Source organism: Arachis ipaensis, chromosome B4 (genome assembly GCF_059453495.1).
Source record: "Arachis ipaensis isolate K30076 ecotype BB chromosome B4, ASM5945349v1, whole genome shotgun sequence".
NCBI classification, from domain to species: domain Eukaryota; kingdom Viridiplantae; phylum Streptophyta; class Magnoliopsida; order Fabales; family Fabaceae; genus Arachis; species Arachis ipaensis.
In genome coordinates, this window is record NC_142439.1 from 86,931,535 (window position 1) to 87,003,623 (window position 72,089).

General features: G+C 37.9%; 2 protein-coding genes, 1 non-coding gene and 1 pseudogene across 3 annotated transcripts; 1 reads left to right on the top strand and 3 right to left on the bottom strand.

The window, feature by feature from the left end:
• The first annotated feature begins 20,729 nt into the window (after positions 1-20,729).
• Positions 20,730-24,540, top strand: LOC107636674 (laccase-17-like). Its single transcript, XM_016340167.3, has 6 exons — positions 20,730-20,894; positions 21,004-21,155; positions 21,368-21,612; positions 22,195-22,323; positions 22,792-23,769; positions 24,247-24,540. Exons 1-6 carry the CDS (start codon positions 20,775-20,777, stop codon positions 24,375-24,377), a joined length of 1,755 nt encoding a protein of 584 aa, XP_016195653.2. The 5' UTR covers positions 20,730-20,774; the 3' UTR covers positions 24,378-24,540.
• A 2,359-nt stretch (positions 24,541-26,899) lies between these two features.
• Positions 26,900-40,199, bottom strand: LOC110271529 (nudix hydrolase 14, chloroplastic-like; annotated as a pseudogene).
• Positions 40,200-40,434: 235 nt separating this feature from the next.
• On the bottom strand, positions 40,435-42,121 carry LOC107637875 (uncharacterized). The gene is made up of 7 exons (XM_088484665.1): positions 42,117-42,121; positions 41,880-42,028; positions 41,620-41,681; positions 41,328-41,408; positions 41,043-41,245; positions 40,542-40,710; positions 40,435-40,449 (listed from the first exon to the last, which is right to left on the bottom strand). Exons 1-7 carry the CDS (start codon positions 42,119-42,121, stop codon positions 40,435-40,437), a joined length of 684 nt encoding a protein of 227 aa, XP_088340791.1.
• A 25,483-nt stretch (positions 42,122-67,604) lies between these two features.
• Positions 67,605-67,712, bottom strand: LOC148568251 (small nucleolar RNA R71). The gene has a single exon (XR_015881435.1). It is a non-coding gene; the product is annotated as a small nucleolar RNA R71 (small nucleolar RNA).
• Between the last annotated feature and the right edge of the window lie 4,377 nt (positions 67,713-72,089).

The window sequence follows — 72,089 nt, forward strand, 5'->3', positions numbered from 1 at the left end:
TTACTGGCTTTTGTGTGTTCGAGCTCAAAACCATGTTCCAGAATAAAATTTCTTCAAACAAGTTTAACAAAAAAAAATTTATTCACATTAGTGAAATACTCTAAAAAGTTTCTTGAAAAAGAAAATATTACTTCAACCAAGTGGTAAAATATGCACAAAAATCAAACAAACATGCAAATGCAACAACTCATTTAACAAAAAAAATTTAAACATTGGTGTTGAGAAGGAAATAACTAACCCATGGAGATCGGTATCGACCTCCCCACACTTAAAGATTGCACCGTCCTCGGTGCATGCTGAGATGTGCAAGTGGATGGGCTGCTACAACTGATGCATTTCTCTAAAGATTATGCAGATGGACTTGTCTGTTGCTCCATATAGAAGTTTCTCTTTCCCTTTCTCAGTGGCTAGCCTAAAAGAAGAGGAAAAAGAAGAAAAAGTAACCCAGAAATAAAGATAAGAAAATAAATAAAGTCTGGGTGGGTTAATGCCAAATAATGAGGGTCTCAATTACATGGTAGCTACAACATGCAAGTGAGAAAACAATAGAAGCACATGGCATACCAGTGGTGCAAAAGTTGCAACAATGGGGGAGAGTGTGGGTAATGCAAGATAGTGTAAGTTCATGTCAATGCAAGATAATATAAGTATAATGAAGGAGTAGCATTGACTTATGAAGAATAATACATAGTCAGAGTAAAACAAGTCATGAAGCACCAGAATAATTCAAGAAAAGATGCAACAGTTGAAGAAAAAAATTTAACACCAATGGAAAAATAATAAATTTAGAAAAGAAAATAAAAATATGCACAGAATTAAAATGCAATGAATGCAAGTATGCAAATAAATTAAATAAAATAGAATAAAAGTGAAGAGGGATGAGAGGTTAAAAAAATGAAGAAGAAGAAAGTAAGAAAGACGGAAGAAAGAAGTAAAAAGGAGGGAAGAAAGAAGTAAGAATTTAGAAACGGGGAGCGACGCGTACGCGTGCTTCACGCGGACGCGTGAAAACCGAACTAGCCATACGACGCGTAAGCGTCACCCACGCGTACACGTGGGTGGCCATAAAGGGAACATGACGCGCACGCGTCAGGGACGCATACGCGTGACTGAAGTTGTGCCTTTCGCACGATGCCAGCCCCACTCCATCATAACTCTCTGTCATACACCTCTTTACATCGATTTTGCAAGGTCACGCGTGCGCGTGAGTGACGCGCACGCGTGGGAGGCTGATTTTGCAAGCGATGCGGATGCGTCAGGGACACGTTTGCGTGGGCGTGTTTGTGCCTAAGGCACGCCTCCAGCCATGCTCCCGCGTGACTCTCTGCTTCTTTTGTTCTTTGTTTCGAAAGCACTTTTGGCGCGTATGCGTCAGCGACGCTCGCGCGTCGCGTGCATTTTTTTTATGCAGAATGCAGATGCAACTGCAGACTATATGCATGAACACTAAGAAAAATAGAATAAAATAAAACTAAGAATAAAACAAAATAAAATAAAACCAAGACTGAAAAGGAACAATCATACCATGTTGGGTTGTCTCCCACCTAGCACTTTTAGTTAAAGTCCTTAAGTTGGACATTTGGTGAGCTCCTTGTCATGGTGGCTTGTGCTTGAACTCATCTAGGAATCTCCACCAGTGTTTGTAATTTCCATAGCCTCCAGGATCCCACACTAGTTGCATAAAGCCTTCAAGCAAGTTAAAACAAGTGACAAGGCCCCAAGAGTGTTGATTGCTAGAATGAATTCCAGGGCCCCAAACCTTGCTTTTGCACCCGTCTTCTTGTTGATCATCATTTTTCCACTTGGGTGGTGAACAATTTGAATTCTCATGGAGACATCCAAACAATTTTCTAGACCCATTCAATTGAGAATTATACCAACCTTTGTACTTCAATTTGGAGCATACAACCATATTGAACCTTGCATGACAATTCCTATTACTAACCATCTCCTGCTTGCTCTTATAGCCACAAAGAGCTCTAAGTTGACCATCTGTCTCAAGTAAATCATATTCAAGTGGAATGAGAAAGCTAAGGGATATGAATTTTACCCACTTGAATTTTGTGAAGGATGATGGCGACTTAGGTGGAGGGGGTCTCCAACAACATTGGCAAGGTGATTTCAAGCTCCACTCCCTTGTGCTCTTCTTTGACAACTTCCATCTCTTTGCAAGCTTCTTCAATTTCAACATCTTCCTCTTGGTAGCTTTCTTCCAATTCAATCTCTTTTCTGAATTCTGCCAATTCCTGACAAACCTCTTCAATTACAACCACGTCTTGATCAAAGTCTTTAATTTCTTCCTCATCACTTAAGTCATAAGTTGGAGGTTGAGAAAAGTCTACCTCCACATCATCCTCATATTCACTTGGGGAAGAATCTTCTAGCTCAAAGAGTTCAATTGTGACTGCAAGGTCATCATTAGGAGAGCTTGGTTCATGACACTGCGAAGGAAATTTGCTTCTCGATCTGTTCCGTCCAGTTCTTCATAAGGTACATGCCTTGAGGGTTGTGCATTATCCCCCTTAGCATCAGTTGCAAATAGCTTGACGGGATTCTCTATAATTCTTGATTCCCATGGAGGTTCAGCGTCTCCTAAGTCTTCAACCAATTATTCTTCTTCGATAATTGCAGCTTCCTCCACTTGTTCCAGTACAAAGTCATGTTCCGTGTTGTCCACCGGAGCTTCTAGGGTCTCCTTCGTACTGGGGCTAATCGGTTTATCGCTTGCTCCAATTAATGAAGGGTTGCATGAAATTGGTTCACTGTGTCCTTGAGACGGTCCTGTGCTTCTTGGTTCGATGGACATGGATATGGTGCATATGGAGGTGAATGGTTGTGGTTGGCTTATGAGTATGGTGGTTCGAAGCTATGTTGAGGAGGTAGTTTATAGGCGTATGATGGGGCTTGTTGGTAACCACAAGGGGTCCACCATATCTATCATCTTGGTACGCACCTCGGAATGGCTCTTGACCATAGTAATTTGGTGGAGGTGGGTTGTCATGAAGGGGTCCACCAAAACTATTGTCTGGGTATGCATCGTAGAATAGTCGTTGTCCATGGTATCTTGGAAGGTGTTGTTGCCGAAAAGGTTGATCAGATCCTCATGGCTCCTTCCATCTTTGATTGTTTTGACCTTGATGCATGTTCCTATTATAGCTTCCATTCCTTTCAACAACATTAGAACCAAACTCAAAGCGACAGGGGTGAGAACTCATAGTAGCTAATAAAGATGAAAAATAAAAATAAAAACAAATAAACAAGAAAAATAAAATATTTACAATAACCAATAATAAGGCACACGTTTGTAATTTCCCGGTAATGGCACCATTTTGACGATTAGATTTCTGCTAATTTAGAATTTTGTAAAAATAATAACGTTGTAAGTATAGTTTCTAAACTAACAGAGAATCCTTTCGTACAAAAATTTGGTTGTCACAAGTAACAAAACCCAATAAAATTTATAACCGAAGTATTTAAACCTTGGGTCATCTCTCAAGGAATTCCAGGAAAGTATGATTTATTATTGGTTATGGAAAAAGATATATTTTTGGATTTTTTGAAATAGGGAACAAGTAATTTAAATGGCAAGATAAATAAATTAATAATTATAAAACTCTTGGCAAGGTATGAGAACTGAAAATCCCATCCTAGTTATCCTTATCAGGTGTGATGAGAATTGTTGTTGCTCCCACTTAGTTAACCCTTACTAAATAAAGGAAAGTCAGGTGGACCAATTAACTTGATTCCTCAAGTCCTAGTCAACTCCTGTGGAAAGACTAGCTTTAGAGGGATTCAAGTCAATCAGCAGTTTCCAACTCTCAATCAACCGCTGAGTTTGATAACTCAAGTGTTACCAATTACTTAACCAAAACCAAAAGGAGAAAAATCTAAATTAAATTGAAAGCATCATAAATAGAATAAAACAATCATAAATCTGAAATACCTCAAATTATATTAAATAGAATATTCAAATCTAACATGAAGAGTTCATAAGCCAATTTGGAAACATAAGTAATTAACAAGTAAAAGCATTAGAATAATTAAAAGTAGAAGAGAACATAAATTAAAGTTGGGAACATTGAACCCGGAATGGAGTAATAACCATAAAGTAAAAGAAATCCTAATCCTAAAACCTAAGAGAGAGCAAAGAGCCTCTCTCTCTTTCTAAAACTACATCTAAAACTTAAAATTGAATACTATAAATGTTGTATTTTGAAGAACGAATAGATTTCCCCACTTTATAGCCTCTAATATGTGTTTTCTGGGCCAAAAACTGGGCCAGAAATAGCCCAGAAATCGCTGGAAACGAATTCTGCCACGCTGATTTTCTGCAGAACAATGCATCCGCATGATTAATGCGTGCGCGTCACTTTTCTGTATGGCCACTATATTGAATTATATATTATTTTGAAACCCCGGATGTTAGCTTTCCAACGCAACTAGAACCGCCTCATTTGAACCTCTGTACCTCAAGTTATGACTGTTTGAGTACGAAGAGGTCAGGCTGGACAGGTTAGCAATTCCTTCAACTTCTTGTATTCCTTCCACTTTTGCATGCTTCCTTTCCATCCTTTAAGCCATTCTTGCCCTGTAATCCTTGAAATTACTTAACACACATATCACGGCATCAAATGGTAATAAGAGAGGATTAATATTAGCAAATATAAGACCAAAGAAGCATGTTTTCAACCATAGCACAAAATCAGGAAGGAAAATGTAAAACATGCGAATTCAATGAATAAGTGAGTTTAGTGGATAAAATCCACTCAATTAAGTACAAGATGTACCACGAAATAGTGGTGCATCAAATCTTCCCACACTTAAACATTAGCATGTCCTCATGCTAAGCTCAAGAGAAACTATAAGAGTGAAGAGGAATGGTAGAAAGTATGTAATGCAACCTATCTATATGAATGCAACTACATGCAAAATATTTTTACCAACTTGGTGGAAAGTAAATAAACCTTTCAAGAACAAATATGAACTGGATTTCACTAATTTAAATCATAAAAATGAAGTACAAATAGACTTGCAAGAAGAAACAACTAAATTTCGACAATTTTGACTAAGTCAACCCAAAATTTCGAAATTTATGAGTAAAATAAGAAAATATATTATTTTTGATTTTTTTAATTAATGAAGAAAGAGAAAAATAATAAAATGACACAAAACATAAAAATTTAAGATTGAAACAAATAATAATGCATGCAAGAATACTTTGAATGTCAAGATGAACACCAAGAACACTTTGAAGATCATGATGAACACCAAGAACATATTTTTGAAAATTTTTAAGAAAAGAAAGACATACAGGATACCAAACTTAGAAATTTTTAATGTTTAGGCACTATGAATTCGAAAATGCATATGAAAAACAAAAAAAATATAAAACAAGAAAATCACAAGATTAAACAAAGAAAATCATCAAAAACAACTTGAAGATCATGAAGAACATAATGCATGAATTTTTGAAAATTTAAAGAAAATTAAAAGAATGCAATTGACACCAAACTTAAAATTTGACACAAGACTCAAACAAGAAACACAAAAAAAATTTTTGGTTTTTATGATTTTATTAAATCTTTTTGTATTTTTTTTCGAAAATAAAAATAAAAAGTTTAAACATAAAATAAAATTACCCAATCTAAGCAACAAGATGAACCGTTAGTTGTTCAAACTCGAACAATCCCCGGCAACGGCGGCAAAAACTTGGTTCACAAAATTGTGATCACACTTTTCACAACTCCGCACAACTAACCAGCAAGTGCATTGGGTCGTCCAAGTAATACCTTACATGAGTAAGGGTCGATCCCACGGAGATTGTCGGCTTGAAGCAAGTTATGGTCATCCTGTAAATCTTAGTCAAGCGGATTCAATTGGTAATGAGGTTTTGATAATTAAAAGATAAATAAAACATAAAATAAAATAAGATACTTATGTAATTCATTGGTGGGAATTTCAGATAAGCGTTTGGAGATGTTTTGTTACTTCTGAACCTCTGCTTTCCTATTGTCTTCATCCAATCATGCGTGCTCCCTTCCATGGCAAGCTGTATGATCCTCTTGGATGAAAAATACCAGGTACGATTTCTGCACGGCTAATCAACTGTTGGATTTCTCGTCTCGGATGAAAAATACCAGGTACAGCTACCGCACGGCTAATCATCTGTCGGTTCTCACTAGCGTCGGAATAGGATCTCTCTATCCTTTTGCACACTATCACTGCGCCCAACATTCGCGAGTTTGAAGCTCGTCATAGTCATCCCTTCCCAGATCCTACTCGGAATACCACAGACAAAGTTTAAACTTTCTGGATCTTAGGAATGCTGCCAATTAGTTCTAGCCTATACCACGAAGGTTCTAATCTCACGGATTCGGATGCTCTATTGTCAGGAGAGGCGATGCAAATCGTGGATTAGAGATCCAAGAGATTATACTCCGGCTGTCGTCCAATGACTACGTAGAACATCATGTAGACCGCTTGTGGTTGTCAGGCACGCGGATCTTGGCTAAGCGAGTAATGAAGATAGTGGGTGATTGTCACGAGTCACCCCTTCATTCTGACTTAACTAAATTAAGTACAAGAGTATATCTTGGAGAAGAAGTAAGCATCAATTGAAAGGGAAACAATAGTACTTGCATTAATTCATGAAGAACAGCAGGGCTCCAGCACCTTAATCTATGAGGTGTAGAAACTCCACCGTAGAAAATACATAAGAGAAAAAGGTCTAGGCATGGCCGAGTGACCAGCCTCCCAATGTGAAAAATGGCATAAGCTAGATGCGAATACAATAGTAAAAAGTGCTATTTATACTAAACTAGTTACTAGGGATTACAGAAAATAAGTAACTAAGTGCAGATAGTGCAGAAATCTACTTTCAGGGCCCACTTGGTGTGTGCTTGGGCTGAGCATTGAGCTTTACACGTGCATAGGCCATTTCTAGAGTTAAACGCCAGCTTGGATGCCAGTTTGGGCGTTTAACTCCAGTTCTGGCGTTTTACGCCAGAAAAGGGTCTCTGGCTGGCGTTTGAACGCCAGTTTTAGCCATCAAATCTCGGGCAAAGTATGGACTATTATATATTGTTAGAAAGCCCAAGATGTCTACTTTCCAACGCAATTGAGAGCGCGCCAATTGGGCTTCTGAAGCTCCAGAAAATCCATTTCGAGTGCAGGAGGGTCAGAATCTAACAGCATCTGCAGTCCTTTTCTCAGCCTCTGAATCAGATTTTTGCTCAGGTCCCTCAATTTCAGCAAGAAAATACCTGAAATTATAGAAAAATACACAAACTCATAGTAAAGTCCAGAAATGTGATTTTTGCATAAAAACTAATAAAAATATAATAAAAAGTAACAAAAATATACTAAAAACTATGTAAAAATAATGCCAAAAAGGATATAAATTATCCGCTCATCAGGGATCATTACCTCCATTCCGTAAGCAAGTCAAAAAGGTGACTCCTCGGTGGTGGAATGTGGTGTTGTCCGATATGCCCATAGGACTTGTGGGAGCTCTTCAGCCCAAGCTCCTTTTGCATTCTGTAGCCTCCGTTTTAACCCGGCCAATATAACTTTGTTGGCGGCCTCCGCCTGTTCATTGGCTTGTGGGTGTTCCACAGAGATAAATTGGTGCTTAATTTTCAGGTCAGCTACCAAGTTCCCGGAGTCCGTGTCTGTGAACTGAGTGACATTGCCTGTGGTGATGGAGCATTGGATTCCAAACCTTGTGACAATGTTTTTATACAGGAACTTCCGACTTCTTTGGGTGGTGGCAGTAGCTAATGGCTCTGCTTCAATCTACTTTGTGAAGTAGTCTATACCTACAATGAGGAACTTGACCTGTCCTGATCCCTGGGAGAATGGTCCGAGGAGGTCGAGCCCCCAGTTTGCAAATGGCTAGGGTGAAGTAATGCAGATGAGTTCTTCAGGCGAAGCTGTATGGAAGTTGGCGTGCTTCTAGCATGGGGGGCACGTCTTGACGAACTCTGTTGCTTCTTTTTGTAAGGTCAGCCAGTAGAAACCAGCTCGGAGTACCTTCTTAGAAAGAACTCGTGCTCCAAGGTGGTTGCCGAACATACCACTGTGGACTTCCTCCAGGACCTCCTTTGTGGCAGAGGTCGGGATGCACTTGAGGAGGGATGTTGAGATCCCTCTTCTGTATAAGATGTCATCTACCAAGGTGTAGTATTGTGCCTCCTTTATGAGCCTTTTTGCTTCCTTTTTGTCTGTGGGAAGTATTTCATACTTGAAGTAGTTGATTTAGGATTTATCCATCCTTGGTCTTGGTCTGATATGGTTAGGACCTTCTCTTCTTCCGAGGTTGGCAGATTTACAGTGTTTCTTGGATGAGGCTTCTATTATTGCCCCCTTGTTTGGTGTTGACTAGTTTTGAAAGTGCATCAGCTCGGAAATTTTGTTCCCGAGGTATATGTCAGATCTCGTATTCCATGAATTTTTTGAGCTGCTCTTTGGTTTTGTCTAAGTATTTCTTCATGGTGGGATCCTTGGCCTGATAGCTCCCTTCTATTTGTGAGGTGACTACTTGTGAGTTGCTGAATATGGTAAGCTTTTGAGCTCCAATTTCCCTAGTCAGTTTCAGACCAGCCAGTAGGGCCTCATTCTCGGCTTGGTTGTTTGAGACAAAAAACTCGAACCTTAAAGAGAGTTCAATTTGGGTTCCCTGGTCACTTTTTAGGATGACACCTGCTCCACTTCTAGCTTTGTTTGATGAGCCGTCAACATAGAGGTTCCAGTTAGCGGGGGTGCCTGGGGTGTCGGTGTACTCTGCGATAAAGTCGGCCAGGTATTGCGACTTGATGGCTATCCGAGCTTCGTACTTAAGGTCAAATTCGGACAGCTCCACTGCCCATTGTAGGATTCTTCCAGCTAAGTTGGTTTTTTGTAGGATACCTTTCATGAGTTGGTTGGTTTGTATTCTGATGGTGTGGACTTGAAAGTATGGTCGGAGTCGTTGGGAGGTGAGTATGAGGGCGTAGGTGAACTTTTCTATCTTTTGGTAGTTTAGTTTAGCTCCTTGTAAAGCCTTACTGATAAAGTAGATGGGCTGTTGTCCGTTCTCGTCCTCCCTGACTAGGGCTGAGGCTATCGCCCGGTTTCCCACGACGAGGTAAAGGATTAGTTCCTCTCCTTGCCGGGGTCGAGTTAGAATGGGTGGCTGTCCTAGAAATGTCTTGAAGTCTTGGAAGACTTGTTCACAGTCTGGGGTCCATTCAAACCTCTTTCCTTTCCTTAATGTTGCGTAGAAGGGAAGAGATCTTAAGGCCAATCCAGCTAGGAATCTAGACAGAGCCGCCAGTCTTTCATTGAGTTGTTGTACCTCCTTGATACAGGTCGGGCTTTTCATGCTGAGTATGGCCTGACATTTATCTGGGTTTGCTTCAATCTCTCTCTGAGTGAGCATGAAGCCTAAGAATTTACCAGCCTCTACCTAAAAGTGCACTTTGTGGGATTTAGCCTCATCTTGTGCTTTCTTATAGTGTCAAATGCTTTGGCGAGGTCGAGTAGTAGCGCCTCTTCTTTTTGTGTCTTTATCAATATGTCGTCAACGAAGACCTCCATCAGTCTTCCGATGTGGTTAGCAAAAATTTTGTTCATCAACCTTTGGTATGTAGCCCCTGCGTTCTTGAGTTCGAAGGGCATAACTACGTAGCAGTAGTTTGCCCTTGGGGTTAGAAACGAGGTTTTCTCTTGGTCGGGTTGATACATCGGTATTTAGTTGTACCCTGAGTAGGCGCCATGAAGGAAAGATACTTGTATCCTGATGAAGCGTCGACTAGGGTGTCTATATTCGGGAGTGGATAAGGTTCTTTTGGGCAGGCTTTGTTAAGGTTGGTGTAATCACTGCACATCCGCCACTTTCCATTTGAATTTTTGTCCAGTACGACATTGGCCAGCCATAATGGGTACTTGACCTCCCTTATGAACCCTGCTTCTAATAAGGCATGTACCTGTTCCTCCACAGCTTGTGATCACTCTAGGCTGAGCTTTCTGCGTTTCTATTGTACTGGCTGAGATCCAGGGTATTCTGCCAATTTATGGCACATTAGTCCGGGATCAATACCGGGCATGTCCGCGGCCTTCCAGGCGAATAGGTCAAAATTCACCCTTAAGAACTTTGTCAGCAGCTCCTTTAAGTCTCCTTTTAGGTTCGCCCCTTTGTTTGTTGTTTTGTCTTGGGTATCTCCAATCTGAACTTCTTCGGTCTCACCTTCTGGTTGGGGCGAAGTTCTTCGCGAGCTCGGGTTCCCCCGAGTTCAATAGTGTTGGCTTCTTTTCCTCTGGGGTCACCCTTGAGGTTCAGACTTTCGTTGTAATAGCGTCGCACGAGTTTTTTGTCTCCTTTTATGGTAGCGATCCTTCTGGCGTTGGGAACTTCATGTATAGGTGCAGAGTGGAGACCACTACGGCGAGCTGATTTATTATTATTCAACCTATGAGGGCATTGTATGCTGAGCTCACGTCGACTACGATGTAGTCTATACTTAGCGTTCTAGACCATGTTCCTTTTCCGAAGGTTGTATGCAGTGGGATGTACCCAAGTGGTTAGATTGGGGTGTCTCTGAGCCCGAATAGCCTATTAGGATATGCTCTGAGCTCTTTTTCTTGTAGGCCGAGCTTGTCGAAGGTGGATTTGAACAGGATATCTGCAAAGCTTCCTTGGTCTACCAGTGTTCATTGGAGATGGGCATGGGCAAGTATGATGGTAATGACCTCGGGGTCATCATTCCCCGGGATGATACCTGCGGCATCTTCTTGAGTGAAGGTAATAGTAGGGAGGTCAACCGACCTGTTCCCTCCTCTGACATGGTACACCTCTTTAAGGTGTCTTTTGCGGGATGACTTAGAGTTTTCTCCTCCCGCGAATTCTCCGTTTATCATGTGAATATGTCTCTCAGGGGTGTGAGGGGGACATTCAACTCGTTCGCCATCTTCATCCCTTCTTCTCTTTTTTTGGTTCGTCCGCTCTATTGGCTAAGAACCGATCTAGTCTCCCTTCTCGTGCTAATTTTTCTATAACATTCTTCAGGTCGTAGCACTCGTTGGTAGGATGTTCGTAGATTCGGTGGTATTCGCAATACTCTATCCGACTTCCTCCTCTCTTGTGTTTAATTGGGCGAGGGGGTGGGATCTTCTCAATGTTCCATATCTCTCGGTAAACATCTACAAGGGACACCCGAAGAGGGGTGTAGTTGTGGTACTTTCTGGGTTTCTCAGTAGGTTGGTCTTCTTTTTTCCTGGACTCTTTATCCATGTCCCGAGGTGGGTAGGAGAGTCAAGTCTTTGGGGCTTCTCCTAATCGGGAGTTCTCCTCCATATTGATGTACTTTTTCGCCCGTTCTTGTACTTCATTCAGAGATGTTGGGTGTTTCTTGGATATGGAGTGGCTAAAGGGTCCTTCCCGCAGTCCGTCGATGAGTCCCATAATTGCTGCTTCTGTAGGGAGATTTTGTATGTCAAGGCATGCTTTATTGAATCTCTCCATATAACTGCGAAGGCTTTCCCGATCTCATTGTTTAATCCCTATCAAGCTTGGAGCGTGCTTGGTTTTGTCTTTCTGGATGGAGAACCTGGCTAAAAACTTCTTGGTGAGGTCATCAAAGCTTGTGATCGACCTTGGTGGCAGGCTGTCGAACCACTTTATCGCCATCTTGGTCAAGGTGGTCAGGAAGGCTTTGCAACAAGGCGTGTCGGAGGCATCCGTGAGCTACATCCGGCTTCTGAAGTTGCTGAGGTGATGACATGGGTTGGACGTGCCATCGTATGGGGTCATGTTAGGGGCTTTGAAGTCCTTTGGGACTTTAGCCTTCATGATTTATTTTGTGAACGAGTCTTGGTCCTTGTGGGGGCTATCTTAACGGTTGGACCGGGCAGTTTTAGTTTTGAGGTCGGCTTCGAGCTTCAAGAGTTTGTCTTCCAGATCTCGACGGTGTCTTGTTTCTCTTCGAAGATCTCGTTCGGCTACGCGCTGACATTCAGCTTCTTGTTCGAGCTGTTTGAGGCGATCCTGCTGTTCACGAATGGCATCTAAAATTTCCGTGGTTTGAGTCTGCTTGTCTCCTTTGGATTGGTGTGTGTCCTTTGGGGAGTTTGGTGTGGCATTCGTGTTCTTAAGTGGCGTTCCTTCTTCTAATCCCGAGTTGAGGTTGTTGGCAGGGTTTTTTGCCATGGCGATGGAATGACTTCCAGATTCTCTGGCAATGGCACCAATGTTCCGAGGGTTACCTGAAATAGGGAGGTCGATCTCGGATGAGATCTTTAGTTCTGGACTGGGCTGCCTACGTCCGACTTGTTCATGTAGGAGATGCTACGAGTCCTAGTTCACCGGAAGGGGGTGGTGCCTGCAAGAGACTCCGATGCTTAAGTCAGTACGGGCTTTAGGTAGGTTTTCAATAGAATTAGAGTATCTGTTATACCTGGGTGCTCTAGTGTATTTATAGTAGTGCGAAGTGACCTTTCTTGAGATAAGTCAGTTATCTTATCTTATCTTTTGTGGGTGAGATCACTTATTTTTTGGCCAGCCTCCTTCAGGTGGGCTGTGATCCTCTGCTTTGGGCCTATTTGGGCCTCTATGGTGATTTGGCCAAGCTCTTTAGGAAGAGGTCGGTGACGGGCCAACCTTACAAGAGGTCGGTTGCTTTATCTTCGTCCAACCCGGACCGTATAGCTCAGTCCAAGGTATAAACACTATCTTATTTTGGTTCTAAAGAGAATCTCAAATTTAATCAATATATGTTATGCGAAAATCATTAGACAGCCTAAGTGGGGACACCTTAAAGATTTGCATAATTCCATAAAGCTTTCTGAAGAAGCATTGATTGCTACTGGTCCATCAGTTACATCTCTTGATCCAAATATAGAGGTGCATATGAGTAGCACTTTTAAAACATATAAGATTTTCTTAAATTTCTTCAAGCTTATTATGTTTCTAATATCTTATTAAATAATCTTTATATTCTTTATGGTTTCTGCTCTTTGAGCTCTCAGGTTACAGTTTACAAAATAGATAATGTGTGTGCTGCTTTCCTTGCTAACATCATTACTACAATTGATGTGACTGTAAATTTTAGCGGCAATTCGTATCGGTTGCCATCATGGTCAGTGAGCATCTTACCAGACTGCAAGAATATTGTGTTTAATACTGCAAAGGTTTGCCTCATACAACATTTGAATAAAATTAAACAATATTGATGGACTATTTTGTCAGCGAACTAATCTTTCAGTGCACTCAAATTATTTAGATCACCAATTGATCAGAGTTAATAATCAATATTTAAAATATGTACTAAGGTCTATATACTTTGTCTTGTTTTAAATCCTAAGAAATAATTTCATGTGTTACCATTTTTATACTTAGGATGTGAATTTTTTTTATTTCCGGTTCTCAGCAGAGTTGGATTGGAATGTTCTGAGCTAGAGACTCTCTACATCAAAGACCAAGCCCTAACAACCAAAAGTATGTATTCTTTTTAACCTTTCGTCCCCATTTTTATTTGAAGAAAATGTAGCATCTAAGTATGAAAATTTCATATTTGCTGCCATAATACTGATTTTATGCCACTGTTCCTTTTTACTAGGTGTGGAAAAGATCATTTGTTGGGCTATAAGTTACCAGCTTATGCATTCAGCTGAATCATCAACCAAAGATTCTAAATTTGTGCTGTCTGCAGAAAGGTGTCATGACTTCTTTCCATTTTGATCATGCCGTCCCTAAAATTTAGAGTAATGAGAAAGATATCAAAGTCCTTTAATTTTTAACCCATTTTTACGCTTCATTGCTGCAAGCATTAACTATAGGCTGAACATTCTGCACAACATTCAAAATAAAAACAAGAGCTTAAAGAAATCATTGAAGGTAATTTAATACAAGCTGCTGCAAATTTATACATTTTACTACCTTACCATGTGCAACTTGTTTTGCATTGCCACTTTTCAAAAATATGGCATTGCCTATAATTATTCTCTATTATATTTGTTTTTCTTTGGCAGGATGTGGTTACCGAGAATGAATGAGAAAAAAATTGTTTGCCAATCATTGCTTCAGCTTCATCTTGGTATATTTTTTTTGCCATTGTTTTCATTAAATAGTGGAAATTTTAATTTAAATATGTGTAAATATGATTGATCTAAGTTGTTCATTACTTCATTTTACACCAATTTGATTGATGTAATTTGTTTAAATTTCTATTTATTCCATACTAATTTCTTTAAAGTTAAATAATCTTTAGTTTGATTGATGTAATTTTTTCAATCAATAATAGTAGTTTATAGCTTTCAAATATGTTTAGTTTCAATTTTAAATTGTTTGCAACCGTTTAGTTTGATGCAATTTTTTTTGGAAATTCAGTTTTTGTGGGGGTTTGAAACCGCCATAAAAATTTTAAAAACTGTCAAAAAATTCAACTCAAAACCTCCACAAAATCAGATAAAGAATCGCCACTAAATTATGTCCTAGGGCTTTTGCAAAACCGCAACAAATAAGCTTGTGGCACCTTAAATTTTAGAGGTTTGGAAAACTCCTACTAACCTCTTGGTGGGGGTTTCAAACCCCCACAAACCAGTAAAATAACCGCCACAAATCAACTTGAATCTTGTTGGTGTACTCAGCTACAGTCATGAACCCTTGCTTTAGCTTAATGAGCTCCAACTCCCTTGCATCTCTCATTGACTCTGGAAAGTACTTCTTGTTGAAGGCAGTCTGAAATAATTCCCATGGAATGTACACATTCTATAGTTGCAGAAGTCGACACTCTCTGTGCCACCAGTGCTGAGCTTCACCCAATAACTAATATGCCGCAAACTCCACGAATAAGTTATTCAGAACATGCTGAGCTTGCAATGCACGCTCCATAGCTTAAAACCAGTTGTTTGATTCAGTAAGGTTTGTTGTTCCCTTGAAAGTCGGGAGGTTAACTTTCAAGAAAGCGGCTAGTATCATCGGGACACCACCTAAGTTGTTCCCAGTCCCTTCTCCATTTTCGTTTCCATTTCTGGATGGTTGCCTTACCCTCTCCATAGCCTAAGTCGGCGCAACAGCGCTCACTTGCATAGTGTTAGCCAAATTAGTCATCGCCGCCATAAAATTGGCATGGTTGTTAGCTGGTGGATTATCCTCACTCTCTCTTCGAGTACGTGATCGACCTCGTCTGTGAGTCGCCATCTAGGGTCCTATCCATACAAAACAATCGATATCAAGGTGATCAGTCTCAATACCTCAAGCTTAGTGCTTCAATTATCCCAAAAAGGTACTCACAAACAAGCATGCTATGCATATCAAATAGATATCTAAATATCACAAAAGAAAAATAACCCAGAGTATACACTGAAGCACAATCAGTCCATCCCTCAGACTCGAACCACTCTGGTACCATTAAATGTAATACCCTATCACCCCAAGTCTTACCTCTAGCCGTATAGCAAAGAACGATAATGTGTCATGATAGTTCTAAAGCTCAAAAATATAATCTATAGTCAAGAAATAATAAAATAGAAAACCTGATGAAAGAAATATAAGATCAAAGACGGATTAAAGCACGAAGCGGTCATACGATAACTAAAAGCTCAAAAAGCACGAGATATAAACAAAATATATAACATCTTGCAAAGCTCCAAGATATAAGGTAATAGATATAAGATAATCAAGTTATATATATATACAATATCCAAAAGAGAACTAGCTGCAGCCCGTGGAGTTTAGGCCGACTAGTTTAAACAAAATATACATAAGATTTTTGATAATAAAATAGCTTACATCCTATCTCTCAAGGTTTTTAGAATAAAAGCCTCTAAGGAACCAAGTTTACAAAAGTGAGAGACTACAACAAATAAAGCATAAGTAAGGCTAAGCCATCTTCCGCTCTATCACCACGTCTGCAAACACACCAAGGTGGTTTGTGACCTGCATCTGAAAAATAACAACATATGGTATGAGAACTAGGGGTTCTCAGTATGGTAGATAAGATATAAGGTTCTGAAAAGTCAAAGGTAATTCTAGGACTTCCACATGCATAAAATTCCAGCTTTTAATATGTATATTAAAACCAAAAAAGGTTATCTATCTTAAGGGATTTCTACTCTAACAGTCACTGATATCCCACAGCCTTCACCAACCTACCCTCCATGTGATCCCATTGCCAACACCTACCGAACCTCCTCAAACCGGTAAAACACAAGTAATGCAGACAAGTAAAATACAAGAAGAGTTCATATACAACAAGTAATTCAATTAGCAATTAGGCATGTTATTCATTTAGGCATAATGCAATTAATCAAAGCAAACAATCACATAGTAAATACATATGATGAATGCCTGTCCTATTGGCTGTGATATCACTTATCGGTTCAACTGCCAACCCGACACATCCTTTTGGATGTCTCCTTTCTGCCACATCCCTTGGATATAGTGTCCGGCTCACTTTTAACCCTGGATATGGTGCCCGACTCACTTTTCTGTGCATCCCTGTGATATAGTGCCCGGCTCACTCTTTCGAGTTATAGTGTCCGAGTTCACTCGTATGGCACGAAAGGTTATGCGAGCGAGAGATTGTCTCAGTCCTTACATCTGAACGTAGGCGGGAGACTGCCACAACCCCTATGCCGGCGCCGCAACATCGACAAGTGGGATCCAACCACCATCCTTGCACGAGGCACATAGCGACTTACCAAATTATAGCATATCAATGTATGTTATTCAATTTAAGTCTTTTATAATTTCTTATTCACATCCATTTTCTCAATTCATCATCAATACAACACTTCACCAACTCACTCTAGTTATTCAATCCACATCAAGTTACAAACTTAAATCACCGTCTCTAAACTCATAATAGAAAATGCCCCTTTTTAATTCTCCTAATACGTTCTTGCTCGTCCCAAAGCCTAAACACTAGCTAGAGGATATTAAACAGGGGTTACAAAGGCGAAATAGCAGAATGGATAGACAAAAATAGTTAAAATAAATATTTTTAGCAAAACAGGACATCCGTGCGTACGCATGCCTCGTCGTACGCGCGAGTCCCCTTATGTGCGTGTGCATGGTACACGCATGAAAAACATTTGATTCTGAAAATGCAAGTTGTGCGTACGCATGACCTTGCTTCTGTGCATACGCATGGTATGCGAACAACAGTCACACAAAGCACTTTCTAGTCTGTAACGCCCCTCATGCGTATGCAACATAACCTCAATTTCCTACAACTTATGTATAATTCAGTTTTTAACCCTAAACTTCAAACACTCATAACTTTTTCGTTAAAAATCATTTTCCATCCATTCTTTAAGCGTTATAAAATCAACGAACCCAATCTTCATTTAAGATAAGTTTTACAAAATTTTGGGATCCAAAAACCAAGTTATGACCCGTCAAAGTTCATTAAAAACAGGATTTTACCAAATTCCTCTCTTTTCTAAAACTCTCTTTTAACCTCAAAAATCCAAACTATACCAATCTCAACCCTTCAACACCTAACAATTTAACCTTTCAATTCACCAATCCATTCAATCTAAGCCTAATCACTCATTCAAAATTATTTCAATTCACAAATTCATAATCCAACAATATTTTACCAAAATTGTTGATCAAACCCATATTACCATCAATTACCATCACAATCAATAATTATCATTCACTCCAATCTATCATACTTACCCTGGTTTATCCGGTCACGGCTTCCGCCCCAAATTTCACCAATACTCATTATCGCAATCATCATACATCACATTTCATTCTCATATCATATTCAAACTTCATTCAATTACTCACATATCATATATATTCAATCAACCAAATGTATATAATTCAAACATATCTTAAGGCAACTAGATTAAGTTTCACACAACATTACATATTATCTAAAAATAACTAAAATCATACCTTGGTTGATTTCTTCCCAAACTCAAAATACCACAAAAGCTTTCTTTTTCAACAGACTTCTCAAACCTCTAACCAATTTCAACAAGCTCCAGCCACCAAGGTTCAATTCCAATCAATTCAATTGCCAAATTCAACTCCAATAAACACAAATTTTCAGTCTAATATTATATAATCCATTACAATCAATACTAGGATTCATAAAATTGACAAACCACAAGGGTTAAGTGAATCTTTACCTTACCCAATAATCTTTGAGGTAAAACCTACTAATCACCCATGCTAGATTACACCTAAATAACAAATTCACAAAGAATCTAAATACCCAAAATTTGACATAGGGCAGAGGAATGGAGCTCGAAATTCGAGTTTCTTACCAACCTTGTTTAGATTGAATTGAAGAGCTCGATGATAGTTTCGCGTGGCCATAAATAGCATGCCAATCGGAGCTCCGAATCACAAATTATGATTGATTTAGTGTTGAAGTGAATAGTGAAACCCTCCTCTTTTCTCTTCTCACGTTGATCTCTCTCTTTTGTGAATGAAATGAGCTGAATGCTCATAGTTAAGGCATATATATGTTAGGCCCAATATCTAACCGTTTAGCTCATTAGCCCAATCTTGGGTCAAAACCTTTAAAATTTATTACCAATTTTTAATTCTAAATACTTTCCTAAGTATTTCTGCAGTTTTTATTTTCTCACACGCAGTACCGGACAGACTTAAGCTGGTACTGCTGGCTAAATTACCAGTTCGCATTTTTACGCATTTTTCTGCAGAAAATTATATTTTTCCACTCGAAAAAATCCATTGAATCCAATTCTCACAATAAAATTTTTAAATTAATATTTTTAGATTTTTCAATCTATTTCGAACAATTAATTTATTATTTTATTCTAATTAGACGGCTACTAAATTCTAGTTCTTACAAAATGTACCCCAAATCATAATACTTCAAAATCAGATTATAATCAAATACAACAAAAGTAATAATCAAACTCCAGAATTCAAATCAAAATTCAAACTCTTACTATAATTAAATTATAATCAAACACACTCTAAATTATGTTACAAAATCTAGTTATAATCAAACATGCTCAAAATAGTAATTAAATTCAAGAATTCAAGTGGTTCATCACAGAAACTTGCTTTCCAAATCTCAAGTTAGTACAATCTTGCATGTCATCAACTAGAACCTGATCAACAGCTTCTAATTTCTCTGCATGGCTTAATAATACACCTGCCTTTAGACTTTAATGCAAACTAATTTTACTTGGTGATGATGATAAGAACTTGTATGAGAAAGCATTGTAACTCAGACCATGTCCAAATCCGTAAATTTTAGTGGCAGTGGAGAATCGGTATGTTCTTCCTGGATAGCCACAAGATGGATCAGCCCTCATGTTCATGTCACTCATGGGCACATTGGTAAATGATTTTTGATACCATGTCATTGGAAGCCTTCCAGCTGCAGCAAAAATACCAACTCTAAGGTAATTAAGTCATCAAATTTTCAGAAGTAATAAGATTAGTGCATTTATAAGAAATAATTCAAACATGGATTAACCCAAATATAATCTCAGCCAATGTTTTTGCACTAGCCTCACCAGGGTACCCGCCCACAGAATACTCACAACTTCAACTAGATTCTAAAGTTTGTACAATAAAAAAAATGAAAACCCTAAAATAAATAGAACAAAACATAAAAAATATGAAATTGACACATTGACAAGATAGCATAACTTTACTACAATCAATATAAAACCAGAAAAAAACAATCACATATCCTAAAATCAAATAATCAGGAATCATAAACTAATAACATATGAACAAAGTAAAGCACAAACGTCATCATTCGAGCTTGTAAATTCTATTAAATTCTGATTTTGAATTCTGATTTATTTCAACAAACAATAAATTTTCTAATTTTAGCCAATAAAAATAAAATTAAAACCCTAAAATGAGAAGAACCAAAATAAATCAACATGCATTGATAACTCATTGAAGAGGAGAAAAGCAGAGAAAAGAAGAGGAGAAGAGCAGAGTGAAGCGCATTAAGAAGAGGAGAAGAGAAGAGAAAACTATGATGAGAAGAGGAGATGAATAACGTTGAAAAGAGGAGAGTGAACGGCGTTATGCAGAGAAAAGAAGAAACTGAGGAACAGTGAGACAAAAAAGATTCTGGGTTTGTCGCAAAGAAACGAGCTCCTTTGTTTAGGCGTATAGAAGTTTTTAGTTATTTTTTACAACATCATGTATGTATATAGTATTTTATCGTATTTGTATACGATAGCTGAAAGTAGTGGTTAAAATTGACGTATAAATAACATTTTTTTACTTTTTAGTACTAAACAATGACACCAATGTCTGGCCATGAAATGACCGATTGACAGAAACTTTATTACTTTGGCAACAAGAATATTTTAATTGGTTGAGAGAATAACGTCTGACCGATGATTTTAACTCAATCTAACTCCAGTTCCTTTCAGATGCCAACTGGATTGTATCAAACAAACCACGAAGTGGATTTGCACCTACAATTATCAGACGAATAAAATTTTGTTAATCACTTTGACTTGTGAAGGAAGGAGGTCAAACGAAATTGAATGTCTTTGACACCACTCTAAAGTTGTTCTAACAAATGCTATGTCTCCAAATTTTCTTTCTCCTTTTTCCTTTTTTTAATATTAAGTTTCTTCCTAAAATATATCAGTGAAGATTTCAGCTTCTAATTAAATCAATTATAAATCACCTAATCAATCAACTACATCCTTTCAAATATCTATATAAAGAGTCTAACATCTTGTCCCGATCCATCAACGAACTTATATAGTGACAGTACAGGATCATTCTTCCCAAATCACACACACTAAGAAAAATATCGTCAAATATGGGTGTTTTCCTTATTTCATTTCCTAAAGTCCCACTATTATTATTATTTATGTCATTCATCAATTTATGCATGTTTGAGCTTGCACTAGCGGGCACCACCAGGCACTACCATTTTGATGTACTTTCTTAAAAGACCATACTACCCTTTTATAGTTTAATTTACATTTCGTTCTTCTTTTTATGTTATGTGCTTTCTCTCCATGTAATTTTTGATGTCAACGTTGCAGATAACGTACAAAAATGTGACACGACTATGCCATACAAAGAGCATAGTGACAGTGAATGGTCAATTTCCAGGACCTCGCATTGTAGCTAGGGAGGGAGACCGTCTTCTGATCAAAGTTATTAACAATGTGCAGAACAACATTTCCATCCATTGGTAAGAAACACTATATTTTCAATATAATATGCATTTCAGGTATATTAGTCGCTAATCTGAACTATGTACATATTTTATAATTAAGATTAAGATTAATGACTAAAAATACTGAAACACTTTCACTACTCACATACCTGAAATGCTTATATATTTTTATAGTTGTTGCAAGGAAGAGTACTAATTAAAATTGAAGTTGGAATTGTTTGAAATAGGCATGGCATTCGACAGCTTCAAACAGGTTGGGCTGATGGACCAGCATATGTAACTCAATGTCCAATCCAAACAGGTCAAAGTTATGTTTACAATTACACCATTACTGGGCAGAGAGGAACTCTGTTTTGGCATGCTCACATATCATGGTTAAGATCAACTCTCTATGGTCCTCTCATTATTCTTCCAAAGAAAGGTGCTCAGTATCCTTTCGCAAAACCCCATAAGGAAGTCCCCATAATATTTGGTAATCACATTACAAAAGGCTGCTTAATTTCGGATTAATTATATTCTTTTCAAGTTAATACTCAATTTGACCAAAAAATTTATAATAGTAATTCACGTTAATTCTTAAGCTTATTTTCGTAAATGGTATGTTGATTTTGCACGTTAACTTGTTAAGATTTAGACTTATTGTCTAGATTTTATATGACTAAGACATACTAGACCTCCTAGAAGATTGATTGGATCCCCAACATCCTCATGAAAACGATAATAACAAATTTTATTTGAAAATTTTGCGATTCTGAAAGCAACAATCAAAGTTATGAAGTTCTAATAAATTTTGATCACATGAAATTTGGGTGACGGATCTAAATCACAATAAGTTAATTTATTAAATTAACATATCATTAATAGAGATTAGCTTAAGAGTTAGTATGAGTTATAATTATAAATTTTAGAGTCTAATTTGAGTCCATTAAAATTTTAAAGATTAAAATTAATTCGATTTCAAATTTCAGGCACTAAATTGAATATTAATTCTATTTTTTTCATAATCTGCATAAGGTAAGAATTATTAAATTCATTGACATATTTTTTTTTTTAGGAGAATGGTGGAATGCGGATCCTGAGGCAGTGATAAGTCAAGCTTTGCAAAGCGGCGGAGGACCAAATGTGTCTGATGCCTACACAATGAATGGACTTCCAGGGCCGTTATATAACTGCTCTGCCAAAGGTATATAAGTGAGGAGTCTATGTAGCATTGCCAAAACAATTTGGAGAAACAACTATTTCCAATAAGAGCCGCACTATTTTAGGCACAAAATTTGATAGGGAGAAACAAAAATCCTGTAAAAAGAAAAATTAATTATATTTTTATATATTTATACATATTATTTTATATATTTTTTAATAAATTAATTAACTACTAAATAATTAAATATTTTACAGTAGAATAATCAAATATATTATACAGTAATATTAGAGAGATAATATTAATTTTTTTTATATAACAGTTCAAAATTTTTATTTTATATTTATTAATTACTTTTAAAATAAATACATAATATTATATATAATTTTAGATGTTATATATATATAATTATAGATATTAAATTAAATAAGATAACCTTGTATTGTTGTCAACATACATTACTATGTAGATTGATTTTTTGCGTAAGCAAAACTTGGTCATTCTTTACAGATACATTCAAATTGAAGGTGAAGGCGAGGAAGATTTACCTTTTGCGATTGATCAATGCTGCGCTCAACGATCAACTCTTCTTCAGCATTGCAAATCACACTCTCACAGTCGTTGAAGTAGATGCTGTTTATGTAAAGCCATTTGCAACAAACACAATACTAATTGCCCCAGGTCAAACCACTAATGTTCTTCTGAAGACTAAGTCACATTACCCCAATGCCACTTTCTTAATGATGGCTAGACCATACGCAACCGGCTTAGGAACCTTTGACAATTCAACCGTCGCCGGCGTATTGGAATACAAAAGCCCACCCAATACTCATCATTCAAATTCAATTGTTTCATTGAAGAACCTTCCGCTCCTAAAACCTGTCCTGCCAGCGCTTAACGACACTTCTTTTGCAACAAAATTTACCAACAAACTCCGCAGTCTTGCAAGCGCTGAGTTCCCAGCTAACGTCCCCAAGAAAGTGGATAGACACTTTTTCTTCACAGTTGGGCTCGGTACAAATCCGTGTGAGAAGAACCAAACATGTCAAGGGCCTAATGGGACGAAGTTCTCTGCATCGGTGAACAATATGTCTTTTGCACTTCCCGATACCGCGCTTCTCCAATCTTATTTCTTTAGACAATCCAATGGTGTTTACACCACAGACTTCCCAACAAGTCCCTTGAATCCGTTCAACTACACCGGCACGCCGCCGAACAACACGATGGTGAGCAGTGGAACAAAGATGGTGGTTATTCCGTACAACACGAGCGTGGAGGTAGTCATGCAGGACACCAGCATCCTTGGTGCGGAAAATCACCCTCTCCATTTGCATGGCTTTAACTTCTTTGTTGTTGGCCAAGGTTTTGGTAACTTTGATCCGAAAAATGATCCTGCAAACTTCAATCTTCTTGATCCTGTTGAAAGGAACACAGTTGGTGTTCCATCTGGTGGATGGGTTGCTATACGATTCCTTGCGGATAATCCAGGTTAGTGACAACAATGCTACGTAAAACAATTACTTCTTTTAAGAAGTTCAGAGTTTGATAAAATGTTTAACACACTTTATTAATTTTTTTTATTATTTTTAGTTATAAGACGAATTCGTTTAATTTAGTAATTCAACCATATTCTTTTAATTTATTTTTTAAATATTATTTTGCTAAGGACAAAAACAATAAATTTTTCTGCCCCTAGTATTTTCTTCTTTCTTTTTTTTTTTAATAAAATTCTTATATCATATTGTTTATTATTTTGTCTTAAAAAATTTAAAATATTAAGTACAAGTACGTAAAATATTTTCTTGTAGCTAGTATAATTATAATAGTTTGTTTTAAATCCTTGACTTTTATCAATTTACTACTTTCTTAGGTTGATTATTAGTTTGAAAAAACATAGTTTCCTACAAAATCCCATAAAAAAAAATTCAAACAATTTGTTTGATTATTATATTGTGTGTGTACCAGGGGTATGGTTCATGCATTGTCACCTGGAAGTGCATACGAGCTGGGGTTTAAGAATGGCGTGGGTTGTCTTGGATGGAAAGCTCACAAATCAGAAACTGCTTCCACCACCCTTCGATCTTCCAAAGTGCTAAATTCATGCTGACTTTTTTTTTTCGTTAATTGTTTATTTCAACATTCTGGCCCTTGTAATTGAGCCTTGAGCGTTTGTTCTTCCCTTTTTAATTTTTGGTTCATTTCTCTTTTTATGTATAGTAGTTGAGATTTGACTGCGGAAGTTTTTTTTATTGCTGAAGAGAAATGTATTTATGCATGTCACAACGTTTTGAAGCATGAAGTAGTGCCAAAGAGCTACCTGTAACTCGGGTGGTATTTGTCTCCCCTCTCTCTAGAAATCTCGAATTCAAACCTCAATTGATATAGCCACCAATTCTAATAAAATTGTTTTGACCATTAGTTTATTGGTTTAGAAACTCAATAAATTCAATTATGATCTAAATTAAATATCAGAATTATAATAAAATAATATATAAAATTATAAATAAATATATAAAAATATAGATATATATTCTATTATAAATTTTAAAATTAAATAAATTAATACTACAACATCAACAATAATATTATAGTTTCATTTAAGTAGTAAGTATAACACAAATTAAAACCCTAAACTTAAAACTTAAATTCTAAAATCTATATATTAAATTCTAATCTATAAATTTAAATCTTAACTCCTAAAATTTTAAACCTTAAACTAAAAATTTTAAACTCATAACAATAATTTTAGAAAGTTTAGTGAGTCAAGAAGATTTCAGAAACGAGTTCATATTAAATTTGAATGGGAGATTAGTTGTCTACAAAATTTGAAAAGTCAAAATATATAAAAGTTAATATAATTGGCTTTTTAGATATAAAGACGGACGAATTATTACTCATATAACATTTCTCTTAAAAAAAATCAAAGGATGAGTGTTTTTGTGTGATTTTTGTAAAACATGAAAAGTCAGCTAAAATACTTGCAACAACGACAACAACAATGTTTAGCTGTTATTGAAATATATCAATTAAGATTATGTTAAAATAATAGAACACTACAAGAAAACACATCTTTTGCCACGCTTTTAAAGCGTGGCGAAAAGCTGAAAAAAGCGTGGCGATAGCTTTTCGCCACACTTTTTGAGCTACCGCCACGCTTTTGAAAGGGTGACCTATCAAAGGGTGGCGGTTGCTCTATCGCCACGCTTTTTGCAGCCTATTGCCACGCATTTTGTTTGCCACGCTTTTTTACAAACTGCCACTTGAAAAAGCGTGGATGTAGGTGGGAAATATGGCCACGCTTTTAAAGCGTGGCGATAGGTGGAGATACGGCCACGCTTTTAAAGCGTGGCGATAGGTGGAAATACGGCCACGCTCCATAGCAAAATATACAGCCACGCTTTAAGCCTTGTTAAATGAAAAAAAAATTTCTTTTCGTTACTTGATCTTCATTGCTACACAATATAAATTTTCAATCCTTTTTTATTACCAAACCTACAAATATAGTATGCAATTTTTATTACAAGACAAATCAAACAATAATTAGTGAGATATATAATTTACTATAATTGTTTTATACATTAAAAAACTATTACTCAAATACAAAATAAATCTCGAGTTCAGATTCCAAAACTAAAAACTGAAGAAAAATACAGAAATAATACAAGTTAAAAATGCTCATAATATATCAAATTACACTAATAGAGATGATCATCAATCTAAATACTTAGTAAAAGATCAAAATCAACCTAAAACTGCTCCACTTTGTGCATTAAGGGTTCAAGTTATCCATTCCAATACTAACCTGCAGCAAAATATCAAAAACAAATTGAACCAACAAAAACGATATATATAAAAATATTATAGGAAATAATCTAATTTATGCATGTATTAACAATTCCAAATTAAACCAGGTTCACATTCTACTGTAAAAATTCATCAGCATTGTTATGCTAATAGGAATAAAAATTCCAAACACCTTGCACATCTATTTATCTTTATTATTACAAAAAGTAGTAGGCACCTAATGAGCAGCTTCTACCTAGCATCCATTTACAAATAGTGGCAGTGGTATTCCAAACTCATAGTAAGTGAAAATTAGTGAAGAAAATGGATTGAACTACATTTTGAATCCATAAAGTTCACCATTTCGCCGATTTGCATTTGGCAGATATTGCACTCCCTTGGAAGTAAAGCTTGGAGGTTCTCAACTTCTTCATAGGTTGATCTCTTATAGTCTACTGTCTGTTAATCATTTAGCAAAAAAATTAGATCCTTAGAGAGAGATAATAAATTCTCACTATTTTATTTTATTTTATTTAGAAAAAAAAGACCTATAAGCGAGGATTATCAAATACTGTTAGATTGAACCACAGATAGCCAGAAATTGAATTGAATGCTCACTGATTGGTAAATGCAAATCTAAAAGTACAATAACACGAAACTAAACTATGCTCAAAATACCAAACTAAATTATTGAACAACTATAAAGCAGATGCATTATTAGCTCTTTTTTCAAGCGACCAAATTATTTATTTGCAAAACCAATAAAGCAATAAGGTTGATGCAGAATGCTTAAGGTATACCGGTGAGGGAAAAAATCTGCATCCTGTTGAAGAATCTAAGAAAGCAGTGAGATCAACCATGTCTTCAAGTTTGAACTTTATGCCAGTCTCCTCTTCAACCTGTCAGAGGCACAACTAAGTCATGAAGAGAATTGGAGAGAGAGAGAGAGAGAGAGAGAGAGAGAGAGAGAGAGAGAAGCCTCACGAACTTCAGTGCCAACGAAATCACCCTTGTCATCATCCAACATTCCAGCAGGCAATTCCAAAATAATTCTTCCAGTAGGAACCCTTGCCTGAAAAATAAAAAATAATAAGCATAATATGGAACTGATGAGCGGATATTTTATACGCTTTTTGGGGGTAATTTTATATAGATTTTAGTATGTTTTAGTTGGGTTTTAGTTTATTTTCATTAGTTTCTAGGCAAAATTCATATTTCTGGATTTTACTATGAGTTTGTATGTTTTTCTGTAATTTCAGGTATTTTCTGGCTGAAATTGAGGGAGCTGAGCAAAAATCTGATTCAGGCTGAAAAAGGACTGCTCATGCTGTTGGATTCTGACCTCCCTGCACTCAAAATAGATTTTCTGGAGCTACAGGACTCCAAATGGTGTGCTTCCAATTGCGTTGGAAATTAGACATCCAGGGCTTACCAGAAATATATAATAGTCTATACTTTGCCAAAGGATAGATGATGTAAACTGGTGTTCAACGCCAGTTCTCTGCCCAATTCTGGCGTCCAGCGCCAGAAACAAGTTGCAAGTTGGAGTTCAACGCCAGAAAAGGATCCAAAGCTGGCGTTGAACACCCAAAACAGCCCCAGGCACGTGAAAGCTTTAGTCTCATCTCCAGCACACACCAAGTGGGCCCCAGAAGTGGATTTCTGCACTATCTGTTATAGTTTACTCATTTTCTGTAAACCTAGGTTACTAGTTTAGTATTTAAACAACTTTTAGAGATTTATTTTGTATCTCATGACATTTTAGATCTGAACTTTGTACTCTTTGACGGCATGAGTCTCTAAACTCCATTGTTGGGGGTGAGGAGCTCTGCTGTGTCTCGATGAATTAATGCAAGTATTTATGTTTTTCATTCAAACATGCGTGTTCCTATCTAAGATATCCATTCGCGCCTAACTATGGAGAATGTGATGATCAGTGACACTCATCACCTTCCTCAATCCATGAACGTGTTTCTGACAATCACCTCCGTTCTACATCAGATTGAATGAATATCTCTTAGATTCCTTAATCAGAATCTCCGTGGTATAAGCTAGATAGATGGCGGCATTCATGAGAATCCGGAAAGTCTAAACCTTGTCTGTGGTATTCCGAGTAGGATTCTGGGATTGGATGACTGTGACGAACTTCAAACTCGCGAGTGCTGGGCGTAGTGACAGATGCAAAAGGATAGTAAATCCTATTCCGGTACAACTGAGAACCTGCAGATGATTAGTCGTGCGGTGACAACGCACCTGGATCCTTTTCACTAGAAGGATGGATGGTAGCCATTGACAACGGTGATCCACCTACACACAGCTTGCCATAGAAGGACGTGCGTGCGTGAATCAGAAGACAGAGGAAAGCAGAGATTCAGAAGACAAAGCATCTCCAAAACTCCAACATATTCTCCATTACTGCATAACAAGTAACCTTTAACCCATACTCTCTTGTTTATTCGCAATTCAACTGATAAATAAAATTGACTTCCTGACTAAGAATTGCAAGATAACCATAGATTGCTTCAAACCAACAATCTCCGTGGGATTCGACCCTTACTCACATAAGGTATTACTTGGACGACCCAGTGCACTTGCTGGTTAGTGGTACGAGTTGTGAAAAGTGTGATTCACAATTCGTGCACCAAGTTTTTGGCGCCGTTGCCAGGAATTGTTTGAGTTTGGACAACTGACGGCTTATTTTGTTGCTTAGATTAGGAAAAAATTTTCTTTTTGGTTTAGAGTCTTTTATTATTTATACATTGTTAAAACACTTTAAATTTATAGCTCAATTAGTTAGAGCGTGGTGCTTATGTTCTTGGTAATTGGCTACCCTATTTTTAAAAATCTTTTTCAAAAATAATTTTTCTTTGAATAAATCTTGTGCCAAACTCTAAGTTTGGTGTTTTCTTGTTGACTTTTCTTTGTTTTTCGAAAATTTTAGTTTGGTTTTCTAAAAATTTTAAGTTTGGTGTTCTTTCTTCATGTTCTTGTGTTCTTGTGAGTCTTCAAAGTGTTCTTGAGTTTTCCTTGTGTCTTGATCTTAAAATTTTAAGTTTGGTGTTCCTTGGTATTTTCCCTCCAAAATTTTCGAAAACAAGGAGCATTAGATCAAAAAATTTTAAATCTTGTGCTATTTTATTGTTTTTCTCTTTCCTCACTAAATTCCAAAATATCTTTTCTCTCTAATTTTAAAACAAATTTTCAAAAATTATTTTTAAAAAAAAATTCAGATTTTTTTTTCAAAATTTAAAATCTTTTCCAAATCATATCTTTTTCAAAACTTCCTTACCACTTTCTCTCCCCTCATTTTTTCGAAAATATTCACCTATTTTTATTTATTTTATTTTAATTTATTTTATTTTCGAAATAAATAAATAAATAAATAAATAAATAAATAAATAAATAAATAAATAAAAATAAAAATTTTTTTATTTTACATCATCTCCCTTTCTCCATCATGGATCTAAGTGGAAATGAACAGTCCAGGAGGACTCTGGGGTCATATGCTAACCCCTCTACTGCTTCATATGGGAGTAGTATCTGCATACCCTCCATTGGAGTCAGTAGCTTCGAGTTGAATCCTCAGCTCATTATCATGGTGCAGCAAAGTTGCCAGTATTCCGGTCTTCCACAGGAAGAACCTACAGAGTTTCTGGCACAATTTTTACAAATTGCTGACACAGTACATGATAAAGAAATAGATCAGGATGTCTACAGACTACTACTATTTCCATTTGCTGTAAAAGATCAAGCTAAGAGGTGGTTAAATAACCAACCTAAGGCCAGCATAAGGACATGGAAACAGCTGACAGAAAAATTTCTGAATCAATACTTTCCCCCAAAACGGATGACACAGCTAAGGCTGGACATCCAAGGCTTTAAACAAGGAGATAAGGAATCTCTTTATGATGCCTGGGAGAGATACAGAGAGATGCTACGAAAATGCCCCTCTGAAATATTTTCAGAGTGGGTTCAGTTAGACATCTTCTATTATGGGCTTGCAGAAGGAGCTCAGATGTCTCTAGATTACTCAGCTGGTGGATCTATCCACATGAGAAAGACAATTGAAGAGGCTCAAGAGCTCATTGATACAGTTGCCAAGAATCAGCATCTGTACCTAAGCAGTGACCCTTCCATGAAAGAAGAGGTTAAAACAGTAACTGCTGAACTCAGCCCTGTAGAACAAGCTGCTGAATTCAATCAGCAATTGGATTTTCTAACAAAGCAGTTAGCCGAATTCAAGGATAAACTACAAGAGACAAGGATGGCTAATATAAATATGGAAGAACAATTGAAGCAAACAAAGCAGCAGCTGTCAAGACAAATAACAGAAGAATGGCAAGCAGTTCAATTAAGAAGTGGGAAAACATTAAATACCCCACCTCAAGGCAGCAAAGAGCTAAGGAATGAGCAAACCACCCAAAATTCACCTGAGGACAGTAAGAGCCCAGGGAAAAGTAATTCTAGCGTTAAAACGCCAGAAATCTGGTGGAAGGCTGGCGCTGAACGCCCAGACCATGCCCAAGACTGGCGTTCAACGCCAGTAACAAGCAAGGACTGGCGTTCAACTCCAGAAACAAGCAAGGATCTGGCATTGAACTCCCAAAAAGGGCAAGATCTGGCGTTGAACGCCCAAAATGGGCACAGTTCTGGCATTCAGACGCCAGGAATAGACAAGGAGTTGGCGTCTCACGTCACTCCAGCTTCTAACTCTGGCACTCAATTGCCAGTGAGGGATCAGACACACACAAGTGCTGATGACAACCCCTCTAAAAAGGCTTCTTCAACCACTTCTGTAGGTAATAAACCTACAGCAACTAAGGTTGAGGAATATAAAGCCAAGATACCTTATCCTCAAAAACTCCGGAAAGAGGAGCAGGATAAGCAATTTGCTCGCTTTGCAGATTATCTCAGGACTCTTGAAATAAAGATTCCATTTGTAGAGGCACTTGAGCAAATACCTTCTTATGCCAAGTTCATGAAAGAGATCTTGAGTCATAAAAAGGATTGGAGAGAAACAGAAAGAGTTCCCCTCACTGAAGAATGCAATGCAGTCATTCTAAAAAGCTTTCCTGAAAAGCTTAAAGACCCTGGGAGTTTTCTGATACCATGCATATTAGAAGGTAACTGCACCAAGACAGCTTTGTGCGATCTTGGGGCAAGCATCAACCTAATACCTGCATCCACTATCAGAAAGCTTGGCTTAACTGAAGAAGTTAAATCAACCCGGATATGTCTCCAACTTGCTGATGGCTCCATTAAATACCCATCAGGCGTGATTGAAGACATGATTGTCAGAGTTGGGCCATTCGCCTTTCCCACTGACTTTGTAGTGCTGGAAATGGAGGAGCACAAGAGTGCTACTCTCATTCTAGGAAGACCCTTCCTAGCAACTGGACGAACCCTTATTGATGTCCAACTAGGGGAAATAACCCTGAGAGTCAATGATGATGAGTTTAAGTTGAATGCTGTCAAAGCCATGCAGCATCCAGACACATCAAAAGACTGCATGAAAGTTGATCTTATTGACTCTTTGGTAGAAGAGATCAACATGGCTGAGAGTCTCGAATCAGAGTTGGAAAACATCTTTAAAGATGTTCAGCCTGATTTGGAGGATTCAGAGGAGATTAAAGAGCCTCTGAAATTTCCTCTGGAAGAGGAAAAACCTCATAAACCCGAGCTCAAACCATTACCACCATCCTGAAATATGTATTTCTGGGAGAAGGTGACACTTTTTCAGTGATCATAAGCTCTGCTTTAAATCCACAGGAAGAGGAAGCACTTATTCAAGTGCTAAGGACACACAAGACAGCTCTTGGGTGGTCCATAGGTGACCTTAAGGGCATAAGCCCAGCTAGATGCATGCACAAAATCTTATTGGAGGATAATGCTAAACCTGTGGTTCAACCACAGAGGCGGCTAAATCCAGCCATGAAGGAAGTGGTGCAGAAAGAGGTCACCAAATTACTGGAGGCTGGGATTATTTATCCTATTTCTGACAGCCCCTGGGTGAGTCCTGTCCAAGTTGTCCCCAAAAAGGGAGGCATGACAGTGGTTCATAATGAAAAAAATGAACTGGTTCCTACAAGAACAGTTACAGGGTGGCGCATGTGTATTGACTAAAGAAGGCTCAATACAGTCACCAGAAAGGATCATTTTCCTTTACCATTCATAGACCAGATGCTAGAAAGATTAGCAGGTCATGATTATTACTGCTTTTTGGACGGCTACTCAGGCTATAACCAGATTGCAGTAGATCCTCAAGATCAAGAGAAAACAACATTCACATGTCCATCTGGAGTGTTTGCTTATAGAAGGATGCCATTTGGGCTGTGTAATTCGCCTGCAACCTTCCAGAGATGCATGCTCTCTATTTTCTCTGATATGGTGGAAAAATTTCTGGAAGTCTTCATGGATGACTTCTCAGTATATGGAGACTCATTCAGCTCCTGTCTTGATCACCTGAAACTTGTTCTGAAAAGATGCCAAGAGACCAACCTAGTTTTAAACTGGGAAAAATGTCACTTCATGGTGACTGAAGGGATTGTCCTTGGGCATAAAATTTCAAACAAGGGAATAGAGGTGGATCAAGCAAAGATAGAGGTGATTGAAAAATTACCACCACCTGCCAATGTTAAGGCAATCAGAAGCTTTTTGGGACATGCAGGATTCTATAGGAGGTTTATAAAGGATTTTTCAAAAATCGCAAAACCTCTAAGCAATCTGCTAGCTGCTGACACGCCATTTGTGTTTGACACAGAGTGTCTACAGGAGTTTGAAACGCTGAAAGCTAAGCTAGTCACAGCACCAGTTATTTCTGCACCAGACTGGACATTACCATTTGAGTTAATGTGTGATGCCAGTGATCACGCCATTGGTGCAGTATTGGGACAGAGGCATGACAAGCTTCTGCACGTCATTTATTATGCTAGTCGCGTTTTAAATGATGCCCAGAAAAATTACACAACCACAGAAAAAAGAATTACTTGCAGTGGTTTATGCCGTTGACAAGTTCAGATCATACCTAGTAGGATCAAAAGTGATTGTGTATACTGACCATGCTGCTCTTAAATATCTACTCACAAAGCAGGATTCAAAACCCAGGCTCATTAGATGGGTGTTGCTTCTGCAAGAGTTTGATATAGAAATAAGAGACAGAAAAGGGACAGAGAACCAAGTGGCTGATCATCTGTCCCGGATAGAGCCAGTAGAAGGGACGTCCCTCCCCTCTCTTGAGATCTCTGAGACTTTTCCGGATGAGCATTTATTTGCCATTCAGGAAACACCATGGTTTGCCGATATTGCAAACTATAAAGCTGCAAGGTTCATACCCAAGGAGTACAACAGGCAACAAAAGAAAAAATTAATCACTGATGCAAAGTACTACTTGCGGGATGAACCCTATCTCTTTAAGAGATGTGCAGACGGAATAATCCGTAGGTGTGTCCCTAGAGAAGAAGCACAGAGGATCCTATGGCATTGCCATGGATCTCAATATGGAGGCCATTTCGGAGGTGAGCAAACAGCCACCAAGGTCCTCCAATGTGGCTTCTATTGGCCCACACTCTATAAAGATTCCCGAGAGTTTGTACGTAACTGTGACAGTTGCCAAAGAGCTGGTAATCTGCCTCATGGTTACGCCATGCCTCAACAAGGAATCTTGGAGATTGAGTTGTTTGACGTATGGGGAATTGACTTCATGGGACCTTTCCCACCATCATTCTCAAACACTTATATTCTGGTGGCAGTTGACTATGTATCAAAATGGGTTGAGGCCATTGCCACACCCACCAATGATACTAAAACAGTGCTGAAGTTCCTCCAGAAATATATTTTTAGCAGGTTTGGGGTCCCTAGAGTACTAATCAGTGATGGGGTACTCACTTCTGCAACAAACAGCTTTACTCTGCCATGGTCCGGTATGGGATTCGCCACAAGGTGGCGACTCCATATCATCCACAGAGTAATGGACAAGCTGAAGTCTCTAACAGAGAGCTAAAAAGAATCCTAGAGCGGACTGTAAATACCCGTAGAAAGGATTGGGCAAGAAGCTTGGATGATGCTCTGTGGGCATACAGAACAGCATTCAAGACTCCTATAGGGACCTCTCCATACCATCTGGTCTATGGTAAGGCATGTCACCTGCCCGTGGAACTGGAACATAAAGCCTACTGGGCAACCAGATTCCTGAACTTTGATGCCAAATTAGCAGGAGAAAAGAGATTGCTCCAGCTAAATGAGCTAGAGGAATTCAGATTCACTGCTTTCGAAAATGCCAAGCTTTATAAAGAAAAATAAAAAAAGTGGCATGACAGAAAGCTGTCATCTAGAATCTTTGAACCAGGACAAAAGGTTCTGTTGTTCAACTCCAGGCTCAGGCTATTCTCCGGGAAACTGAAGTCCCGGTGGAGGGGACCATATGTGATTACAAGTGTATCACCATATGGTTATGTGGAGCTTCAAGATATTGATTCTGATAAGAAGTTCATTGTCAATGGATAGAGAATCAAGCACTATCTTGAAAGCAATATTGAGCACGAGTGCTCAAGGCTGAAGCTAGACTAAAGCTCAGCAAGGTCCAGCTAAAGACAATAAAGAAGCGCTTGCTGGGAGGCAACCCAGCCATGGGGCATCAATCCTCTAAGCATTTTGCCCTATTTTTATTTTTATTTGTTTATATAAAGTTCACTGATCCTAAGGTAAAGAATCAATTTCATAAGTTCACAGGGTTACAGAAGGAATCTGCACACAAAATAGAGAAAAAGAGCTCATTGGCAAGAAAACGCCAGTAAGAGCCTATTTTGGGCGTTCAGCGCCCAAAAGGGGCAGCCAGTGGGCATTGAATGCCAGTAAGGATAGCAATCTGGCGTTCAACGCCAGAAAAGGGCAACAACTGGGCGTTGAACGCCCAGGAGAGCAGCATTTGGGCGTTGAACGCCCAAAACAGGCAGTGTTTGGGCGTTCAAACGCCAGGATGATGGGGAGGAGGTAAATTCATTCTTTCTTCATATTTTTCATTTTAATTCTGATTTTCATGTTTCAATTCATGATTTCTTACATAAACATGTTAAGAACCCTGATTTCTAAAATTCCTAATTTTCAAAAATCCTACTTTAAAAATATCAAATGTATCTTAATCCATAAGCACAAACCTTCTTTTGCAAATTCAATCCAACTCTTTTTCAAATTTTCAAAACAAATCTATTTTTTTCAACTAATATCTTTTTCAAATCTTCACATTATCTTTTTCAAAATCTAAATTTATCTTTTTCAAAAATTTTTCATATCTTTTCAATTTTAAACTATATCCTCTCTTATCATATCTTCTATCTTATCTTTTCTAAAGCAATCTTTTTATCATATCTTTTCAAAATTTTCGAACCCACCCCCTCTCCCTTTATATATGGGTTTGGCCTCCACCCTCCTCCATCAACAATTGCACCTAGCTCTCCTTCTATCCCTCTCCTTTCTTTTCTTTTGCTTGAGGACAAGCAAACCTCTAAGTTTGGTGTGTTTACCCGTGATCACTAAGAGCATGGCTCCTAAGGAAAAACAACCCACTTCAAGAGGCAAGAAAGAGAGCGTTCCAAAACCACTTTGGAATCAAGGGAAGTTCTTATCTAAAGAACATGCAGACCATTATTACAAAATAATGGGTCTAAGATCAGTGATCCCGGAAGTTAGATTCGATCTGAAAGAAGACAAATATCCGGAGGTCCAGGAGCAAATTCGAATCAAGAACTGGGAGGTCCTAGCTAATCCTGAGACGAAAGTGGGAAGGAATATGGTCCAGGAGTTCTATGCTAATATGTGGCAGACTGACAAGCAAAAATTATCTGGAACTGCTTTCTATGAATATCGGACCATGGTCAGAGGAAAGATTGTTCATACCATCCCTGACAAGATCAGAGAGATCTTAAAGCTACCTCAGCTGAAAGATGATCCAGACTCTTTCAACAGGAGAATGATGAGAACAGACAAGGGCCTGGATAAGATTCTAGAGGATATATGTATCCCTGGAGCAAGGTGGACCACTAGCACGAAGGGTGTCCCAAATCAACTCAAAAGGGAAGATCTCAAACCAGTCGCCCGAGGATGGCTGGACTTCATTGGGCATTCTCTGCTGCCCACTAGCAACCGTTCTGAAGTCACTGTTAAAAGAGCAGTGATGATTCATTGCATCATGATGGGAAAAGAAGTGGAAGTTCATCAACTGATTTCAACTGAATTTTACAAAATTGCTAATAAAAATTCTAAAGAGGCCAGGTTGGCTTACCCAAGCTTGATTTCTCTGCTCTGCAAGGACGCTGGAGTAAGGATGGGAATAACTGAGTATATCTCAATTGAGAAACCAATCACCAAAGCATCAATGAAAAAACAACAAGCACAGGATGACCCCATCAAGAAGAAAACACAGGAATTTCTCCCAGAAATCCCTCAATCTGAATATTAGGAGTATCTTGAAACATCAGTTACCAAGATGCAAGAAGCTATGGAACAAATAATAAAGGAACAGAAGGAACAAAGTCAAATTCTTACCTATTTGTTTAAAGAACAAGAGGAGCAAGGGCGTGACTTAAGGGAATTGAAGCGCCAGAAGTTATCTCTTGAAGGACCAAGCACCTCACAGATCAGAGGAACATCCACTTCCCAGAACAAAGGTTGTTAAATTCCAATTTCTGCTTTAACTCTGTGATAGTGTCATTATAGAAGTTCACCTTAGGAGTCATATAGTAGTAATTAGTATCTATTTTGATTTTATCTCCAATTAAGCCATAGTTTATTTTTCTCATCATCAGCAAACATGAATAAAATAGTAGATCTTTTGAATAAGAAGCAATAAAATTTTGAGTTCTTAATAAGAGAAATTCTAATTAGTTACATGTGGTGGCAATACTTTCTGTCTTCTGAATGAATGCTTGAACAGTGCATATGTCTTTTGAATTTGTTGTTTAAGACTGTTAAATATGTTGGCTCTTGAAAGAATGATGAACATGAGACATGTTATTGATAATCTGAAAAATCATAAAAATGATTCTTGAAGCAAGAAAAAGCAGCAAAGAACAAAGCTTGCAGAAAAAAAAAAAAAGAAAAAAAGCAAGCAGAAAAAGCTAAAAGCTCTTAAAACCAAAAGGCAAGGGCAAATAAAAAGGATCTCAAGGCTTTGAGCATCAGTGGATAGGAGGGCCTAAAGGAATAAAATCCTGGTCTAAGCGGCTAAACCAAGCTGTCCCTAACCATGTGCTTGTGGCGTATAGGTGTCAAGTGAAAACTTTAGAATGAGCAGTTAAAGTCAAGGTCCAAAGCAAAAAAAGAGTGTGCTTAAGAACCCTGGACACCTCTAGTTGGGGACTTTAGCAAAGCGGAGTCACAATCTGAAAAGGTTCACCCAATTATGTGTCTGTGGCATTTATGTATCCGGTGGTAATACTGAAAAACAAAGTGCTTAGGGCCACGGCCAAGACTCATAAAATAGCTGTGTTCAAGAATCATCATACTGAAATAGGAGAATCAATAACACTATCTGATTTCTAAGTTCCTATAGATGCCAATCACTCTGAGCTTCAATGGATAAAGTGAGATGCCAAAACTGTTCGGAAGCAAAAAGCTACTAGTCCCGCTCATCTAATTAGAATCTGAGCTTCACTCAAAAACTCTGAGATATTATTGCTTCTCAACCTATTAGTCTTCTATTTTATTTGTCTAGTTGCCTGAGGACAAGCAACAGTTTAAGTTTGGTGTTGTGATGAGCGGATATTTTATACGCTTTTTGGGGTTAATTTCATATAGATTTTAGTATGTTTTAGTTGGGTTTTAGTTTATTTTCATTAGTTTCTAGGAAAAATTCATATTTCTGGACTTTACTATGAGTTTGTGTGTTTTTCTGTAATTTCAAGTATTTTCTGGCTGAAATTGAGGGAGCTGAGCAAAAATCTGATTCAGGCTGAAAAAGGACTGCTGATGTTGTTGGATTCTGACCTCCCTGCACTCAAAATGGATTTTCTGGAGCTACAGGACTCAAAATGGCGTTCTTCCAATTGCGTTGAAAAGTAGACATCCAGGGCTTTCCAGAAATATATAATAGTCCATACTTTTCCTAAGGATAGATGACGTAAACTGGCGTTCAACACCAGTTCTCTGCCCAATTCTGGCGTCCAGCGCCAGAAACAAGTTGCAAGTTGGAGTTCAACGCCAGAAAAGGATCCAAAGCTGGCGTTGAACGCCCAAAACAGCCCCAGGCACGTGAAAGCTTTAGTCTCAGTCCCAGCACACACCAAGTGGGCCCCAGAAGTGGATTTCTGTAAACCTAGGTTACTAGTTTAGTATTTAAACAACTTTTAGAGATTTATTTTGTATCTCATGACATTTTAGATATGAACTTTGTACTCTTTGACGGCATGAGTCTCTAAACTCCATTGTTGGGGGTGAGGAGCTCTGCTGTGTCTCGATGAATTAATGCAAGTATTTCTGTTTTCCATTCAAACATGCGTGTTCCTATCTAAGATATCCATTTGCGCCTAACTATGGAGAAGGTGATGATCAGTGACACTCATCACCTTCCTCAATCCATGAACGTGTGTCTGACAATCACCTCCGTTCTACATCAGATTGAATAAATATCTCTTAGATTCCTTAATCAGAATCTCCGTGGTATAAGCTAGATAGATGGCGGCATTCATGAGAATCCGGAAAGTCTAAACCTTGTCTGTGGTATTCCGAGTAGGATTCTGGGATTGGATGACTGTGACGAACTTCAAACTCGCGAGTGTTGGGCGTAGTGACAGACGCAAAAGGATAGTAAATCCTATTCCGGTACAACTGAGAACCTGCAGATGATTAGCCGTGCGGTGACAGCGCACCTGGACCCTTTTCACTGGAAGGATGGATGGTAGCCATTGACAACGGTGATCCACCTACACACAGCTTGCCATAGAAGGACGTGCGTGCATGAATCAGAAGACAGAGGAAAGCAGAGATTCAGAAGACAAAGCATCTCCAAAACTCCAACATATTCTCCATTACTGCATAACAAGTAACCTTTAACCCATACTCTCTTGTTTATTCGCAATTCAACTGATAAATAAAATTGACTTCCTGACTAAGAATTGCAAGATAACCATAGATTGCTTCAAACCAACAATCTCCGTGGGATTCGACCCTTACTCACATAAGGTATTACTTGGACGACCCAGTGCACTTGCTGGTTAGTGGTACGAGTTGTGAAAACTGTGATTCACAATTCGTGCACCAGGAACTCTAGTTAAAATATTTGAAAAAAAACATAGTTCTCTCTGCAAGGATCCAACATCTAAGAACCTGTTTAGTAAGGACAGCATAAGTTTCACCATCTGATTCCAGAAGTATCAACATAGTCACAGCAGGTCCTCTTGCAAATACAATACCTGGAACCTAATCACGGTTTACTTTATTTTATATATAAAGAAAGAAATCAGCATCAAGTGCAAGTGCACAGAAATTACAAGCAAAAGAGGAATGATGGATGCCTGAGAACATAAGGTAAGAAGCAAAAGATCCTGATAGTTGTGCATTTTAGATACCACATAGCTCAGAATGTGGTATGCCTATGAATCAAATACTATTAATACATTGCTTGCCATGATGAGGAATCCAATTTTTGGATATTGAAGCACAAGAAGCTATTTTTGAATAATATATATAGATCATAACAGGTAAAATGTCTACTAGTTCATAGCCCCTTGCTAAAATTAACACAAGAAAATGGAAACATAGACTGGCTTATAAATGTCAGCTTTAAATTTGAGAAACCCAATGCGCTTTCCAAACATGTCTACACCCTGTTTACACCAAAAAGAGTCAAACTAGTTTCGTTGATTTTGATTTGAGAACATGAATAAGACTAGAAGACTAACAGGTTAGTCAGTTACTTAAGTTACCACTTAACAAGGCCTAATTATTAGAAATCATATCCACTTTTTAAACACTGATGATGCAATTACCTGAATTAGAACTTGTCTCAGAGCCAAGGTGCCATCAGCTAGAATCCCAATCTCACTTTGCAAGTTATGCAACCATTGCTTGAATAAAGAGGAATCAATAGCATTCCTGCAATGGAAAACAACAAAAACCAAACCAAACCACCACAACTGAGACATGTTTTTTATATATCATGATAACAAGAAGAAACTGTGTTCCTATCAATTCTCTTTTGCCATTACATCTCATGGGGACTTGTCAAAACCTAGCATCTAATTGAACAAAACCTCCAATATCTAATTTTAGTAGCTGTCAAAACCTGCAGGGTGTGAAAGAGGAAGAAAAGAATGCCTAAATCCATCTTTTAATATAATTATTTAGCACATTCCCTTCCTGAACAAACACACTGAACTTTTAACACATCTCACCCTGAAATCAAAACAAGAACAAAATGTTAAAGAGTGTCATTATAATGTGTAACCTGAGTTTCTTCATTATTATTCACTTAAGAGAAATTTGACCTTGTTATATACTATGCCCAAGAGAGCAAGGCTAGCAGCTTTATCTACATCAGCATCATCAAAGATTAGAAGAGGTGACTTTCCTACTAATTCAAGTGAAACTTGTTTCAAGTTGCTGCTAGCTGCAGCATGCATTATTTCACGGCCTACCTCCATCGAACCGGTGAAGCTGACTTGCACACACATAAAGCACAAAAATCAAAATATTAGCCGAGGTTAACTATACAAATCAAACAATACTATAGCCAAGTTACATTGCGGTCAATTACACACTTAACTCGATACAATCAATACAAAGAATAAGAACTTAATTTGTAGTCTTAAACATTGCGGTCAATTACACACTTAAAGCTTAAACTTTTTGAAACAGAATTCAAAGAATAAGAACTTAATTTGTAGTCTCTTTGCATAACCTTCAAATAAAACAAAGCCAAAAAAACTTACTCAGCAATAAAGTTGGATTATCCAAACAGAGGGTAGTTAATGAAAAGCAAAATCAACATTACCTGGAGCAGATCAAACTGAACTCTCCCTTCTACAACAACTTTACTTTCAGGAGTCCTGAATAAGTGGGTTATCTCTGCTTTGGGCCCATATCTCGTGTATGGATCAACAGCTAGTGGAGGAAGACGGGGTGCCTTGATAGTAGGTGCTTCTGGAAGATCTAATTCAAGATGGCCAAGTGGCCGTAAGAAAGAGTTCTCCTGAAACAATACACATTTTTTTCTCAGATTGCCAATAGAATTGAGAAAGGGGAAATTAAGCTGAGCAAACACTTTAAGATACCATGACAGCATCACCAACAGTCAGCTCAATGTCATATCTGCCAGAGAGATAGTAAAATTTCTCCACCAAGCCAAGAAAATCCTAGAAAGCCAAAATTACAAACATCAGTAGAACATTAAACATGATGTACCTTGAAAAAATCCAAAATATGACACTGCAAAACTTTTGAGAAGCAACAACAACAAAGAAACACAGTTGTGAACTTGTGATTCTTTTCTTCACATCAGTGGTAAGTCATGCTACCTTGAAATTAAATTATTAAGAAAATAAATCCAAAAGAAGAAAGAGAAACATTGTATTTCATGTTCATTCCTCTAGATTGAAAATATTGAAGGCCTACAATTTCTTCACCATCTGCAAACAAATTGAAAAAACCCGAAAACACTAAGTACACAAATTTACTACGGCCAACCATGAAACATACCAAGTATATTGATGATTACGAAACAGAATATACCAACCAAGTGAATGAACCAGGATGGAGCAACTGCTAAAAGTTGTTGCAGAATAAACTTTAGAAGAAGTTGGTGCTGAGTGTTTTGATGAACTAACTTCCAGAACTAGCATCCTCCCTGCGAGCATACTTCACCGCCTTCTTATTCGAATTAGCAGCAGATGCCTTCGCCTTCTCGATGCACTCATCATACTCTCCACAACGAAATGCCTTCACCTGCTTCGACTTCTCAAGGGTATACCAGTTCCTAAATCAGAGAAAAAAAATCACAACTTGAACAATAAACAAACTCAAGGATGACAAGCAACATTTCTTGAAAAGCCAACGAAAATTACATCATTCCTACATCTAGTTCAGGTTTCAGTCACATACTTCCCTGGCCTGCTAGCAAAATTCCAAATTTTCAATCGAAAAAACATCAAACAAGGGTAGAGGAATACAACAGAGTAGTACCAAAAGGAAGCTGATTTAGTGAAGAAAACAAATAGAAAAGAAAAGAGGAATACAGAACTTAAAAAAAGAATCACGGGTACAAACATGTAACCATAGGTGCAAACACACAAAACAACAACAAAATATTCTATAAACAAGGTTATCATATTAAAGAACCCCTAAAAAATTGGCTCATGAATGCATTTATAAGCAGATGGAATTCAAAATTTCCAGAGGCTTGAACTCATAAACAAACCGTCCTTTATTTCATCGTTATTTTTCAATTCCCGTTCCCCACCAAAACCTCCCCCAAATTGTGCACAACACTAAAAAAACCCCTAAAATTTGCAAATGCACTGCCGACGCGAATTGAAACATGAAAGAAAGAGGAGAAGAACATGAAACAACGCAACGAAGCAACTATTCCTTCAACAAGGGTAAGACCGACATCGACACCGAGCAAGAGACGCAGAAAACAGTTGTCGCCTCTGAGCTCCGACACCGAGCAAGAGACGCGGAAAGCGATTGGCGCTGACGCTGACGGTAAGGATGCTGGTAACGACGACGAGGAGACGAGGCGGAGGCTAACGGTGCAGCGAGGGTGGTGCTGGAGACGGCGAGGATGTGAGCTCGAATAGGGTAGCAAGGGTGAAAGAGTGACCAAGGGATGTGATGAGCTCGATGAGGGTAGCTCGATAAGGGTTGGGGACGGGTTGAAAGAACGTCAATTAGGTTGGGGACTAGGTTGGGGGCCGGGTCTTTAGGGTTTTTTTTTTAAAAAAAGCTTTTGGCCACGCTTTTAAAGCGTGCCAAAAGAGTACTACGATATGGCCACATTTTGTAAGCATGGCCGTAATGAAACTCTATTGCCACGCTTCTAAAATGTCCCTGTTTCTCTCTATGGCCACGCTTTTGAAGCGTGGCAAAAAAAACGTGGCCGTTTCTCTAATCAATTGCCACCCTTCTAAAAGCGTGGCCGTTGACCCTTTTCGCCACGTTTTTGAAGCGTGGCAAGAAAAAATGTGGCCAAATCTCTTTTCAATCGCCACCCTCACAAAAGTGTGGCCATTGACCACTTTTTTAAAAGCGTGGCAAAAAAAAAAAGCATGGCCATAGGCCATTTTTCTTGTAGTGAAAGAACAAATAGACTAAAATTTAATAACACACAAAAAAGTAGGTACATTAAAATAATGAGAATTGAGTACATTTGAGTACTAAATGGAAGAGAAGAGAAGATCAAATTGAAATTAAGTAACACAAAAAATATAATTACATTAACAGAAATATGATAAAATAAATTGAATAACACAAAAAAATTTAATTATACTAAAATAATGAGTATTGAATAAAAGTGAAGAGAAGATATGCTAAAACTAAGTAATACAAAAAAAATTTTTTTGTCAGAGATCAAGTACCGAGGTGATTTTTATAAATTCTACCATGCAACTTTTTTTAAAACTTCACCTATTTTATAAGTCGGGACACATTTAAGTAGGGACTGAATATATTGTCAATAAAGAGTTTCTTTGATCATAGAGAGTTTAATATATTTTTTGATATATTTTTTGTTAGTCTCTAGCTTCCTTTGAATTGCTCAGGTCAAACTTGAGCCTTGAAAAAATCAATATATGATGTCATCCGCCTCAAGTCTTGCACGAATATAGCAAACACCTCTGAGTTACCTTCATCTTCCGGGATGAAAGATTCTTATAGTATCTCCTATATCAAGCTCCTATTGTTGCCTAGGGATCGGTACTACTTGTCAGCTTTGACAAGGCATCTGCCCTTTGTTTTCTTCCTGCAATATATGTCCGGCTTCGACTTCCCGAAATTAAAAAAAAAAGTTTTAAAGTTACTTCCACATACCTTTTCATGCAAGGATCTTTGACTTGATAATTGTCGTTGATCTGCGAGGTGACAACTTGTGAGTCTCTATAGATCATCACTCTTTTAGCTCCTACTTCTCCTGCAAGTCGAAATTCGATCAGAACGCTTCATACTCTACTTGATTGTTGAAGGCTTTAAAGTTGAATTTGAGGGATAACTCCAATGTTGTTCCTCCCGAGATCTTCTTTGTTTGGATCTCTTGCATACTCTGCCAAAATGTTAGTTATACACTATCGTCGGATTTAGCGATGGACGTTACCGACAAATTTAGCGGCAGAGTTTTTAACAGTTACGAGAGAAAATTCGTCCTCGAATAAGTTACCATTGGATTTAAAATTCTGCCTTTAAATCCGACGGTAAATAGAGGCGCGAAAATTGATTTTATTAGCGCCGAATTTTCCGTCGAAAAATTAGACGGAAAATTTCGACGGTAACAGAATTTAGTGAAACGCATCGTTTAGGCAACGACGAACACCTTACTGTCGAATTTTTCTGCCGGTAAATCTGGCGATAAATTTGGAATAAAATTCAAATTCAAAATCCTTCTCCCTCACTTCTGAAAACTCTCTCTCTTTTCTCTTCTTCTCTCTCTCGTTTCTCTCTCATCTCTCTCCCTCTGGTCTAGAAGAAGGTTGCGCCGCCACCACCTGGAGCTGTCGTCACTGCCAGTAAACCATATTGTCATCTCAAATCAGCATGTCGTCATCACTGTTGCTGAAGTCTTTGTGAAAAGCCTCCGCCGTGCCACCGCTGTTGGTGTCCCTTGCCATCGTTCGGAGGTCGTCGCCCTGTCGCTATCACTGTGGCTGAGGTCCACTGTACCAAGGTAAGGTTGTTGTCCATTTTTCCTTTTGATTGTTTGTTATGTTACTGAACCCTAACTCCACCACTATAGGTTTCACTGCTGTCTCCTATCACCACCACGCTTCCACCATTCTACATACATCATCAGAGGTATTTTTTATAGTTTTTGTATTTTTTTTCATTTTTTTGTTTGTATTGGATTTTATTAGGTATTTTATTAAATTATTGATTAAATTTTTTAATGAAGTGTGTGATTAGAGTTTGCTATATTAATTTAGTGTAATTAGAAATTAAATAATGTTAGGTTAGATAGGGTATAATTTAGAATTTGTTTTTAGTTGATGGTATTTTGGATGATTGTTAATTTTTTAAGTTAATTGTTTTCTGAGTTAATTATTTTTTTGAGTTAATTAGTGTTTATTGTTGTTAATTGTATAAGTTAATTTTTGCTTGTTAATTTTTTAAGTTAATTATTGACTTATTGTTGATTGTTGTTAATTTTCTGAGTTTATTATTGTCTGAGTTAATTATTTTTTGAATTAATTTTACTGTGTTAGTTGTTATTTTACTAAATTTGTTGCAATTTACTCATTTGAATATATGATTTTGTTTAATTATAATTTGTGTGTTGATTATGTTTATAGTTTGCAATTTAAGGTGTACAGCCTGCTATTCCAAAAAGTGCGCTTGTAGACAGTAGGTTTATATTATGATGCAAAAGCTCCAACTAGATTTATAAATTGCTGAAATTGTATAAGCTTAAATAGATATACCATTTAAGAGATATACATATGCATGTTAGTGGATTACTTGAAATCTTAAATAGATATACCATTTGTATAATTAATTTTTTTTAATATTTTATTGTCTAGAGAGGTTTAACTATGCAATTTACTTAGTCACTATGAGGTATCTTGTTTTTTTATATTGAACCTTATGTAAGTTTATCTTTTCTGGATTTAGAGTATATGTTTATAGTGTTACTTTTTTTCATACACGGGTAATTATTATTTTTCTTCTTTATTCTTAAACTTTGATGTGTGAACTTTTAACAAAAAAATATAGACAAATTATTATGAAAAATTATAAAATTTTGAAAAAATGTTGTTAGTTTAAAAATTATTGAATTTAAACATTTAAAATTATATATTGAATTTTTAAACAAAATTTTAAACTTTTAAAAAAAATTTAAAATTACCATTGGATTTACCGGGAGATAAATTCGATAGTAACAAGCTCCAGAATTTCGCCAATTAAAAGTTAATATCCGCCGCTAAATTCACCAGTAACTAGTGGTAGACAAAAAATCCGCCAGTAAATAATTACTGGCGAGGTTTATTGAAGAGAGAACTTTTGCGTGGTCTAGAAATTTGCAGATAAATCCTCGTTGTAGGTATAGCTTCTAAACCAACAAAAGTCCTTTCTTACAAACGTTTTGGTTATCACAAGTAACAAACCCCTAAATAAATTGATAACCGAAGTATTTAAACCTCGGGTCGTCTTCTCAAGAAACTGCAGGGAAGTATGTTCTTATTATTGGTTATGGAGATTGTAAATTGGGATTTTGAGAATGAGGAGTGAATAGTTTAATTAGCAATTAAAGTAAATGAAGAACAAGCAATTTAAATGGCAAGTAAAATAAATAGATGACTGTAAATAAACTTTTGGCAAGGTATGAGAAATTGGAGGTCCTATCCTAGTTATCCTTATCAATGATGATGAGAATTGAATCTTAATTCCACTTTATTAACGTTTACTAAGATAAAGGAAGGTCAAGGGATTAATTGGTTTGATCTTCGAATCCTATTTATTTCCTAAGAAAAGATTGGGATTATTGAAGTTTAATTTAATTAACAAAGATGACAATTATCAATCATGTTTGAGTTTGATAACTCCTGAGTTACTGATTTCTTAACCAAGACCAAAAGAAAAAAAATAAATCTACTGGAATAAAAATGCCTTCAGATGGGAATAACAATAATGTAAATAGAAGAAAGTAATATTAAACTGAAATACCTCAAATAACATTAATTCAAAAGAGTAATCTGTAACATGGAAGAATTCATAAATTAAATTGCAAAAGTAAATAAAAGGGAATATTGAACCTGATAAAGAAATAATCCAAAAAGCGAATAAAATCCTAATTCTAAATCCTAATCCTAAAAAGAGAAGAGAGAGGAGAGAACCTCTCTCTAAACTAAATCTAAATCATGAAAAATAACTAAAAGTGGAGACTCTCCTTGAATGGATGCATTCCCCCACTTCATAACCTCTGGTCTATGCCTTCTGGACTTGGATTTGGGCCAAAAAGGGCTTCAGAATTCGCTATGAGCGTTTTCTGTAATTTCTGGTGCGTGGCCTCTGTCACGCGGTCGCGTCATTCATGCGACCGCGTCATATGTGTTTCGCTCGAGGCGCGCGGTTGCGTCATTCATGCGGCCGCGTCAATGCCTTTTCGCGCTGGCATGCGGCCGCGTCGCCCATGCGATCGCGTGGCTGCCAGCTTCTTCAAAAACTCTGTTTTGTGCTTTTCTTCCATTTTTGTATGTTTCCTTTCCATCCTTTAAGTCATTCTTGCCTTAGAAGATCTGAAACTACTCAACACACGAATCACGGCATCGAATGGAAATAAAGGGTAATCAAAATAATTATTTTTAAGCATAGGAAACATGTTTTTCACATACATCACATAATAAGGAAGGGAAAGTAAAACCATGCAATTAATATGAATAAGTGGGTGAAGGATTGAATAAATCACTCAGATTAAGCACAAAATATATCATAAATTATGGGTTTATCAACCTCCCCACACTTAAATAATAGCATGTCCTCATGCTAAGTCCAAGAGTAATGTTAGGTTAAAGTGGTGGAATGCCATGCAATGCAATCTAATCTAAATGCAACTACCTAGATGCATCATGCAATTCTAATTTTTTTTTATTCACTTGTATATAAAGCTTGCATGTAGTTGAATTAATTCATATTCTCAAGGGTCATATATATAGCCAAACCTTAGATAGTTGATAAAGTGCCTTTACAATTAAAATGGGAGAGAAAAAACATTTTATAAATTTGCAAGACAATTAATAATTTCAGCAGAGATATATGTTAATGAGCTATTGAATCCTCACTGGATTTTGTGTTTATTCTCTAGTCACTCAGTGTTTATTGGGTTAATCACTCTATTCTTCTTTTTATTCTTACTTTCTATAACTTTGTTCTTCATCTAACCAATCAACAATTATAGAATATAGACATACCAAAAATCATGAGGTCTTTAGTTAAGGTTGTAATGGGGCCAAGGTAAAGGTAAGGATATATGTATAAGGCTAAGTGAGCTAATAAGTGAATCCTTAATTAGTCTAAGATCTCACCTAACATACATACTTTGTAAAGCAAAGCTTCTTTACCTATGTTCCCATATTTTTCCACTTTTGATGTTACATGCTCATGTTTCAATATTTATTATTATTTTTTTATCCCATGTGCATTGCTTTATTTCAAATTTTGGGGAATTCTTTTTGTGTCCCCTTTATTTAACTACTGAAAAATAACACTTTTTTTTAATGCACATGGTAATTCAATTATTTGATTTTACATGAGCATGCTTCCCAAAATTTTTATTTGAACAATTTTATTCTTTTCAACTTTTCTACCTTTTGTTTTTATCGTCCATGTTCCCAATAGGTTTTCCACACTTAAACAATTACACACTTTCTATCTTAAGCTAACCAAGGATTCAACTTGGGATTTTTATTTTGTTTTTCTTCTTAAGGCTAGTAATGTGGCTGATAGAATAAAGGGGGATTTAAAGGCTCAAGGGGCTAACAAGGGTGATGTAAAGGGTAGGCTATTTTGGGATAAGTGAGCTAAAGATCAAACAATGGCTTCAATCACTCTCTTGGTATGTATTTCTATTCTATAATCGGACATATAGATTAAAACAAAATAAAGAACACCAGAATAAATAAGAAGGGTAGAACACACAGGAATAAAAATTATGGTTTGAATGTAACCATACAATTAAGCTCAAAACCCACAGGCTGTGTGTTCTCTAGCTCAAAAATCATTTATCAGTTATGTATGTCATGCAAGTAAAATTAAAAGTTCCCATTATTCTCAATGTAAAACTTAAGGTGGCTTTAAAGTTCTAGTGTTTCTCCTTGATGAAATGTTGTTAACTAACTAACATGTAATGCTATATATACAAGGTGTGTGGATTGTTTCTATTATGTTCAAGTTCCTAGTTTACTTCCTTTTTATATTTTTAATATAAACTAAGCTATCTTATGCTAAAAAGGGTAAACTATACTAATTAATCCACAATTTCTATAACTAATAAGTTAGAATTGCTACTAAACTAAATGGCTAAAATATGAACTAAAAATGCAAAATGCAAAAATAGAGTAAAAATACATAAAAATAGTAATGTATAAGTACTGGGAGAATAAAAAAAAAAAAAAAAATACAGAAAAGTAGCAAAATAAAATAAAGAGTCTGTAGTGGTTCACCAAAAAAATACGCTAAAGATGGCGACCTCCCCACACTTAAAATGAAGCACCATCCCCGATGCTCACTCAAGCAGGGTGTGAAGGGGTGTCATCACTGGAAGGACGGGTAGCTGGAGTCTCTGTGATGGTGGTCTGAAGATCTGCCTGCTGCAGAGGGGGTGCTGACTGGATAGGGATCTCGGGGTCTACAGCCTGAATCTGAGGCAGAGCCTCCTGATGTGATGTGGCCTGCTCTGTGCCTGCCTGCACAGCCTCGCTCTGTGGATGGGTCTCTGCCTCGTGATCATCCGCCTCCTCCTTAGATGCCTCGGATGGTGTGTCAGGCTCGGAGGGGATGTCGCCAAATCGTATCATCAGCTTCAGGTGCTCATAGTGTCGCTTGTTGCGACGCTCCATCTGGTCAAGCCGTCGAAACAGGCGGTGCACTAGGTGATAGATGGGTTCTGGGGCAGGTGGAGGAGGCGTGGTGGTGGCAGGGGTAGCTATGGAAGAAGAGGGGCCGGTAGATGGTGTGGCTGTCTCAGCAGTAGCAGTGAGGAATGGGGGTCTGTATCCCAAAGCCAGAAAGTTCCTGCTGTGAGGGATAATCTTCTTACATTCTGTAGCAGGTGACTTTTCATCAGCATCCTCCCAAGGCACGTCAGCTCGACGGCCTAGCTGTGTAATCAGATAAGGAAAGGGAAGAGTGCCTCGGACGTGGACCCTTGCCATATAGTACTAGATAAAGCGTGGCAGGTACAGGTCCTTACCCTCCATCACAAACCATAGGAGGGTGATCATAACGGCTGGTATCTCAGTCTCGTGAGTACTCGGCATAATGAAGTTGCTAAGTATCTGATGCCATAGTCGAGCCTCATCATTTAAGTAAATCCGCTTGATTCCCTTTGGCATGGTGGTGTTCTGACCCATAATCCAAGGAACGGTCGGGTCAAGGGCTATCTTGGCCTTGACTGCATCCCAATCAAACTTCATGAAGCGCATGTCCTCCTCAGCTTTTTGATAACCATCCAGCTGATCAGATTTAGGCAGAAATTTCAGAACATCCTCTATGGCCTCTTCAGTGACCAGAATCTGCTTCCCTCAAAGGTTCACTGCATCTAGGGAAGTTTTGAAGTAATTGCAGTAGAATTCCCTTACCCAAGATGCATTGACCTCAGTCAGGTTTCTCTCCAGGAAGAACCAGCCTCTTTGTTTGATTTGATCGGAGGTGTATTACTGGAGTTCTTCTGGGATCTTCAGAGTCTTCTCCAGGTATAGGTTCCAGGAGGCTGCAAACACCGGATACTTCAGCTCACAGTATCGGTTTGCAAACTTTACTGGATCAGTGGTAGGGATTAGCTGGTCAGCCTTCTCCTGCGGGGTAAAGTTTTTCTCCCGCCAGGAGTCATCGTGCATGATATCCAGGATGGACATGGTGGATTCTCCTCTTTTACGTTTGCCAGTAGTTGCCTTTGCTTTTCCTTTTCTTTGGCTGGCAGACATCCTGAAAAACAGAAAACCAGGATATAATAAAGACAGAAAAACAAATAGGCAAATAGTCAAAAGAGACAGAAAGTGGCAAAGGAGCAAAAGGATAAGGAAAATGAGTTAAGTAAATGTGCATTAAGGATTGTATAGGAGTTTAAAGTCCGAAAAGGAGAATTCACAATCCAAAATGTAATTGAATTCATGTTAAATAGAAAAATTAACATCATGCCATGGTTAGAATGTTAAAAGAAAGTGAAAGAAAATCAGAAGAGAAGTTTTGAAAGGTTAGGTTAGTTAGAATTGAAAAAGAGTTTAGGAAGTTAACATTAGTGAGTTAGTAAAAAGTGGGTTAAAGTAAGTGGCATAATGAAAATATTCCAAGTAACAAGTATTCACAGTTAGAAGCTATAAGTAACTCATATCCAAATAAGGAAAACAGGTTGATGATGATTCAAATAGATATAGAAATAGCAAAAATTGGAATCAAACATCAAAAATGCAAATTATGAACCAGGAAATCAAAAAGAATAAGAAAGCTTGCCCTGACATTCATGAATTTTTTTGGTTAAATCTAAGGAAAGCACAGTTGAAAATGCCAAAATCAAGACAGGAATGGAAATATTTTACAGAGATTTGGGCAGCATTCTGGCTAAAATTGGATTGTCCCGGAAAATAAACAACAACAGAATAGTTCATATGAATAAAAAATACAGCTACAATTACATATAAGGAATATGAACATGAAAAATCAGAGTAAAGAGCAGCATGAAACAAGAAATTACAGCATATGAACAAAACTAACATCACAGCAACAGCAGAATTGCGAAAATAATGAAACAAGAAACACAAACAGCGCAATTAAACAGACCTAAATCCACTAACTACATCCTAGGCTACCTAACAACCTAAAATCCACTACAACATGCATATCTAACTAGCCTAATGACGAACATAAATAGAAAAATATGAATTAACTACGAAGGATAGAAGGGTATCGTTCGTCAGAACCTGGTAGGCGTAAGAAAGAGAGTGGGGCAGAGAGGTGGCTGGGGATGACAGCGGTGGCGTCCGGCGCGGCGGAAGAGGGTGGCGCGGCGGCGGTGGCTGCTGTTCGGAGGAAGGGAGGGAAAGGTAGGGGTAATGGGGGTGGGGGGTAATAGGGGAAGGGAGGGGGGGCGTGTGGGTGGCGCTGGGCAGTGGTGACGGGGTGGCGGCGATGGGTGGTGCTCGCGGAGGGGGGGTAGTGGCGTTGGAGGGGAAAGAAGAAGGAAGAAGAAGAAAGAAGGGGGAAGGAGGAAGGGGGGTGGGTGGCGGTGGCGTCTGGGTGGTCGGCGGCATAATGGTGGTTCGGTGGTAGTGGCTGGGTGGTGGTGGTGTGATTGGAGAAGAAGAGAGGGAAGAGAGGGGTTTTGGGGGGGGGGGGCGCGACTGGTAGGGTTCGCGTGACTGGGGGGTTATAAATTTGAATCCACGCGATCGCGTGGGGCACGCGGTCGCATGGTTGGGCTGAAATGGTGGTTGACGCGATCGCGTGGGGCACGCGATCGCATGGAATGGGAAAAGAGTGAATGACGCAATCGCATGAGGCATGCGATCACGTCACTGGAAATTGTGCTAAACGGACGATTCCAGCATCGTTTCAGCGCAACTTTCTGTCTCCTTTTGGGGTGTTGTGCAATCCATGCGACGTGATCGCGTCGCTCACGCTGTCGTGTGGGATTGAGGTTGTGCAAGTGACGCGATCGCGTGAGTGACGTGATCGCGTGGGTCATTTGTGCAAAACGCACAATGGCCGCACGATTCCAGCCTAACTTTCTGGACGTTGGATCTTTACGCCGATCTCCAGGGCACGCGGCCGCGTGAATGACGCGGTTGCATGGGAAGTGTTTTTCGCAACTTGACGCGATCGCATGAATGATGCGGTCGCGTCGCACACCCTCTTTTTTTTTGGTGTAAAATGCAGAATGCAATGCTAATATGAATGTTATGCATGATTCCAGGTTCAATGAAGTAAAAATAAAATAAAACTCAAAAATAAACAGAACAGAATAAAATTAAAAAAAGAACGATCATACCATGGTGGGTTGTCTCCCACCTAGCACTTTTAGTTAAAGTCCTTAAGTTGGACATTAGATGAGCTTCCTGTTATGGTGGCTTGTGCTTAAATTCATCCAAAAATCTCCACCAATGCTTGGAATGCCAATAGCCTCCGGGGTCCCAAACTAGGCATGTAAAGCTTCTGAGCAGCTTCAAATAGATTCTCAGGCTCCCGGGGTGATGATTGTCAGAATAGATTCCAGGATCCCAAACTTGGCTTTTAAATCCGCCTTCGTCTCGATCTATACTTTTCCATCCGGGCGATTTAGAAATTAGATTCTCACCAGGATAACCAAACATTTTCCGAGATCCATCCGATTGATCATGATGCCAATCCGTGCACTTCAAGTTGAAGCATGGAACCTTATTAAACTTTGTGCACCAGCTCTGAGTACGAGCCATTTCCCGCTTACTCTTAAAGCCGCAGAGAGCTCTAAGCTGGCCATCTGTTTCAAGCAAACCATATTCAAGTGGAAAAATACAGTTAAAGGTTAAGGATTGTACCCACTTGAAACTTGTATTGGGTGGTAATGGCCTTGGGGTAGGTGGTTCCAGTGGTTCTGTGAGTTCTACTCCCTTGTGCTCTTCTGTGAAATTCTTCACTTCTTTGCAAGATTCTTCAAATGTATCCATGTCCTGATCAAAGCCATCTATGTGTTCCTCATCACTTAAGTCATAGACTGGAGGTTGAGAGAAATCTACCTCCGTATCATCTTCGTATTCACTCGGGGAAGATTCTTCAATCTCAGAGAATTCACTTGTTGGTGCAAGTTCACTACTGGGAGAACTTGACTTGAGATCATCATCATCAAGGAAACTTGCTTCTTGGATTATTCCGTCCAGTTCTTCATAAAAGACTTGCCTTGGGGGCTGTGTACTATCCTCCTTAGCATTAACTGTAACGTCCTTGACAGAATTCTCCACAACTTTGGATTCCCACGGAGGCTCAGCGTCTCTTAGGTCTTCAACCAACTTTTTTTCTTGTATAATGACAGCTTCCTCTACTTGTTCCAGTACGAAGTCATGCTCTGTTCTGTCCACTGGAGTTTCTAGTATCTCCTTCATGCTACGCTCTTCGTTAGATTGTCCACATGGGGCTGTGGGAGGGCCTTGAATGTTCGAACGTCTAGAAGATAATAGACTTACTACTTGCTCCAGTTGATGAAGGGTTGCTTGAAGTTGATCTACTGTTTCCTTGAGGCGAACCTCTGATTCTCGGGGTGATAGATTTGGATATGGTACATGGGGAAGTGGTGATGTTTGGGAGTGATTGGATTGGAACTGGGGTAAATGAGGATCATACGGTGGTGAATGGTGAAAAGGAGCTTGTGAGTGTGGTGGTTCGAAGTTACGTTGAGAGGATGGCTTATAAGCAGAGGGTGGGGCTTGTTGGTGATTACAAGGTTGTCCACCATGTCTATTTGCTTGGTATGCATTGTTGAATGGTCTTTGTCCATGATATCTAGGAGGGTGTTGTTGCCTAAAGGGTTGATCAGATCCTCTTGGCTCCATCCATCTTTGGTTGCTCTGACCTTGATGCATGTTCCTATTATAACTTCCATTCCTTTCAATAACATTAGAACCAAACTCAAAGCGGAAGGGGTGAGAATTCATAGTAGCTAAAAAGAAATAAAGAGGGGAAAAATAAAGACAAATAAATAAGTAAAAGAAAAATGTTTACAATAACCAATAATAAGGCACACGATTGCAGTTCCCGGCAACGGTGCCATTTTGAAGAGAGAACTTTTGCGTGGTCTAGAAATTTGCAGATAAATCCTCGTTGCAGGTATAGCTTCTAAACCAACAAAAGTCCTTTCTTAAAAACGTTTTGGTTGTCACAAGTAACAAACCCCTAAATAAATTGATAACCGAAGTATTTAAACCTCGGGTCGTCTTCTCAAGGAACTGCAGGGAAGTATGTTCTTATTATTGGTTATGGAGATTGTAAATTGGGGTTTTGAGAATGAGGAGTGAATAGTTTAATTAGCAATTAAAGTAAATGAAGAACAAGCAATTTAAATGGCAAGTAAAATAAATAGATGACTGTAAATAAACTTTTGGCAAGGTATGAGAAATTGGAGGTCCTATCCTAGTTATCCTTATCAATGATGACGAGAATTGAATCTTAATTCCACTTTGTTAACCTTTACTAAGATAAAGGAAGGTCAATGGATTAATTGGTTTGATCTTCAAATCCTATTTATTTCCTAAGAAAAGATTGGGATTATTGAAGTTCAATTTAATTAACAAAGATGATAATTATCAATCATGTTTGAGTTTGATAACTTCTGAGTTACTGATTTCTTAACCAAGACCAAAAGAAGAAAAATAAATCTACTGGAATAAAAATGCCTTCAGATGGGAATAACAATAATGTAAATAGAAGAAAGCAATATTAAACTGAAATACCTCAAATAACATTAATTCAAAAGAGTAATCTGTAACATGGAAGAATTCATAAATTAAATTGCAAAAGTAAATAAAAGGGAATATTGAACCTGATAAAGAAATAATCCGGAAGCGAATAAAATCCTATTTCTAAATCCTAATCCTAAAGAGAGAAGAGAGAGGAGAGAACCTCTCTCTAAACTAAATCTAAATCATGAAAACTAACTAAAAGTGGAGACTCTCCTTGAATGGATGCATTCCCCCACTTCATAGCCTCTAGTCTATGCCTTCTGGACTTGGATTTGGGCCAAAAAGGGCTTCAGAATTTGCTATGAGCGTTTTCTGCAATTTCTGGTGTGTGGCCTCTGTCACGCATCTGCGTGGGTCACGCGGTCGCGTCATTCATGCGGCCGCGTCAATGCCTTTTCGCGCTGGCATGCGGCCGCGTCGCCCATGCGATCGCGTGGCTGCCAGCTTCTTCAAAAACTCTGTTTTGTGCTTTCCTTCCATTTTTGTATGTTTCCTTTCCATCCTTTAAGTCATTCCTGCCTCAGAAGATCTGAAACTACTCAACACATGAATCACGGCATCGAATAGAAATAAAGGGTAATCAAAATAATTATTTTTAAACATAGAAAGCATGTTTTTCACATACATCACATAATAAGGAAGGGAAAGTAAAACCATGCAATTAATATGAATAAGTGGGTGAAGGATTGAATAAATCACTCAGATTAAGCACAAAATATATCATAAAATATGGGTTTATCATTTATACCATCAGATTTATTCCGACGGTAAACATATTACCGGCGGATTTTTTTTTATAAATTTGACTGTATTCAGCGTTTTTCTTGTAGTGTTAGGCACTGAAATTTAATTGCAGCTCGAGCTTCGTACCTTAGTTCAAACTCGGAAAGCTCTACGGCCCATTGTAGCATTCTTCCTATGATGTTGGTTTTTAGTAGGATACTCTTCATCAGCTGGTTAGTGCAAACTTGTATCGTGTAAGCTTGAAAGTAAGGTTCGAGTAGTCTTCTAGAGGATAGAACTAAGGCATATGCGAACTTTTCTATCTTTTGATAGTTGAGCTCAGATCCCTAAAGCACTTTGCTCATAAAATACACAGGGCTCCCCGTCTTCATCTTTTCTAATTAGGGCCGATGCTACTACTCTTTCTGTCACAGTTAGATAGAGAGTGAATTCTTCTGTTTTCTTTGGTTTTGAAAGGATTGGGGGTTGCACCAGTATTTCTTGAATTGCAAGAAGGCATTTTTGCATTCTTTTGTCCATGTGAAGTCGGACCCTTTCCTTCAAATGGAGAAGAGGTGCAATGCTTTCATTGCTGATCCTATGAGCAATTTGGATAGTGCAGTAAGCCTTCCATTTGTTGCACTTTGATGGAAGTCGAGCTTTTCATGTTAATGATGGCGAAGCATTTTTCGGATTGGCCTCTAGTCATTGCAAGGTTAACATGAATCCGAAAATTTTTTTGGCTTCTACAACGAATGCACACTTTGTGAAATTTAGTTTCATCCCATATTTCTTTATAGTGGAAAACACTTCCAAGCGGTCGTAAGTCAACGAGGAGGCTTCGTTCACTTTCACCAGTACACTGCAAGAAAGTTGTCAAATACCAATCGGATTTATCTGCAAATTTACCAAAACAACCCACTAATAACCCATTTACGATAGGATTTGGCGACGGAATAAATCCGAAGGTATAAACCTCGTCGGTAACTGTTTACCGACGGATTTTTCATCCGCTGCTAATTACCGGTGGATATAAACTTGTAATTCGAAAAATTTTAGAGCTTTTTTTTTTAACCGAAGATAGGGAGACTCAAACCCGCTACCTCTTAAGTGAGTATGGAAAGACTATGCCATTTGAGCTATAACTCATTGGCAGTTCTGGAGCTTGTTACTGTTCGATAAATCCAAACGTAATATATTATTTATTAATAATTAAATTAATAACCACCAATAGATTTAATCGACGGTAAATTTGAAGGTAATTTTAATTTTTATTTTATTAAAAAAATATATTTAAAATTTTAATATATAATTTTAAATATTTAAATTCAATAATTTTCAGACTAACAAAATTCAAAGTACAATTTCTCACAATAATTTTAAATTCCAAGTTTGGCACAATGTATTAAAAAAATTCCCAAAACAATTAAGGAGTTTAGTAGAAATTGAGGGGTTTAACAGATGCAGAGCTTAATATAGTAGTGAAAAAAAATATCATAATTAAAACACACAAAAAAAGCTATATTACTAGAAAACAACAAAGCTATTGAAATATTACACTAGAAGTAATTAAAAGGTTCCAATTCCTAAAACACAAACAAACAAACACATGGAGAACTATATTACTACAAAAAGAAAATAAGACTTGTATCACACGAGCACCCTCATCTTGTTCAGCAACATCTAGGAAAAAATATATCAAATACTCAACATCCAATTAGCTTTCTTTAAGACTTATTCACTTATATGTAGACTAACATGCACAAACCAACTACTTACCATCCAAATCTTCAACTGCATCTCCACTCTCTTTATTTAAGTCGCTGATTTCAACCTATAAATAACAAGATAGATCAAATATAGAATTGTTTCCAACCATAATTATTCATTATGATAAGCACACAAAAAGTCAGTATGACTTACAACCTTCTTTTTCTTCTTTTTCAAACCAGCAAATGCCGCACTCTCAACCCGTTCAGCCACTATAAGTGAAAAGATAGAAATTAGCATATATAACCACAATTATAAACCAGATACTTGACAATTTTTTTCAATGGAGGCACCTATTAAATTATCAATCTTCTCAGACAAGTTGTCCAGATCATCTGCAGGATTTATATTGTAGTTTCTTCTTCTTCTTCTTAGTAGGATTAAATGGGGTAATATGCCACATACCGAAGTACCAATTAAATACGATTTCTAGCAAGACCAGACATGGCATTTAACCGTCTAAATCTTAAAATATGTTTACAACTTTGAATAGGCCTCCACACACAATCAAGTGAAAAATATATAGTAAATCCTAGCATATACTCTCTAAACCTACAACAAAAAAAAGAAGTTGACGGGAACATAAATTTACCTCTACAACCTCCTTGTTCATATCATTTTGTGCTTCATCAGCTATGGTTACTGAAAACCAAGTAAAATAGAATTAGCAAATTAATTATTATGGAAAATATCAAGAAAATAAGTTAATAATCAAATTCAGATAAGGCAGTAAAAGAATCCCTAACTCCAAGAAGAATCCTCAATTAGAGTTTTTTGTTTTAAAATAAATTATACAAAAATAATAAGGAGAGAGAGGGTGACAACCTACCTAGAAAGAAAAAGAAGGCAGCTCTGGTGACATAGGAAGTAGCGGCGGCAGCAATGGTGGGAACCGCAAAAATGGTGGTGACAAAGTGACCAACGTAAAGCAAGGAGCACCAGTTGAGTCCACGCAGTCTTTGGACGTTGTTAGTAATGGTTGATGCTGGCAGAGGTGGTTTGTGAGAGAGAGAGAGAGAGAGAGAGAGAGAGAGAGAGAGAGAATTTAGGGCACGTTTACTATTGGATTTACCAGCGGATAAATCTGACAATAAAGTATTGCACATGAACAAAACATAGACTTCCACAAATTCGGCTTACCGACGGATTCGTCCCTTTATCCCTCCAATTATTACCAACGAATCTACCGTCGGAAAAGCGAATCCGCCGGTAACATTTTGACCTGACGAATTTATTACTAAATCTACCAGTAAATTCACTGGTAAAATCACTGCTAATGTGCGATGCTAAATCGGACAAAAAATTCGACGATATTCATCATTTTTCTTGTAGTGAGTATGTCGTCCACATAAACTTCCATAAGGTTTCCTCGGATAGGTTAGAAAACCTTATTCATCAGGCGTTGGTAAGTTGCCTCTATGTTCTTCAATCCAAATGGCATAACTAGATAACAGTAATTAACTTTTGGAGTGATGAAGGATGTCTTCTCTTCATCTAACTTTCTTCCTAACATTCAAGGATAGATATCAAGGACAGAGATCAAAATGTCGATTTTCTTCCCTCTAAAGTTCAAACGTTTAACACCTTCTTCTTAAGGCTTGATCTCCTTTCATTGTGGCCACCTTGTTCTTGGTTGGAAACTTCATGCATATATAAGGGGGGTCGAGACCATAGTGGAGAGTCGATTTAAGGTACTCTAACCTATCAAGGTGTTTGTAGGCTGTTGGTGTACTTGACTACATAGTCCACCTTCAAAGTAGTGCTCTTTGTAAAACCCGAGAGATTAGTAAATGATTAGCGAATAAATTAATTATTAATCAAGAAAATTAGAAAATAAAATTTTGTAGTTTAATATGATAGAGTTAATTAAAATAAGAATTTTGACACTAATTTCAAAGAATTTGGCCCAAAATTGGACCGAACGGGCCGAAACGGGCGAACTGGGCCCAAGGACCAATTCACCCGAACAACACTCAATCAAAACACAGCTTCCCCTTCCTCCTTACCTTTCATTCACGGTGGAAATTGAAACATTCTTGGAGAAGGGAAGAAGAACTTAAACCCTAAGGCTTGATTCAAACCACCATAAGTTCTTGCTCCGAGCTTCGATCGCCGCACCATTTGCGGCCACGCATCCACCACGTCGAGCTCTACGAATTCATTGCAACAATTTTATAGGTAAACCACTCTATTACCCCAGTTTCTCTATCCCTTTCTATTTTCAAAATTTATTAAAGTGGTGGTGAGATTTTGCTTCCTTGATGTTATAAGACCCGATTAGCTTGAGGAAAACCTTTACTTTTACTTATATGATGCTTGGGTAAGGTGAGGATCCTAGAACCCTAGTTAATTCCTTGAATTTGTGTATTGGGTATTGAATTTGGATATGTATGTGTAATATATGTGAAATTAGGTGTATATATGTATATGTTGGAGCGTGAATTGTGAGCTTTGGAACTTGGTGGAGGTTAGGTGCTTGTGCTTTGGTGACTTTGGAACTTTTGGGGCTGTGTTTGGTGCCTTGGTGGTGTCTCAGAAAATACGTGAAAATGGGCCAAGGTATGGTTTAGGTTTCTCGTATTTAATATATAATGTTCTGTGAAAACTTAGGCATGATCATAGGATAGGCTAGAACATATGAGTATGTTTAATGACTAGCATCTTTGATGTCGATTACTATTTTTCATGATGGTGTGTTAAGTGATGAGTTGGATTGGTGAATGTTAATCTTGATGATGTCTTTGGGATTGTTAAGAGTAAGGAATGGTAGGTTGTGAAGGTTGTTGTGGTGATGGCAAGGATATGTTGTGTTGATGATTTTGGTGCATAGCATGTTAAGTTTGAGTTGGATTTTTAAGAAAATTGAGGTTTTGAGCTTTGTGTAAAAATTGGTTTTTGGCCAAATTTCGGTGAGCTATAACTTGGCTTCCAGACCCCCAAACGATTTTAAACTTATTTTTTTATGAAAACTGGGTCTGTGAAGTTTACACCTTTTGAAGAACGAATAAAAAATATTTTAAAACGAAAAAGTTATGCACGTTGGAAGTTTGAGGATTAAAATGAAAATTCTGCAGATTTCATACTTATCCAAATTCTTACCAAGACACACTTGCATGCGTACGCATACCCCCTCATACGCATTGGGTAGGTTCTGTTTGATATCTATGCGTACGCAATCATGTGCATGCGTACGCATAGTACCCAGAAAATGGCTTACGCGTACATATACATGGGGCATACACATGCATTCTATTCTGTCCAGCGTACATGTGTACGCGGACAGGTGCTTGCGTACGCATTTTGAACCCAAGAGAGGTCAATGCGTACGCATACCCTGTTTTCAGCAAACAATTGTTTTGTATTTTCAAAGCCAAATTTGACACTCCGAACCTCTATTTCCATTCTGTTAATCCTAAATCTTATTAGTAAGTCTAGGAACATGATGGGGTTAAGAGATAGTGGTAGCTTGGGGGTGAAGTAAGCTTGGAAAATAACAAGTTAAGAATGAAAAATATGAAGATATGACTGAATTACAATTTAAGGGTGAATGTTGAGACTAGCAATGACTGGTATGGCCAGAATGGTCTAGATGACAACGTTTGGGGTGCGAACCCACTTGCTTGTTAACTTGAAAATGTGCTCGGTGACAAGTTGAGGACGGAAGTTCCCTCTCTTGTCATGATGGGATGTGGGGAAGGTGAAAAGGCACTCTCCTTTGTATTGTTTCCCCCACATTCTTCTCTGATTGCAAGGTGGAAAGGCATACTCCTTCGATGTGGAAAGGCACTCTCCTTCGTGAAACCTCCAAGAGAAGGTGGAAAGGCACTCTCCTTCGTTTATGATCCTCCTGTAGATGCACAACCTAGAGACAAATATTTGGGTTAGCTACCAGATGTGTCGGGTTCTGGCAAAGTAATTGACACGTGAGCTCACGGCCAGTAGGATAGACATTCATCATATGCATTTATATGATTTTGTTTGATTTTTCATTAATTGGAGTTGCCTAAGTGATTATAATATGCTAATTGTTATACTTGCTATTTGTATTACTTGCATCATACTTGTGTTTGCCATTGTCTGCTTATTTGTCTGTGTAATTTCACCAGAAATAGAGGAGGGAGGAAAAGCGGAGAGACATAGGGTTCTAGCTAAGTTTTATTTAGAGTTCAAAGAATTAGTTTAGTTTTGAAAGCTTTAGAGAACCACCCTGATTTATGATTTCTGTTTTAGTCCTTTAAGTTTCATAATCTGGGTGTCGGCATTCTAGGATTGCCTCTGGCATTCCTAGGACCTTATGTATTATGTACGTGGCACCTTTGCCATGATGAGAACCCCGGTTCTCATTCCATGCAATATTGTTGCTTTTCAGATGCAAGTCGAGAGGCATTGTAAGACCCTAATTACCCTAATAAGCCTTACCTCGCATTGTAAAAGGAAAGGTTAATCAAAGGTTATGACAATTCTAAAGCTTATACATATTTATATAGAAGGAAATAATATATTCTAGAAGCCCGATGAAGAATTGAGCTTAAAAACAGAGTTGAAAAGCGCAAAACGTTCACACGAAGCTACAACTTAAGGCACAAGATGTACATACAGATATCAAGACATATATATAGATATATCAAGGATGATAGTCATAAGAGTCTAACCGCGGCTCGCAAAGTTTAAGCCGGCTAGTTATATACAGATATACAGAGTTTAGAAAATAAAACAGCTTATACAAACTTCCTCTCAAGTCAGCCTCTATGGCAAATAGAAAAATAATCAAAAGACTTCAAAACATAGTGAAGATCCTCTGCTCTGTCACTATCAAAGCAACTCATCGATGTGGGTTGCGACCTGCATCTGAAAAATAACACTAGAGTATGGAATGAGAACCAGAGGTTTTCAGTATGGTAACAGTACCCAGTGATGTAAGCTATAAGACTCCTAGACGCCAGAGGCAATCCTAGGGCTTCATATCTGGTGCATGAATTTCCACACTTCGTACAACTGAACCAGCAAGTGCACTGGGTCATCCAAGTAATACCTGAGTGAGTCAGGATCGATCCCACGAGGATTGTAATTTGAAGCAAGCTATGCTTATCTTGTAGATCTTAGTCAGGCGGATAGAAAATTTTTTTGTTTGATTGAACGCATAAAAAATAAATAAATAAAACGTTACTGACGTGGTGGAAATTGGCGAGTTAAAAAATTATTATAAGAGATACGTTGAAAGTACAGTTCTTAACCAACCGAAAATCCACTTATCAATTTAGAAGGGTTGTCACAAAATTAAAATTAAAATTAAAATACTGGGAGTATGAATCCCAGGTCGTCTTCCAACAAGTTGTAGAAAGGTGTGCTATTTTATTAATCAGTTATTTTCTAAAATGGTTTGAGTTGATAAACAGGAAATTAAATCAGAGAAATTATGTAATTTAATAAAAACCTTGACTGGGAGTAGATTAGTTGGAAGCCCTATTCTTGTTCGAGTACTCTCAAGATTAATTGATAATTGAAAGTTGTTCTGCTTAGTTACCCTTTACTGGTAGAGGAAAGTCAAGCAAGTAAAGGGTAACTAAGCAGAACAACTTTCAATTATCAATTAATCTTGAGAGTACTCCAACAAGAATAGGGCTTCCAACTAATCTACTCCCAGTCAAGGTTTTTATTAAAATTACATAATTTCTCTGATTTAATTTCCTATTTATCAACTCAAACCATTTTAGAAAACATCTGATTAATAAAATAGCACACCTTTCTGCAACTCGTTAGGAGACGACCTGGGATTCATACTCCCAGTATTTTAATTTTAATTTTAATTTTGTGACAACCCTTCTAAATTGATAAGTGGATTTTCGATTGGTTAAGAATTGTACTTGCAACGTATCTCTTATAATAATTTCTTAACTCGCCAATTTCCACCACGTCAATTTTTGGCGCCGTTGCCGGGGAGTTGCAATAGAGTGCTAAGTTATTGATTGGAATTTATTTATTTGCATTTTATTTTATTTTTGCTACTATGAGCTACATGTTTCTTTCATTAAATGACACGTTCACTTCCTGATCCAAGCTTGCCAGTATTTGATCCTGAGATTAAAAGAACTATCTCACGAATAAGGCAAGCTCGGCGTCGGTTAGTCCTCTCTGAGGGCGAATCTGAAACGTCACTTGAGGAAGAAACAAGCTCCCTTTCTGCTGATTCGGTTGATTTACGTGTAGGTGACATGGCAGCACCTAGAAGAATTACTATCCAGGAGGCTGGAGCCCCTGATTTTACAATGCAACCGTTTCAAGCGCACCACCCAACAGTGTGATGAGCGGATAATTTATACACTTTTGGCATTGTTTTTAGTATGTTTTTAGTATATTTTAGTTAGTTTTTATTATGTTTTTATTAGTTTTTAAATAAAAATCATATTTCTGGACTTTACTATAAGTTTGTGTGTTTTTCTGTGATTTCAGGTATTTTCTAGCTGAAATTAAGGGACCTGAGCAAAAATGTGATTCAGAGGCTGAAAAAGGACTGCAGATGTTGTTGGATTCTGACCTCCCTAGGCTACTAGTCTTCTATAAATAGGACCTTTTGCTATTGTATTTTACACACTTGATATACTTTGATAGACCTTTTCACGTTTGGGGACTGGCCTCACGGCCATGCCTAGACCCTTTTGTTCTTATGTATTTTCAATGGTGGAGTTTCTACACACCATAGATTAAGCTGTGGAGCTCTACTGTTTTTCATGAATTAATGCATAGTACTACTGTTTTTCGATTCAATTCACGCCTACTTCTTCTCTAAGATATTCATTTGCACTCAAGAACATGATGAATGTGATGATTATGTGACACTCATCACAATTCTCACCTATGAACGCTTGCCTGACAACTACTTCCGTTCTACATGCAAACAAGCTTGAATGTGTATCTCTTGGGTTTCTAATCTAAGATTAGAACCTTCGTGGTATAAGCTAGAATTATTGGCGGCCATTCCTGAGATCTGGAACGTCTAAACCTTGTCTGTGGTATTCTGAGTAGGATCTGAGAAAGGATGACTGTGACGAGCTTCAAACTCGCGATTGTTAGGCATGTGACAGACGCAAAAGGATCAATGGATCCTATTCCAACATGATCGAGAACCGACAGATGATTAGCCGTGCGGTGACAGCGTGTGTAGAACATTTTCACTGAGAGGACGGGAAGTAGCCATTGACAACGGTGATGCCCAACATAAAGCTTGCCATGGAAGGGAGTATGAATGATTGGAAGAAGGCAATAGGAAAGCAGAGGTTCAGGAGGAACAAAGTATCTTCATACGCTTATCTGAAATTCTCACCAATGAATTACATAAGTATCTCTATCTTTATTTTATGTTTTATTCATCTTTTAATTATCAATCCTCCATAACCATTTGAATCCGCCTGACTGAGATTTACAAGATGACCATAGCATGCTTCAAGCCGACAATCTTCGTGGGATCGACCCTTATTCGCGTAAGGTTTATTACTTGGACGACCCAGTGCACTTGCTCGTTAGTTGTGCGGAGTTGTGATAAAGAGTTGAGATTACAATTGTGCGTACCAGTTGTTGGCGCCATTGATGATCACAATTTCATGCACCAAGTTTTTGGAGCCGTTGCCAGGGATTGTTCGAGTTTGGACAACTGACGGTTCATCTTGTTACTTAGATTAGGTACTTTTCTTTTTATTTTTCAGAATTTTTAAGAATGAATTCCAAAGTTTCAAGGTGATGTTCTTATCATCACAAAAGCTGATTGATTCTCATCAATTTAGCTGCTGAATGTAATGTCCTGCTGAAGCTTTAGACTAACATTGCATGATTCCTAGAATTCTTATTAAAAGTTTTGAATCTCTTTATTCTCTTTTCCATATAATTTTTGAAAAATCACAAAAAAAAAATATTTATAAAATCATAAAATCAAAAATATTTTTATGTCTCTTGTTTGAGTCTAGTGTCTAATTTTTAAGTTTGGTGTCAATTGCATGTCTTTCTTCTTTTTGCATTTTTTCGAATATATGTAATATGTTCTTCATTGATCTTCAAGTTGTTCTTGATGATTTCCTAGCTCTGATCTTTAAATTCTCTTGTTTTGTGTGTTTTGTTGTTTCTTACATGCATTTTCAAATTGTTATAGTCCTTAGTATACAAACTTCTAAGTTTGGTGTCTTGCATGTATTATTTATTTGATCTTAGTTGCATTTTTTTTATTGTTTCTCATCATTAAAAATTCAAAAATATTTTCAAAATTGTGTCTTTTCAAGTCAATAATACAGAGAATTGAAGATTTAGAACATTCAGCAGAGGAATTAAACAAAAAAGCTAGGCGTTCAAAACACCCAGTGAAGAAGGAAAACTGGCGTTTAAACGCCAACCAGGGTACCTAGCTGGGCGTTTAACGCCCAAAAAGGTAGCATTTTAGGTGTTAAACACCAGAATGGATACCATTCTGAGCGTTTAACGCCAGGATGACACTAGAGGGAAGATTTTGTTTTTAATCCAAATTTTTTTTCAAATCTTCCTAATTTTTCAAAATCAAATCTTTTTCAAATCATATCTTTTCAATCATATCTCTTCAAAATCAATTTCTTTCCATTTTTTTATTTTTTTTCTATTTTCGAAAATCATTGCTATAATTAGTAATTTAATTCAAAATTTTCAAGTTGTTACTTGCCTATTAAGGAAGGATCAAATTTTAAATTCTAGAATCATATCTTCTAATTTCTTGTTAGACAAGTAATCAACTTTAATTTTAAAACCTTCTTTTTAAATTGATTTTCAATCATATCTTTTCAATCACATCTTTTTCAAAAATTAATTTTCAATCATATCTTTTTGATTTCTAATTTCAAAATCTTTTTCAAAAATCACTTAATTTCTTTCCCAATTTTAATTTTCAAAAATCATCAATCAAATTTTCAAAATTTCTTTTAATTATTTCAAAATATTTTTAATTTATTTTCGAAAATTCTTCCGCTCTTCTCACATCCTTCTATTTAAAGGACTAACACTCCTCCACTATCAACAATTCGAACTCTATCCCTCTTGATAAGTTCGAATTCTTCTCTTTCTACCTTCTCCTTCTATTCTTCTTTTCCTCTGACACTTCAAGGAATCTCTATATTGTGACATAGAGGATTCCATACTTTCTTGTTCTCTTCTCTTTCATATGAGCAGGAGCAAGGACAAAAGCATTCTTGTTGAGGCTGATCCTGAACCTAAAAGGCCTTGAAGAGAAAGATAAGAGAAGCTAAAGTACAACTCTCTATAGAGGACCTAACAGAACTTTTCAAACAAGAAAAAGACATGGCAGCCGAAAACAACAATAATGTCAACAATGCAAGGAAGGTGCTTGGTGACTTTACTGCACCTACTCCCGACTTCTATGGGAGAAGCATCTCAATCCCTGCCATTGGAGCAAACAACTTTGAGCTTAAGCCTCAATTAGTTTCTCTGATGCAACAGAATTGCAAGTTTCATGGACTTCCAATGGAAGATCCTCATCAGTTCTTAGCTGAATTCCTGCAAATCTGTGACACTGTCAAGACCAATGGGGTTGATCCCGAGGTCTACAAGCTTATGCTATTTTCTTTTGCTGTAAGAGACAGAGCTAGAACATGGTTGGATTCACAATCTAAAGAAAGCCTGAACTCTTGGGAAAAGCTAGTCAATGCTTTCTTGGCAAAGTTCTTTCCACATCAAAAATTGAGTAAGCTTAGAGTGGAAGTCTAAACCTTCAGACAGAAGGAAGGTGAATCCCTCTATGAAGCTTGGGAAAGATACAAGCAATTAATCAGAAGGTGTCCTTCTGACATGCTTTCAGAATGGAGCATCATAGGTATCTTCTATGATGGTCTGTCTGAACTGTCCAAGATGTCATTGGACAGCTCTGCTGGAGGATCTCTTCATCTGAAGAAGACGCCTACAGAAGCTCAGGAACTCATTGAGATGGTTGCAAATAACCAATTCATGTATACTTCTGAAAGGAACCCTGTAAATAATGGGACAAATCAGAAGAAAGGAGTTCTTGAGATTGATACTCTGAATGTCATACTGGCTCAAAATAAAATATTGACTCAGCAAGTCAATATGATTTCTCAAAAGTCTGTCTGGAATGCAAGCTGCACCAGGCAGTACTAAGGAAGCTTCCCCTTAAGAAGAAGCTTATGATCCTGAGAACCCAGCAATGGAAGAGGTGAATTACATGGGAGATTCCTATGGAAACACCTATAATCCTTCATGGAGAAATCATCCAAATCTCTCATGGAAGGACCAACAGAGGCCTCAACAAGGCTTCAATAACAATAATGGTGGAAGAAACAGGTTTAGCAATAGCAAGCCTTTTCCATCATCTTCTCAGCAACAGACAGAGGATTCTAAGCAGAGCCACTCTGACTTAGCCACCATAGTCTCTAATATAATTAAAACAACTTAAAGTTTTATGACTAAAACAAGGTCCTCCATTAGAAATTTGGAGGCACAAGTGGGTCAGCTGAGTAAGAAAGTTACTGAACTCCCTCCTAGTACTCTCCCAAGCAATACAGAAGAGAATCCAAAGAGAGAGTGCAAGGTCATAAACACGTCTCACATGGCCAAACCTGGAGAGGAGGAAGAGGCAGTGATCTCCACTGAGGAAGACCTCAATGGACGTCCACTGGCCTCCATGGAATTCCCTAATGAGAAACCATGGGAATTTGAGGCTCACACTGAGACCATAGAGATTCTATTGAATCTACTCCTGCCATTCATGAGCTCTGATGAGTATTCTTCCTCTGAAGAGGATGAAGATGTTACTGAAGAGCAAGTTGCTAAGTACCTTGGAGTAATCATGAAGCTAAATGCTAAGTTATTTGGTAATGAGACTTGGGAGAATGAACCTCCATTGCTCACTAAAGAACTGGATGACTTGACTAGGAAGAAATTACCTCTGAAGAGACAAGATCCTGGGAAGTTTTCAATACCTTGTACCATAGGCACCATGACCTTTGAGAAGGCTCTGTGTGATCTAGAGTCAAGTATAAACCTCATGCCTCTCTCTGTAATGGAGAAGCTAGGGATCATTGAGGTACAAGCTGCAAGAATTTCACTGGAGATGGCAGACAATTCAAAGAAACAGGCTTATGGACTTGTAGAGGATGTCTTGGTAAAGGTTGAAGATCACTACATCCCTGCTGATTTCATAATCCTAGAGACTGGGAAGTGTGTGGATGAATCCATCATCCTTGGCAGACCCTTCCTAGCCATAGCAAAAGCTGTAATTGATGTTGACAGAGAAGAATTGATCATTCAAGTGAATGAAGACTCCCTTGTGTTTAAAGCTCAAGGATATCCCTCTGTAACCATAAAGAGGAAGCATGAAGAGCTTCTCTCAATACAGAGTCAGACAGAGCCCCCACAGTCAAACTCTAAGTTTGGTGTTGGGAGGCCACAACCAAACTTTAAGTTGGTGTTGAACCCCCACATTCAAACTCTAAGTTTGGTGTTGGGAGGTTCCAACATTGTTCTGAACATCTGTGAGGCTCCATGAGAGCCCACTGTCAAGCTACTGACATTAAAGAAGCGCTTGTTGGGAGGCAACCCAATTTTACTTATCCATGTTAAATTTCTATTTTCTTTTGTTATTTTATGTTTTCTGTAGGTTGATGAACATGTGAAGTCACAAAAATAATTAAAAAAGCAAAAACAGACTGAAAAATAGAACACCCTGGAGAAGAAGCTTACTGGCGTTTAAACGCCAGTAAGGGTAGCAGAATGGGCGTTAAACGCCCAGTCTGGCACTATTCTGGGTGTTTAACGCCAGAAATGGGCACCAGACTGGCGTTTAACGCCAGAAAAGGGCAAGAAGCTGGTGTTAAACGCCAGAAATGGGCAGCAACCTGGCGTTTAATGCCATGATTAGAAGAAAGGGGCGTTTTGCACGCCACTTGGTGCAGGGATAAGATATCCTTGACACCTCAGGATCTGTGGACCCCACAGGATCCCCACCTACCCCACATCTCTCTCTCTTCTTCACCCATTCACCAATCACCTCAATACCTCTTCCCCAAAAACCCCTCACCTATCAAATCCCACCATTCTCTTCACCACTCACATCCATCCTTCATAAAACCCCACCTACCTCACCATTCAAATTCAAACCACTTCCCTCCCAAACCCACCCATAATGGCCGAACCATACCCCCCTCTCCACTCCTATATAAACCCATCTTCACTCCTTCATTTTCACACAACATACACACTACTTCTCCCCCTTGGCCGAAATACTAAGCCCCCTCCATCTCCTCTATTTCTTCTTCTTCTACTCTCTTCTTTCTTCTTTTGCTCGAGGACGAGCACTCTTTCTAAGTTTGGTGTGGTAAAAGCGTTGCTTTTTATTTTTCCATAACCATTTATGGCACCTAAGACCGGAGAAACCTCTAGAAAGAGGAAAGGAAAGGCAAAAGCTTCCACCTCTGAGTCATGGGAGATGGAGAGATTCATCTCAAGGGTGCACCAAGACCACTTCTATGAAGTCGTGGCCAAGAAGAAGGAGATCCCCGAGGTCCCTTTTAAACTCAAAAAGGGTGAATATCTGGAGATCCGACATGAGATTCGAAGAAGAGGTTGGGAAGTTCTCACCAACCCCATTCAACAAGTCAGAATCTTAATGGTTCAAGAGTTCTATGCCAATGCATAGATCACCAAGAACCATGATCAAAGTGTGAACCCGGACCCAAAGAATTGGCTTACAATGGTTCGGAGGAAATGCTTAGATTTTAGTCCGGAGAATGTAAGGTTGGCATTCAACTTGCCAATGATGCAAGGAGATGCACACCCTTACACTAGAAGGGTCAACTTTGATCAAAGGTTGGACCAAATCCTCATAGACATTTGTGAAGAGGGCGCTCAATGGAAGAGAGATTCAAGAGGGAATCCGGTTCAACTAAGAAAGCATGACCTCAAGCCCGTGGCTAGGGGATGGTTAGAGTTCATCCAACGCTCAATCATTCCCACTAGCAACCGGTCTGAAGTTACTATAGACCGGGCGATCATGATCCATAGCATCATGATTGGAGAGGAAGTAGAAGTTCATGAGGTTATATCCCAAGAACTCTACAAGGTGGCGGACAAGTCCTCCACTTTGGCAAGGCTAGCCTTCCCTCATCTCATTCGTCACCTTTGCAATTCGGCTGGAATTGACATAGAGGAAGACATTCTCATTGATGAGGACAAGCCCATCACTAAGAAAAGGATGAAGCAAATAAGAGAACCTCACCAAGAGCATGAGGAAATTACTCATCATGAAATCCCTGAGATGCCTCAAGGGATGCATTTTCCTCCACAAAACTATTAGGAGAAAATCAACACCTCCCTAGGAGAATTGAGTTCCAATATGGGACAACTAAGGGTGAAGCACCAAGAGCATTCAATCCTCCTCCATGAAATTAGAGAAGACCAAAGAGTTATGAGAGAGGAGCAACAAAGGCAAGGAAGAGACATTGAGGAGCTCAAGCACTCCATAAGATCTTCAAGAGAAAGAACAAGCCGCCATCAATAAGGTGGACCCGTTCTTTAATTTCCTTGTTCTTTATTTTCTGTTTTTTTCGAAAATTATGCCTTATGTTTATTTATGTTTGTGTCTTTATTACATGATCACTAGTGTCTAAGTGTCTATGCCTTAAAGCTATGAAAATGAATCCATCACCTTTCTTAAATAAAAAATGTTTTTAATTTAAAAAGAAAAAGAAGTACATGAATTTCAGATTTTAAAACAGTTTAATTATTTTGATGTGGTGGCAATACTTTTGTCTTTCTGAATGAATGCTTGAACAGTGCATATTTTTTAATTTGATTGTTCATGAATGTTAAAATTTTTGGCTCTTGAAATAATGATGGAAAAGGAGAAATATTATTTGATAATCTGAAAAATCATAAAATTGATTCTTAAAGCAAGAAAAAGCAGTGAATAAAAAAAAAGAGAAAAAGAAAAAGCAAGCAGAAAAAGCCAATAACCCTTTAAACCAAAAGACAAGGGTAAAATAAAAAGGATCCAAGGCTTTGAGCATCAGTGGATAGGAGGGCCCACAGGAATAAAATCCTGGTCTAAGCGGCTAAACCAAGCTATCCCTAACCATGTGCTTATGGCGTGAAGGTGTCAAGTGAAAACTTGAGACTGAGCGGTTAAAGTCGTGGTCCAAAAGCAAAAAGAGTGTGCTT

Excerpts from the sequence above, each read along its gene's own strand:
- LOC107636674 (XM_016340167.3), top strand. The coding sequence starts at position 20,775 with ATGGGTGTTTTCCTTATTTCATTTCCTAAAGTCCCACTATTATTATTA. Across the intron at positions 20,895-21,003 it reads CCAGGCACTACCATTTTGAT|ATAACGTACAAAAATGTGAC; the intron begins GTACTTTCTTAA and ends TCAACGTTGCAG. Across the intron at positions 21,613-22,194 it reads GGAAGTCCCCATAATATTTG|GAGAATGGTGGAATGCGGAT; the intron begins GTAATCACATTA and ends TTTTTTTTTTAG.
- LOC107637875 (XM_088484665.1), bottom strand. Across the intron at positions 41,682-41,879 it reads GGAGGATGCTAGTTCTGGAA|ATGGTGAAGAAATTGTAGGC; the intron begins GTTAGTTCATCA and ends ATTTGTTTGCAG. Across the intron at positions 41,246-41,327 it reads CTGTTGGTGATGCTGTCATG|GAGAACTCTTTCTTACGGCC; the intron begins GTATCTTAAAGT and ends GTATTGTTTCAG.